The 61,670-nt window shown below is 45.8% G+C and overlaps 1 protein-coding gene and 1 pseudogene across 1 annotated transcript; both read right to left on the bottom strand.

The window, feature by feature from the left end:
* Positions 1-12,340: 12,340 nt before the first annotated feature.
* LOC130115290 (uncharacterized) lies at positions 12,341-32,926 on the bottom strand. Its single transcript, XM_056282900.1, has 7 exons — positions 32,768-32,926; positions 31,374-31,496; positions 21,870-21,981; positions 18,230-18,431; positions 17,140-17,478; positions 12,540-12,686; positions 12,341-12,353 (listed from the first exon to the last, which is right to left on the bottom strand). Exons 1-7 carry the CDS (start codon positions 32,924-32,926, stop codon positions 12,341-12,343), a joined length of 1,095 nt encoding a protein of 364 aa, XP_056138875.1.
* Positions 32,927-33,220: 294 nt separating this feature from the next.
* Positions 33,221-33,812, bottom strand: LOC130116168 (uncharacterized protein K02A2.6-like; annotated as a pseudogene).
* Positions 33,813-61,670: the final 27,858 nt, after the last annotated feature.

Raw genomic sequence — 61,670 nt, 5'->3', positions numbered from 1 at the left:
GAGACCAAAGCCCACCACAAGCTGGTGCAGAGAAGGGGCTCGGTAAGTTGAAGTTTTAAGTGTTCTAGGTATGACAAGGTGGAGTGGCTAACGAGGAGTGTGCTAACAAACCGCTTATATTGCTGGCCTTGCGTGATGTTTAAGTGTGCTGCTGCAGGAGATGGGTGTTCTTCAAAGTTTGCAAGAGATGGATGTGAGGATCTACGAAATGTTGACAGATCTGTTAAGCTTCATGAAAAAGCAAAGGAGCATGTCAGCGCAGCCGTGCAATTAAGTCTGTTGGGAAATGTGAGGATTGATACTCTGATTGATGAAGGCAAGCGTCTCCAGCTGGCAAGCATAATGACACGGTCCGGAAAAACCGTGACATTCTGAAAGCGTTGGACTGCTTGTTCTGGGTTGTTAGGCGAGCGACGTCTTGGTTGTCTGAATGGGAGCGGAGCTACCAAGCCATTTGACTCATTTCTGTAGACGTCTTTGTCCATCAGTTTCAAGAAGATCTCATCTTCAGTACAACATGCCAGCTTGTTGTCGTGTCCCGTGTGATTGAATAAGGTTTGTCCCAACATTTCCTCCGCGGCTTTACTGGACTCTGCAATCCTGTCTTGTGCCTGATACCCAGGGGGCAAAACCCCATTTTAGGGGGAAAACGCGGGTCGGATGCTGTAAAAGGTTGTTCACCAGAAATCATATCTAGGACCTTCAGGAATAACAACCTGGGTGGACAACCCGAAAAATAAGTTGCAGGAAAGCTACAGGGAGCGTCCAAAGTTGCCCACCCTGCCTGAACACAACCATTTGAGGTAGATAGGGTTGACATTTTGACGAATAGATATTTTCATGAAAATCACAGTGTTGATTACTCACATTGAGACAAACAAAAAATGTATTGGAAGTTTTATGAAAAATGTTTTTTTACCAGAGTAAATGACGCATATATAATTAAGTATGCACTAATTTGCAGTCTTTGCCTTTGTATTTGTCTGAGATGAAGAAACTGCCAGAGACAGCTCCAGAGGCACACGAAGCTTTGATCGCAGGTGCATTTGTAGGGAGGAGAGTAAATGGAAACCACAATGGTGTCTCTCCTGGCATGATTCTAGAGCAGGCGTACAATGCAGATGCCGAAGAGGCCAGTGGTCTGGATGGTATTACCCTCAACCCTGCCGCCAGGAGGAAGTGGATCTACACAAAACCACTGACTGCAGCCGTTTCTGCAGAGCTCAAATCTATGCTGCACCTCCATACCTCAAGCCCACACCATGAATCTGGCAAGAGTCGTGTCAACAAGGATGCAGAGATGGTAGTCAAGGTCACAGCAGCAGTAGAGACCAACCCATTCACAACAGCCACATCATCCCTGATCAATATATCTACTGGTGAGTGTGCAGATGCTATAGTCAAGGACAACCTGTTAAGTGTAAAAGAAATTGGTTTGAAGGCACTGTCTGAGTCACTTACCAGTCATCATAAAAATACAAGTGTTGTTAAGCTTAACACTTTCCACACACAGCACATGAAACCAAAGAAGTCTGGGGGGAAAACCTGCACCACTGGCAAGAGCAATGAAGTTACTGACCTTCTGCGTATGACACAGATCATTGCTAGTGGTGGAGAACTCGACATTGTTGACTTTGTAGGCAACCACGAGTACGGTGACCTTCCCCCATCCCTCTTCGAGAAAGATGGCAGCATGAGAACTGGCACCAAGTCCAGCCTTGTAAAGGTCCTGAAAGAGGAGACCAAAGTAACCATCAATGCTGATCTACCCCAAAACATCCTCAAGACAGCAGTACTTATAGATGCTATGTCTGCCATAAGACACTGGTCTTTTCACAAAGATGAACGATTTGGAGCAATCGCTGATAGATACAAACACCTGCTGCTGACTGATGTGCCTCGTGGTACTGAAATAATACACTTCTGTTGTGACAGATACAGTGGAACCAGTATCAAGTCAGCTGAGCAACAACAGAGATATGCTCGATCCAAACCAGCCAAAGTGAATGAAGTCAGTGAGCAGTACACAGCTCCAGATCCACATGAGTTTTTTGCTGTGTCTACTAACAAAGCAAACTTGCTGAGCTTTCTCTGTGAAAGATGGTGTGAGGAGGAGCAACTGAGGAGTGATCTTGGCCCTACTCATCTCTACCTGGGTGGTGGATTCAAGGAAGAGACAAAGAGTGTGGTGCTCTCCGCAAGGTCTGTGATGGATGTTCCTGCTCTGGAATCAACACAGCAGGAGGCTGACACAAGGATAATCCTCCACAGACTCTACACTGTCCAGAATGAGGGGGTTGAAAGAGTTGTCATACATGCTAATGACACTGATATCATTACAACATGTCTGTACTATGGTGCAACACACTTGAGTGATCTACCAGAGATGTGGGTTAGAACAGGTCAGAATGCATACCTGCCTATACATGAGATGGTTGTAGCTCTGGGACCTTCACAGTGTCGTGCCATGCCATTCATCCACAGTCTGAGTGGTAGAGACACAACCAGCTACCCATATTTCACTGGGAAGAAGGTATGGTTCAAGAGCAGCATAAGTCGTGACATCCCTGCACTTGAAGACTTTGGTGAGAACCCTAGCGATACCATAACCGATGACCTTCTCAATCAGGCGCGGGACCTCACCATTATCAGTGTACATATCCACAGCTGATCAGTTTGAGGGGGCCGATCTGGGCAAATTGAGAGTGTACAAGTTTTTGAACAACAAGTCAACTCTATTAAAGCTTCTACCCCCAACAGAAGATGCATTTATGCTACACCTGAAAAGGGCTGCGCTGGCAACTATCATTGACAAGAATGCACATATCGCCAAGCCAGAAATTCCCCCATGCACTGAATTTGGTTGGTCTCTGGTTGATGGACATGCAGTTCCTGTTCCGGCAACAAAACCAGCCTGGCCTGTCTCGATGAAAACGACAATCTCATGTGCACGTGTCAAGGGTTGTCAGAAGAACTGTTCATGTGCAAGGAAGGCAGTTCCGTGCTACATCGGGTGCCGTTGCCAAGGACTGGCGAGCAAATGCAGCAGAATACATACTGCTAGAGTTGAGAGCAGTGATAGCAGCTGTGACTTAGAAAGCGAGTGAGAAAACATGGGCAAAGTTCTATAAAAGATTTCTTTAAAAAGTCCTGCTTTTCAAATTCTGGGCTAACTTTTTGTGTTTAAAGTATAAATTATTTTGTTTGTTTCATGTGTATACTAAAGCATATACCCATCTCATTGTTGTCCTTTAAGGTCCTAGATATGATTTATTTATTTATTTTAAATAATTTGTTATAGTTTTGGCACAGATAATTATTTTGTGTTCAGTAAGTATATTGTGTTCAATGTATAAAATAAGAAATAAATCTTACATTATTTACATGTAGCCCGTGGAATTAGATACCACACAGGACACAATTACTTCCGGGGTTCTTGTAGCTTTAATTTTATTGTTTGAACCTTCGAATGCAGATCGTTTTACTGAGTGCATACATTCCCGTGTCTTTCGAGCAAACAGCTCATAAATGTTCACAGATGTGGCAAGTTTAACAGAAAAGATTTTAAAAAGGGAAATAATAAATACAAAATACGGTGCAAAATACGGCAGTGGACTATGTACGTTAAACAGGGTTTAACAAAGACATGTGGAACTTCCTGAAGATCGCGCAACTTCTCACTCTGTCAGTTACCTTTAAACAGAATTAAAATGCATATAAAACCTTTACATCCCAAATACAATGGCATGGTGTGGCTTTATTCACGCCAACATTACCTTGTCATGCCTGCAATGGCGAACAGCGGTCGACGGCTCGCGCCCAAAATCACCGAACATCAACTCCAGTAGCGTCTAAATCAAACCATCTTGTCAAATTACCGACATACAATATTGTTTGGAATAATGTTACAGGTATATTTCACAAGATATTTACCCTTACTTACTGCGGAGTCAGAGCACCGTCACACCGCAATCTTCAGGTGCTCCACACAAGAAAAAAAAGAAAGAATACCCAAGATGCACTTGGATAACTTGCACGGAGTTACAATAAAAGTCCGCCACTGCCACTTACTGGTCAAAACATGCAATGACAACCAAAACTATAAAAATACACTCACAATCTGCCTCACAATTTAAATACATCAAATGACATTTTACATGGCTTGACAGTGTAACAATTACATATATTAACAGTTAAACTATACTAAATTTAAGTGGAAAATCATTTAACAGATTTAACAGATTTACCACCCGGCTACATACAGTTACAGGAATTTTGTTTGTTTCGTGATTGATTTAAGGTATAGGCCCATCTCACGCTTCTACTGGGAACAAACCAAGGTATAAGATCAGAGCATATTTTCTAATTTCCATAAGCTGTCTCAATGTTTCTTTACTGTGAACTCTTACAGAGATATTCATTCACAAGGAGGATTGTGCAATATGACCCAACCAGCTTAAATGCCTGTTTTCGTATGGGGGGGGCATGTTTGGGCACTCCCTGTAGCATTTCCGCAACTTGTTTTCCAGGTTGTCCACCCAGGTTGTGATCCCTGAAGGTTCTAGATATGATTTCTGCAAGACAACCCTTTACAACATGTTTTATTCATTCACAAGAAGGATTATGCAATATGACCCAACCAGCTTAAATGACTGTTTTCGTATGGGGGAGGGGCATGTTTGGGCCCTCCCTGTAACATTTCAGCAACTTGTTTTCCAGGTTGTCCACCCAGGTTGTGATCCCTGAAGGTCCTAGACATGATTTCTGCTAGACAACTCTTTACAACATGTCTGTAAAACCATTTCCTCCGGCTATGTGATATTTATGCAAATTAGCACATACTTAATTATATATGCGTCATTTACTCTGGTAAAAAACATTTTTGAAAAAACTTCCAATACATTTTTTGTTTGTCTCAATGTGAGTAATTAACACTGTGATTTTCATGCAGATATCTATTGGTTAAAATTTTAACCCTATCTACCCCTATTGGTTAATGTTCATAGGCCCGGTGGGCAACTTTGGACGCTTCCTGTAGCTTTCCTGCAACTTGTTTTCCGAGTTGTCCACCCAGGTTGTGATCCATGTAGGTCCTAGATATGATTTCTGGAGAACAACCTTTTACAGCATCCGACCCATGCAAAAATCAGTTTGCCCCCTGGGTATGATGAATATTTTCTTTGATGTGTAAGAAGCTTGCCAGGGTTGGAGGAGTGAGGGCCATCCATTGTCGAACACAGTTGTTTTGAATGTGTTGACTGTTGGCTTGTGTGTGTTTCTCAAGCAGATTTCGCCAACAAGCACCCAACTTAGGTCTAGGCATTGGGTGAAGGGGGCATTGTGAGGGCAGTTGACTTGTTCCCATACCTTGTGCACTCTAATTATGTCTTTGCCGAGTAGCAGGAGGATCTCAGCCGTAGGGTCAACCTCTGGGATGTGTTCTGCTACCTTGACAAGATGCGGGTGATGTAGAGCCACATTTGGCGTTGGGATTTCGCACCAATTGTCAAGTATATCGTTGCACTCAATGAGTGGTGGGAGAGGGATTGTGACTTTCCATCGAGTGACTCAACCACAAAGCCTTCAGCCTTTTGGCCGGATGTTTCCATTGTGCCAGAACACGTTCTCAGATAGTAAGAATTTGGTTCACGCTCGACGTTGAACAGCTTGAAAAAACTGGACTTTGCTAGTGACCAGTTACTTTGGTCATCCAGGATGATGTAGGCCTTGATAGCTTTGTCCGGTTGACCGTTGTGATATACCTTCACAGGGCAAAGCTTAGAACATGACTGACCGACTTGTCCTGTGCCACAATCTTCTGTGCAGTTCGAGTTGACAACGGCTTTGATGTCGTTGCTTTCTTCTCCCTCTCCGCCCTTGTGTGGTGAAGTTGAGGGAGCCATGACTTGAGGTGCGGGGCCTGGATGCATGTGAGCATGATAGACACCATCACGCTCTATACATTTAACTGCGGTCGTACAGTCCTTGGCTAAGTGAGTGGTTGAGCCGCAACTCTTAAAGCAGATTCTACTTTCTTTGAGAAAGGTCTTTCTATCCTCCAGATTTTCGGCTCTGAAGGCTTTGCACCGCGTGAGGAGGTGTGGTTTGCCATGTATTGGACAGCTTTTGCTAGGGTCACTGACACTTTACACAAGACTGTTGCTTGAGCCTGTTGAGATGACATCCGTCGTGTGAACTGAAATGGGGTTCCTCGTGCTTTCAGAGAAGAGTTTGTCAGTCTTTACAGGTGAGTCTCTAGCACTTAACAGAGCAAAATTAGAGTCGTTCCTCTTCCGTGCCTCATGGCATATGAACCTGGTGAAGAATTCAAATGGTGGAAATCATCCTTCATTTTCTTCTTTGAACCTCGAACCGGCAGAGATCCATTTTTCTTGAAGCCCGTAGGGCAGTTTTGCTACTATGGGTTCAATGCAATGTCTAGGTAGGACAGGGCTGGGAGGTAGTCATCCTCCTTGGCACACTGTAGTTCCATTAGCTAGTCCGCTAGCTCCCGTAGCTTCATGTGTTCTTTTCCTGAAACTCTTGGGAAATTGTCAAGCGATTGAAAAGAGCCTTTTCGATCATTTCAGGTGCTGCATAACATTCCTGGAGACCTTCCCAGGCCCTTTTGGAGTGCTGTGACTGGATTTGTTATGTGCGCTGACCGTAAACGTTTGACATGGTCGCTGGATTCCCTACCGAGCCATTTAGTCATCAAGTCCAATTCCTCAGTGGCTATGAGGCCTAGCCGTTGAGTGGCGTTGCTATATGATGACTTCCAATCATGGTAGTTTTCAGGCTTATCGTCAAATCGATATAAACTCGAACTCAGCAAGTCGTGGTGAGCTAAGTACTGTGCCGAGTGTTCGTTTGCGGGTGCACCGTGGTTAGCTGTCGGCATACACCAGGGCCGGAAAGGCTGTGCCGACTCATTTAAGTCAGTGTAAAACATTTGTGAATTTCTCCTGTGGCCACATTCGCCTTGTGGATTCTGATTTTCTACTTGGATTGCTGGTGGCACATACGCATAGCAAAATTACTGGCTAATGCAGGGTGGCTAGTATCATCTGCATGTAGTGGCTCATTTGGAAAGACAGAGGGCCGCCATCTTCTGGTGAAAGGATTGTTAGGGCTTGAAAGGTGTCATTTGCAAGGGGGTTGAAATGTTCAAGGGCTAGCATTAATAACCGCTTGTGCTGCGGAGTCGGCAGGCAGGTTGCATTTTTGTACTTGTGGGTCAAAATGAGACTGGACGTATTCACTTGTTCGCTCCATTTTGTCTTCCTCTGATGGGCCTGCTTCATCCAATACAACACAATTTTCCATTGCATATGCTACTTCCCACAGCTTCTCTGACAGCTTTTTCATTCTTTAACTGAGCCTCCTTAGCAGCTCTCTGTATTTTAGCTTTAGCTTCTTGGTCTGCAAATGCGAGGCGTACTTTAGCTGCCTCCGCTTTAGCGCCAGCACGTGTTAATGAGCGAGTTGTCAATGCAGATGACTTTGACCTTCTTCCACTCGCCACTGAAATCTTGTCGCTTTGTTTTGCATCCATCTTACCACGATGTACAACACCAGCTTTGCCGTCTTTTCACTATGCTGTCCTCACTACAGTGTAGGAACTGCAGCTATACAACTAGCTAAACTCTTCCTTGACAATGATAACTTGAGCCGCCTTGAAAATGACGACTTGAGTCGCAGAAAGCTTTACTGGCTGTTTACTGTGGCTCTTTACACCATCTTACACAGACAGAGTGAAAACTGTAGACAGACAGAATACAATTACCATTTTGTTGGCAACATGTGCTCTTCCCCATGTAAATACATGTAAATAAAACGTTTTTTTAATTACAAACAAATCAAATGCTTTTTTAATGTAAATATCCCCTTTACAAACAAATCAAATGCTTTTTTAATGTAAATATCCCCTTTAAAATTGTTCTTTAATGTAAATATCCTTTTTAACATTAAGTACTAAGAACTATTACATTATTTACTCACATTGCCTCTGTGGCATTTACAGTGTGGATTAGGGTGGATGTAAAAGGCACGTGTACAGATTCAGCCGGCTTCTTCGAATGAATAACAGGAAGTGAACTCGGTGAACTTGTAACTCTTTACGCTTGGCTTGACAAACGCTTATCAAAATAAGAGTCTATAGAATATTATCAAAATAAGAGTATATCCATATTATGCCTTAAAGGCAACACAAGGAATAAGCACCGTCACCAGATGGAAATCATCTCAATAGATACAATAAAACAGGAGCGTTGTTTCCTTACCTTTTTTTTTTTTTTACATTAGAATTAATTAAAGTCGATTTTCTCAATATTAGCAGAACTCTGAAATCTCATGTGTAGTAGTAATAAGACATGGTTGTCTTATCCGGGGTCATACCAGGGGATAGGAGTTGCAAAACTATCTGTTAGATCAGCGGTCGGGAACCTATGGCTCGCGAGCCATATATGGCTCTTCCGGTGACGGCATATGGCTCCCAGACAATTTTGAGTTGAAAATTATTTTTTTTTCAAAAAAATCAGTTTGGAACTGATTTTAAAATACTTGTGATATTTCTTAATAACACTGTGTCATTTTAAAGTAAACAGAAATTAGTTTTGAAGATAAATTTCACGGGTCACGGGTCACCCGTGGGTCGGGTCGGGAACCAATGGCTCGCGAGCATGTCCGGGTCATTGTAAAGGTGAAGAAATCAATTTTATCAGATAGCCAACTAGTTTATCCGCTTCAACCCTTGTAACGGAAAAGATGGCGAAAAGAAAAAAAGACGATGATTACCGTGCATTCCAGGCTGCGTGGACAGAGGAATTTGCATTTGTGGAGAGAGCAGGATCTGCGGTATGTCTAATATGCAATGATAAAATTGCATCGATGAAACGGTCAAATATAAAGCGGCACTTCGATACGCACCATGCTTCATTTGCATGGAAATCTCCAGCGGGGGACAGCAGGAAAAGGGCATGCGAGGAGCTACAGCGGAGAGTGCAGACGAGTCAGCAGCAACTACGTGTGTGGACCAAGCAAGGGGACGGGAATTCCGCTAGCTTTGCGGGGGCTTTGGCAATAGTAAGGAATGGAAAGTCATTCACAGATGGCGAGTATGCCAAAACATTCATGCTTGATGTGGCCAATGAACTGTTTGATGACTTCCCAAATAAAGACGAGATAATCAAACGAATAAAAGACATGCCCCTGTCAGCAAGAGCTGTGCACGATCGTAGCATCATGATGGCAAATCAAGTCGAGGAAACACAAATTAAGGACATAAACGCCGGGACATACTTTTCTCTCGCGTTAGATGAGTCAACAGATGTTAGCCATCTATCTCGGTGCAGTATCATTGCCAGGTATGCTGCAGGTGACACACTGCGTGAGGAAAGCTTGGCTGTTCTGCCAATGAAAGGGACAACAAGAGGAGAGGATTTATTCATGTCTTTCATGGAGTTTGCTAAAGAAAAAAAACTACCGATGGATAAACTTATTTCTGTCTGTACTGATGGTGCACCCTGTATGTTGGGGAAGAACAAAGGATTTGTAGCGCTTCTCCGTGAACATGAAAAGAGCGCCATCCTAAGTTTTCATTGCATCCTGCACCAGGAGGCGCTTTGCGCTCAGACGTGTGGCCAGGAGCTTGGCGAGGTGATGTCTCTGGTCATTCGAGTGGTCAACTTTATTGTTGCCCGAGCTTTAAATGATCGCCAGTTTAAAGCTCTGTTAGAAGAAGTTGGGAATCATTATCCCGGTCTGCTTTCACACAGCAACGTGCGTTGGTTGTCAAGGGGGAAGGTGCTCAGCCGTTTTGCAGCTTGCCTGAGTGAAATCCGGACTTTTCTTGAAATGAAAGGCGTCGAGCATCCTGAGCTAGACAACACTGACTGGCTCCTGCAGTTTCACTATCTCGTGGACATAACTGGCCATCTGAACCAGCTCAATGTGAAAATGCAAGGTATTGGAAATACAATCTCATCCCTTCAACAAGCAGTGTTTGCATTTGAAAGCAAGCTGGAAGTCTTTCTCAGGGACATTGAAACAGGTCGTCTTCTGCACTTTGAAAGACTGCAACAATTTAGAGATGCATGCTTAGCAAGTGACTCCACTCAACATCTGGATCTCCAGCAGCTAGCTGGCTTTACGTTCAATCTCCTGCAGTCATTCAAAGCACGTTTTGGAGAATTTCGTGCGCGCACTGGTCTTTTCAAGTTCATCACTCATCCACATGAGTGTGCAGTGGACAAAATCGACCTGACATGCATCCCCGGGGTCTCTATCGGAGACTTTGAGCTGGAAGTTGCTGACCTGAAGGCATCAGACATGTGGATGAGTAAGTTCAAGTCACTTAATGGAGAGTTGGAAAGTCTTGCGCGACAGCGAGCAGAGCTGGCGAGGGAACACAAGTGGACAGAAATTAAAAATCTTCAACCTGAAGACCAGCTGATTCTTAAAACTTGGAACGAGCTTCCTGTGACATACCACACAATGCAGCGTGTGAGTATTGCCGTATTGACCATGTTTGGCTCTACATATGCATGTGAACAGTCTTTCTCGCGTATGAGGAACATTAAGACCAACCTACGCTCACGTTTAACTGATGGAAGCCTCAACGCCTGCATGAAGCTCAACCTCACCACGTATGAACCAGACTACAAGGCCATCAGCAAAACCATGCAGCACCAGAAGTCGCATTAAAAGTAAGACATATTTAATTTATTATACGTTAAAAATACTATATGGCTCTCAATGAAATATATTTAGAAATATTTGGCTTTTATGGCTCTCCCAGTCAAAAAGGTTCCCGACCCCTGTGTTAGATGCTCCGTTGGACCTGAAAAAAGTGCATTTCAGCACTCACCAACACACACACACACACACACACACACACACACACACACACACACTTCCTGCTCTGCCATACCATGAACCCTGATTCCCTGAGTAGCAACATCAAGTGTGGAAAAACAACTCACTTGAGAACATTTTATTTCAGAAGCTAGGACAGGACACACACACACTCCCCCCTTCATTCCTTCATTCGGTCATATATATATATACACTACCGTTCAAAAGTTTGGGATCACCCAAACAATTTCGTGTTTTCCATGAAAAGTCACACTTATTCACCACCATATGTTGTGAAATGAATAGAAAATAGAGTCAAGACATTGACAAGGTTAGAAATAATGATTTGTATTTGAAATAAGATTTTTTTTACATCAAACTTTGCTTTCGTCAAAGAATCCTCCATTTGCAGCAATTACAGCATTGCAGACCTTTGGCATTCTAGCTGTTAATTTGTTGAGGTAATCTGGAGAAATTGCACCCCACGCTTCCAGAAGCAGCTCCCACAAGTTGGATTGGTTGGATGGGCACTTCTTTGAGCAGATTGAGTTTCTGGAGCATCACATTTGTGGGGTCAATTAAACGCTCAAAATGGCCAGAAAAAGAGAACTTTCATCTGAAACTCGACAGTCTATTCTTGTTCTTAGAAATGAAGGCTATTCCATGCGAGAAATTGCTAAGAAATTGAATATTTCCTACACCGGTGTGTACTACTCCCTTCAGAGGACAGCACAAACAGGCTCTAACAGGTACTATTTAATGAAGATGCCAGTTGGGGACCTGTGAGGCGTCTGTTTCTCAAACTAGAGACTCTAATGTACTTATCTTCTTGCTCAGTTGTGCAACGCGGCCTCCCACTTCTTTTTCTACTCTGGTTAGAGCCTGTTTGTGCTGTCCTCTGAAGGGAGTAGTACACACCGGTGTAGGAAATCTTCAATTTCTTAGCAATTTCTCGCATGGAATAGCCTTCATTTCTAAGAACAAGAATAGACTGTCGAGTTTCAGATGAAAGTTCTCTTTTTCTGGCCATTTTGAGCGTTTAATTGACCCCACAAATGTGATGCTCCAGAAACTCAATCTGCTCAAAGAAGTGCCCATCCAACCAATCCAACTTGTGGGAGCTGCTTCTGGAAGCGTGGGGTGCAATTTCTCCAGATTACCTCAACAAATTAACAGCTAGAATGCCAAAGGTCTGCAATGCTGTAATTGCTGCAAATGGAGGATTCTTTGACGAAAGCAAAGTTTGATGTAAAAAAAATCTTATTTCAAATACAAATCATTATTTCTAACCTTGTCAATGTCTTGACTCTATTTTCTATTCATTTCACAACATATGGTGGTGAATAAGTGTGACTTTTCATGGAAAACACAAAATTGTTTGGGTGATCCCAAACTTTGAACAGTAGTGTATATATATATATATATATATATATATATATATATATATATATATATATAAAATCTATTATATTATAATCTAGTTTCTTCAAGTGCAATCCCTTTGGAATGTAGGAACGTATTAAGAGAGACACAAACACACACACACAAAGCTATTAGTCCAATTTCCTCCTCTTGATTGGGAAGTTCGTCTTACAACACACACACATGCACACACACACAAACACACACATACACACACACACACACGTTTTCTCTCTCGTAAGCACTCCCCCACACACACAGACCCTTCCAGCTGTTGTGTATCCTCTTCCTGAACGAGTCCTGTCTCTTCGAGGACAGTGTTGACAGCAAGGATCAGGCGGTCACTGTAACCAAGCAGTCGGCTATCATATATGAGCTGGTCTGGAGTCAGCTTGGTCTCCATCGGTGCTCTGGAGAGGAGGGAAATAAAGCTTGGTTACTGCACTGCGATATGTATGCACTGAGTGTACCAAACATTGGGACCAGTACAGCCGTTTGTACTGTTGTATTTGGAACACTGCCCCCACAGGTAGAACAATGTAAATGCAAGAGAAATTCACTACCTTCAACAGATTGGTAGTTCTAGAAACACAAATCACAGTCTATTATGATACAAACAACGAGATAACACTTCCATCATTCATAAACTTTACAACCTACTTGATGTGATTGTAGAGTGATCTGAATTAACTTACTTACATATCTACCAAAACCATTACTTGATCATGCAGATTCAGTTCGCTACAGCACCAATCATCTACAAACCCCAATTCCAGTGAAGTTGGGACGTTGTGTAAAACGTGAATAAAAACAGAATACAAGGATTTGCAAATCATTTTCGACCTATATTCAATTGAATACACTACGACGACAAGATATTTAATGTTTAAACTGATAAACTTTAGTGTTTTTTTTTGCAGATATTCACTCATTTTGAATTTGATGCCTGCAACACGTTCCAAAGAAGCTGGGACAGGGGCAACAAAAGATGGCAGCATAGGTTGCTCCAAAACCTCTATGTACCTTTCAGCATTAATGGTGCCGTCACAGATTTGCAAGCTACCCATGATGCCATGGGCACTAACACACCCCCATACCATCACAGATGAAGGCTTTTGAACTCTGCGCTGATAACAATCTGGATGGTCCTTTTCCTCTTTAGCCCGGAGGACACGACGTCCATGATTTCCAAAAACAGTTTGAAATGTGGACTCGTCAGACCACAGCACACTTGTCCACTTTGCGTCAGTCCATCTCAGATGAGCTCGGGCCCAGAGAAGCCGGTGGTGTTTCTGGGTGGTGTTGATATATGGCTTTGGCTTTGCATGGGAGAGTTTTAACTTGCACTTGTAGATGTAGCGACGAACTGTGTTAACTGACGATGGTTTTCCCAAGTGTTCCTGAGCCCACGTGGTCATATCCTTTACACAATGATGTCGGTTTTTAATGCAGTGCCGCCTGAGGGGGTCGAAGGTCACGGGCATTCAATGTTGGTTTTCGGCCTTGCCGCTTAAGTGCAGAGATTTCTCCGGATTCTCTGAATCTTTGGATGATATTATGGACTGTACATGATGAAATCCCTAAATTCCTTGCAATTGTACGTTGAGAAACACTGTTCTTAAACTGTTGGACTATTTGCTCACGCAGTTGTTCACAAAGTGGTGAACCTCGCCCCACCCTTGCTTATGAACGACTGAGCCTTTCGGGGATGCTCCTTTTATACCCAATCATGACACTCCCCTGTTTCCAATTAACCTGTTCACCTGTGGAATGTTCCAAACAGGTGTTTTTTGAGCATTCCTCAACTTTCCCAGTCTTTTGTTGCCCCTGTCCCAGCTTCTTTGGAATGTGTTGCAGGCATCAAATTCAAAATGAGTAAATATTTGCAGAAAACAATAAAGTTTATCCGTTTGAACATTAAATATCTCGTCTCTGCAGTGTACTCAATTGAATATAGGCCGAAAAGGATTTGCAAATCATTGTATTCTGTTTTTATTCACGTTTTACACAACGTCCCAACTTCATTGAAATTGGGGTTTGTAGTTGTAGAAGTTGGACATCCACTGTATTTCATTTGGTGAGTGCTTTTATTTTTTGACCCCCCCCCCCCCATTTTTCTCCCCAATTGTACCCGACCAATTACCCCACGCTTCGCAGCCGTCCTGGTCACTGCTCCACGCCCTCTGTCGATCCGTGCAGCCAATATTTTTTTTCCTAGGATGAATCCGGAAAGTTCCCACCCTCAGGCGCTAGGATTGGCCAGATCTGCCTGTCAGTCAACTTTCCGGATTCATCCTTGAAAAAAAAAATTCGCTTACTGTAAACATACAGTTAAGTTGGCACAGTAAGCTTGGTTGCAAACGTGGCTAATCGCGAAGAGTTAGCAAGCAAACGTGGCTAGGGTTAGGGTTAGGTTTGTTGCGCGTTCGCATCGGCCTTGACTGACAGGCAGATGTGGCCAATCCTAGCGCCTGAGGGCGGGAACTTTCCGGATTCATCCAAGGAAAAAATATTCGCATCCGGGCAGGGCTGCAAGCTACAACATGGCTCCTCCAGTACATGTGGAGTCACCAGCCGCTTCTTTTCACCTGACAGAGAGGCGTTTCGCCAGGGGGACAAAGCGCGTGGGAGGGTCACGCTATTCCCACCAGCCCCCCGAACAGGTGCCCCGACTGACCAGAGGAGGCGCTAGTGCAGCAACCAGGACACATACCCACATCCGGCTTCCCACCCGCAGACACGGCCATTTGTGTCTGTAGGGATGTACGACCAAGCCGGAGGTAATACGGGGATTCGAACCGCCGGTCCCCGTGTTGGTAGGCAACGGAATAGACTGCTACGCTCCCCGGATGACTTGTTGAGTGCTTTTATGCAAGACACGTTAGATGCCTAATTATGGTGGGTGGCCCTATCAGAAAGGAAGCCCTAACCCTAGCCATGCAAGTGCCATATATATATGACCAGTTCATCCACGGAAACCTCCTTGATGGGTCATTGTCTAACTTTCCATAAAGTTTTACAGTGGTGCTCGAAAGTTTGTGAACCCTTTAGAATTTTCTATATTTCTGCATGAATATGACCTAAAACATCATTAGATTTTCACACAAGTCCTAAACGTAGATAAAGAGAACCCAATTAAACATATGAGACAAAATATTATACTTGGTCATTTATTTATTGAGGAAAATGATCCAATATTACATATCTGTGAGTGGCAAAAGTATGTGAACCTTTGCTTTCAGTATCTGGTGTGACCCCCCCCCCTTCCCTTGAGCAGCAATAACTGCAATTAAACGTTTCTGTTAACTGTTGATCGGCTTGGAGGAATTTTAGCCCATTCCTCCGTACAGAACAGCTTCATCTCTGGGATGTTGGTGGGTTTCCTCACATGAACTGCTCGCTTCAGGTCCTACCACAACATTTCGATTGGATTAAGGTCAGGACTTTGACTTGGCCATTCCAAAACATTAACTTTATTCTTCTTTAACCATTATTTAGTAGAACAACTTGTGTTCTTAGGGTCGTTGTCTTGCTGCATGACCCGCGTTCTCTTGAGATTCAGTTCACGGACAGCTGTCCTGACATTTCCCTTAACAATTCACTGGTATAATTCAGAATTCATTGTTCCATCAATGATGGCAAGCCGTCCTGGCCCAGATGCAGCTAAGCAAGCTCAAACCATGACACTACCACCACCATGTTTCACAGATGGGATAAGGATCTTATGCTGGAATGCAGCGTTTATCTTTCTCCAAACATAATGCTTCTCAGTTAAACCAAAAAGTTCTGTTTTGGTCTCATCCGTCCACAAAACATTTTCCAACAGCCTTCTGGCTTGTCCACGTGATCTTTAGCAAACTGCAGACGGGCAGCAATGTTCTTTCTGGAGAGCAGTGGCTTTCTCCTTGCAACCCTGCCATGCACACCATTGTTGTTCAGTGTTCTCCTGATGGTGGACTCATGAACATTACCATTAGCCAATGTGAGAGAGGCCTTTAGTTGCTTAGAAGTTACCCTGGGTTGCTTTGTGACCTGGCCGACTATTACACGCCTTGCTCTTGGAGTGATCTTTGATGATGGACCACTCCTGGGGAGGGTAACAATGGTGTTGAATTTCCTCCATTTGTACACAATCTGTCTGACTGTGGATTGGTAGAGTCCAAACTCTATAGAGATGGTTTTGTAACCTTTTCCAGCCTGATGATCATCAACAACGCTTTATCTGAGGTCCTCAGAAATCTCCTTTGTTCTTGCTATGATACACTTCCACAAACATGTTGTGAAGATTAGACTCTGATAGACCCCTGTTCCTGAAATAAAACAGGACGCCCACTTACACCTGATTGTCATCCCATTGATTTAAAACACCTGACTCTAATTTCACCTTCAAATTAACTGCTAATCCTAGAGGTTCACATACTTTTGCTACTCACAGATATGTAATAATTTTCATCAATAAATAATTGACCAAGTATAATATTTTTGTCTCAGGTGTTTAATTGGGTTCTCTTTATCTACTTTTAGGACTTGTGTGAAAATCTGATGATGTTTTAGGTCATATTAATGCAGAAATATAGACAATTCTAAAGGGTTCACAAACTTCCAAGCAGACAGTAATGCACGAACCATGCAAAACCTGGAATAAAGTGTGAATAATAAAACAAACAAAGGACATTAATATGAACACAACTGGTAGTTTGAATGACCAACAGAAATGGGCCATGGAGGTGAAATGTCCTCTGAAACTGTTGAACAAGTTCATGACACGACTGAAAGTCAGTCTGAATGTGGTTTTCACTTAACGTACAATCAGGTTGAAATTTCCCCTACACACACACACACACACACACACTTTTCCAATACCTTGTATGGTACATGCGTGCAATGTCGCCGCTAACCCAAACGTGGCCCTTCTGTGAGCTCAGCAGGCCATGGACAGTGGGGCGGAACACAGCTCGGGGGTTGATTATCATCTTAAAGTTGCTGTGAGTCCACTGGTTGACGGGTTCGTGGTACAGGTGTGCCAGGATGTTCACGCCGGGCACATCCTTCCAGGCGGGGCAGCAGCCATGCGGGAGATTGGGGGACAGCGAGGACGGGGGAGGAGGGAGGCTGGCGGTGACAGGAAAAACGCTGTTCTCGAACAAGTAACCGAAGTCGGAGCCAAGCTGCTGCTCCAGAAGAGGAAGCAGCTCCCCCCAGCTGGAAGAATAAAGATGTCATCCCAATCACCTGAAATACTCATTTAACTCGTGATATACCTGTTGTGTTTGTCTTTCTGACTGTCTCTCGATCTCCCCCCCCCCCCCCCCACACACACACACAGCCGGCCCAAGACTTTTTGAGGCCCTAAAAAAAAAAGTAATTTTAAGTCAGGTTGAAAATCAGTCAAATGACCCTTTAAATCAAGCTAACAGGGCGTCCGGGTAGCGTAGTGGTCTATTCTGTTGGCTAGTTACACAGGGATCACCGGTTCGAATCCCCGTGTTACCACCGGTTTGGTCGGGCGTCCCTACAGACACAACTGGCCATGTCTACGGGTGGGAAGCTGGACACATACCCTCATCCGGCTTCCCACCCGCAGACACGGCCAGTTGTGTCTGTAGGGACGCCCGACCAAACCGGTGGTAACGCGGGGATTCGAACTGTCGATCCCCATGTTGGTAGGTAACAGACTAGACCGCCACACCACCCGGACGCCCCGACATTAAGAAATTTTAAGTAAATATTGGCAAAATTGTAAATAGCAAAAATCTAAAGATAAATTGCCTACTCTAGCTTTAAGGGAATGTGTTGAACCAACATCTGACAATCAGTTCAAACAACCCGAGTTACACTCAGGTTGGTGGCCATGGGGCCCGAAGCCGCCACTTCCTTAACTTATGTCTTGATTCGGCCCTGCAAACGCGCGCACACACACACACACAAAACACGCACATATACAGAAGACTACCTGTCCACCGTTTGTGGCAGTATGAGCTCATCCATATCGTGGAGGGCCAGGTATTTGGAGCGGTACATGTATCTGTAGACGCAGTCAGTCAGGGCAGGGATCTGACCATAGTAGTGCATCTGACCGGGGCTGTACTGAGGCTGCCAACCCCTAGACACATTCATCAGGCTGGACAAGTGCCATGGAATCACCTCCACAAGACCTGGTAGCATGTAACCACACAAAAAAACACAAAAAAACAAAACAGAGAAACATCAGCAAAACAAATAGTACTTTTCTTGGAGAGAATGTGTGGAATAACTGAAAGCATTGGAAAGGTGTTTACTACAGACATGTGAAAAGCCAATCCTGAGACCTAACATTACATTTTAATGGCAAAAACTCACAGCGAGAAGATTTTGTGTTGATTTCTATTACAGGCCATTCCATATGCAGAAATAACCAAGTAGCATACAAGTAAAACTTACTGGTTAATAGATGAGTAAAATGGGGTCTTTTCTATATCTCTGGTTTGTTTCCTTGTCATTATAATGTGATGTTAAATATAATCCACATCAAACACTGTATGGGATACATACACACATCACATTGTACCAAACAGTGTTGTGAATCCTTTGTGTCACAGGGTAAATAGTAATTATGTGTTAAACTGGAATATAAGGTCAATGTTGGACATCCTGCTGAGTAACATAACCACAGTAAATATAATACTACATCTGTTTAAGTACATAAAACCCTGAACGTTGTTTCACATGTGCATACTTCAACACCGATTAGAAAGACCAGTTAAGACAAAGGAACAGCTGATCACGTGACTACATTCCCACTTCATATTTTTTTTGATTGTCAAAGGAGTTTCCATGAACCATTTGGGGCAAAAACTCAAACACAAAAACCACCTCAAGTGAGGGTTCAGAATGTTTGGCAATAGGACGTCCGGGCAGCGTGGCGGTCTGTTCTGTTGTCTGTCAACATGGGGATCGCCAGTTCGAACTGAAGCTGTGTTGCCTTGGTTGGGCGTCCCTACAGACACGAGCAGAAGCGAAACTTCCCAGCAAAGGGAAGTCAGACATTGGATGCACCAAACTACATTAGAAGTAAGCAGTTTGTTGTAATTTTCTTCGTTTTTTGCCTAACTTTTTTTCAGTTTTCACCTATTTTTTCTAGTGTGCCATGGTGTACAGAAAACACAGCCATGCTGTACTGTGTAACGTGCTCCGCATGTCTGACTTCCTGTGACGCGTCCATAGCGACAGCGATGCTGTGACATCACTCGGACTCTTCCCCATTGGCCGTGTCTGTGAGTGGGAAGCCGGATGTGGGAATGTGTCCTGCTCGCTACACTAGCGCCTCCTCTGGTCGGTCGGGGTGCCTGTTTGGGGGGGAGGGGGAACTGGGGGGAATAGCGTGATCCTCCCCTGCGCTACGTCCCCCTGGTGAAACTCCTCACTGTCAGGTGAAAAGAAGTGGCTGGTGACTCCACATGTATCGGAGGAGTCTGTGGTAGTCTGCAGCCCTCCCTGGATCGGCAGAGGGGGTGGAGCAGCAACCGGGACAGCTCAGAAGATTAGGGTAATTAGCTGGATACAATTGGGGAGAAAAAGGGGAGGGGGGTTTGTAATATTGAGGAAGTTTGATTGAATGTTGCCGGTTCCATCAAGCTTTTCTAATGTGACACTCCACTTCTTCTTTCGTCTTGTTCCCTGTTTCTCAGGGGTCGCCACAGCGGAATTTGCAGTTTCCATCGGTACCCTGTGAGGGCACAGCACCAATGGTGGCTGTTGTTAACCCGGGCCTCGACTAATCCGGTATGGAGCCTCGGTATGGTCTTGTTAATCCGCATACTGATATGGCAAATTTGTACATCTGATGTCCTTCCTGGCACAACCACTAAGCCTATGGACGGGGTCACAGGTAAAGCGCTGGACGCCATCCCAGTATTCATGGAGTTACGCCACGCCTTTCGCTACTAATGTGACACTCCACAATGCACATAATGATGTTTTGATGGAAAAACGGCTATTAATGTTCCATTACATCTATTTTACTTGTGTCATGTAGTTATTTCTATGTAATTTAAAGGGTTACTGAGGATTTGATTACAGACGGGGACTAGAGAGAGAGAGAGAGAGACAGAGCGAGAGAGAGAGAGAGAGAGAGAGAGAGAGAGAGAGAGAGAGAGAGAGAGAGACAGAGAGAAAGAGAGAGAGAGAGAGAGAATGCGTTTGTGTACAAACAAACCTATGGTGGTGCCAGGCCAACAGCCTCTCCCTGAATGTCAGTAAACCCAAGAAGCTTCAGCAATAAGGAACATTTATTTGTCATTAATTTGATGTACGCAAGGACATGTGTACTTATGTATATATGTACATATGTGGGCTGGGGAGAAACACAGCAGTGTAACACAAAGACAAAAACACATATCCAAAACCCACAAGAACACATATACCCAAACTAAAAAAAAGTTTTTTTTAAAAAACTACAAAAACATATATTAAAAAAAAAAAAAATCTACTGTCAAAAAAATTCCACTTTTCCAAGAGAGTGAACGCCAGCCAGGATGACTGTCAGAACTGCTGGTCTGCATGGGCGGGCAGTTAGCTTAGCCTGCCCCACTTCCGCATCCTGTCAGACCGCCCTCGGTGTTTTCTCTTTGGGTGCAGCTCCGGGCAGGGCCGTGCTCCCTGGGTCCACCGGACGCAGAAGTCCAGGCTCCCCCAGCCGATCCAATGTCAGCTCTCCCAGCCAGACACCCCCGACACACCTCCCCGCACTTCACACGATGACACCAAAAACAGTCAACGCCTGGGGAGGCCACCACCAGACCGCCCTCGGTGTTATCGAGGTTAACTTAGCTTGTTGTGGATTTTAGAAAAACATGGCAAAAGACCTACACCCCTCTCTGTATCAACAGGGTCCCAGTAGAGAGAGTGAGCAGCTTCAGGTACCTCAGTGTTCACGTTACTGAGGACCTAACATCGACACTTCATAAAGACACGTTGATGAAAAGTGTCTGAATGAAAGCAGCGTCTTTATCACCCTAGGCAACTGAAGAAGTTCAGTGTCTCCAGATCCAGAGAACCTTTTATTCTGGTGCAGTTGAGAGCATCCTGGCAGGGTGCCTCACTGCCTGGTATGGGAAGTGCATCTCTCAAGACCATAAAGCCCCGCAGAGTGTGGTATGGTCTGCTGAGCATTCCTGGTCCGCACTCATCCCACTATAGGACTTGTACTTCAGGCGGTGCAGGACCAGGGTTAAAAGGGTAGTTATGGATCCCCATGATCACAATAATTTTTCAGCTGCTGCAGCCAGCAAGATGCCTCCGCAGCCACAACGCCAACACAGAGAGACTCATAAGGAGTTTCTTCCCAACGGCCATAAGGACACTAAACCCAAGTAAACAACAATTATATTTGTAATACTACTGCCAGTTTTACCTCTTTATTATGCCTCGGACACTTTACTCATCCAGTCTTTTTGCACACTTGTACTTACTTGTACATAGCATATATACCTACGTCTCATTATTGTATTCATTTCTCTTGCTGCACAGCGTTGTATTTGCCAAGAAATAATTTCACTGCTTATTGTACTTGTACATGACACATGTAATAAACCTTTCAATCTTAGAATCTGTACCTGTGTTTTGGTAGTAGTCCAATAGCACCTGTGTTTTAGAACTGCAGTTGGTCTTGTAGACGACCACTCGAGTGACACCCAGGAGTCGCAGCATCTCGATGCTCTGGACCAGCTGAAAGGTCCACATGACAGGGTTATCACACTCCCATTCACATGACATACCTCACATACAGTGTCACACAAGGCCAGTGTCTGATGTCTTGATGCAAGCTCAATAATCCAGGTAAGAAAATCCCTGAAAGTTGAATCAGTTCATCATCAAACGCCCAGTTAGAATAACCACACACACCCAGGGCCACATTGAAAAGGGCTTGGTTAAGGGTGGTTATCCTAACTGGGCGTTTGTCAAAGCCAGGAAGACGGCCAAACAGCGTACCAGCCTATTGAAGAGAGGAGATAGTCAACAACTGCCCAAGCATAAACAAGTGGTGTATTTGTATGTGGCGGGAGTGTCGGGACAGTTGAGATGCATATTTTCTGAACACTGCGTCTCGGTTGTGTTCAAATCCAAAACACGCTGCACCAGAAGTTGGTCCACCCCAAGGATCATGTCCCTCGGCACAAACAGAGCAATATAGTGTACCCTGTTAGGTACCAGGAGGATTGCCGTGACTTGAACATTGCGGAAACCGAACAGACGCTGGCCAAGAGGATGACACATCACAGGAGAGCTAACACGTCAGACCAGGACTCCACAGTCTATACCCACCTACACCATCTACAGACCAGTGGCCCACTCCTTCAAGGATGAGGATGGGCACACCCTTGATAAGGAAGAACGCTGGTTTGAACGGGAAGTCAGAGGCCAGAGGGAACGACCATCCCTGAACCGGGGGGGGGGGGGTGAGAGTACATCTGTAGCCTTCTTACAATGCTGTGATTCCCAAATCCTCTGAATATTACACATGGTCATTTTAACTCTAGTTAATGGTCACGGCAATTTGCATATGAAACCGATCACTGGTTTCGGTTGTGACACAACTGTATTGTTTATAAGGGTGGGGATACCTGCAGCCAGTTGAGACTGATGAAGTCCCTTACATGAGTGACGAAAAGGTCTCTCCCACTAAACGTTGTGTCCAGGTGAACTGATTCAACAGTCTGGGCCAGTGTCCGAATTCATAATTGTGATAATCACTGGCCAAAGTCTCGATGTCCTGACTGTGACTTGTAAAAGTTCTCTATTTAACCTTTTGAAATGCAGTATGCAGCTTATTATTTCTGGGGGGGGGGGGTTATGTGTTTGGTTGTGTGTGTGTGTGTGTGTGTGTGTGTGTGTGTGTGTGTGTGTGTGTGTGTGTGTGTGTGTGTGTGTGTGTGTCCATGGCTAATCTCACAGACTGCTATATCTATCAACCTAAAAAAATTTTGTGCCCAGTTATGAGTGTGTGATGAAGGACCTCTCGTGGGTGCGATATCGCCCTTCTGTTTCTCCATTCTCTCTCTAGCTCACTTGTCCAACCCTGCTCTGCATCGCTGACCGATCTTAGTCAACCGTGCGCATGCACGACTTGCATCTATCTTTGAGTCAAAACATCAGGCAGTGATAGTGTCAACACCAAAACATTATGTATCCGGGTGGGAGTCTTGAAAGTAAATGTAGGGTATGCAACTATTCTGAGTATAGTCGTATATGATTGGGTTAGTATCAGGCAAGCCTCCTCCATTGTAGCCAATCAGAGTGAGGCTCTCTAACACACCGGGGGGAAGGAAAAAAAAAGAAGAAGAGAGGCGGTGTGCGACAGCTTTGCGGCTGTGTGTGTCGCTGAACATTTTTTTTTTCCTAATAGACAAATACGAAATCCAAAGAGAGACAGACACGTACTGTACGTGGAGTGAATTGGTTACCGTCTACAAGAATCATTTGGGACGAATTCGTGTTTCCTGGGGTGCGTCGGAGAAGGTATCCTGCTTGGAGGCTGCGAGTGACCACCAGCTAGCATGAATTCCCCCGACTAGCAATGGAGTGTTTGAAATGGTCATGGACTGAAGATGTGGAAGACAGTGCTTCGTCGGTGCCGTGAGTTTCAGGGGAACATTTGTCATTGTTGTAGTGTGCATGAGGCACAAAGAGGATTCTAGACAGACATTAGTAGACAATAGTGTTTAGTGATTGGACTATCTCCAGCACTAGCTTAGTACCGCACTGGATAAGCCTATAGTACTAACGTTAGTCTATTAGTCAGTGAAGCTAGCTAGCTCACTGGTCGTAGCGGCTCGTTAGTTCTCAATACTGGGACTGCACGCGTTCGGATGAACTGTTGGATGCTGAGAAGAGGACTCGGAGGACAGTCGCGTTTTTTTAGTTTTGTGACGGAAGATTGTTTGCCTGAGTGAAAGTTATTTCAAGAGCAGTGTGAACATTGAACGCATTGCATTGCTGTTGGCGCCATCTAACTTCTACAGCGAGTCACGTAGACTACACGCACGTCACGTGGTTTACCCTGCCGTACAGGCGTCTCTCCAGCGGCTCATCTCATGTGCCCAGGATTCATCAGACTGGTATTTGTGTCAATTTCGTTATTACTCATTACTAGACTGTCACAGCCTCTCGCCCTTGACATCAAAGCGATCGCCCTTGACACCTGCTACACCAGCTGACACCTGCTGACCCCCCCTTCACCCCGGCAATCACCCTCACCCTTAAAAGGCCTCCACTATGGACCAGTCTTCGCTGGAACGTCGCCATTCATGGACTTCTGCCTGCCTGCCTACCTGCCACAGAGCCACCTCCTGCTCTACCCCCGAGATCGGTCACTTCAATAAAGACTGGATTCTTCCCTTACCTGGTTGTCCCGTCTGCTTTTGGGTTCTTTCCCGATACGTGACAGTACGTTCCAGCCACTATGGACCCAGCAGACCATTCCACCACAGACCTGGCCACGGTCTGCCAGGCTGTAGCCAACCAGGAATCGGTCCTCGGCCAGCACAGCCAGGTGCTACAGGGGATGGCTGACGCCCTCCGTGGGCTCAGCTCACAGATCTCCGGAATCCAGACCCAACTTAGTGCCTCCGCTAGCCCGGGATCCGCCCCTCCAGCTCCGCCACCCCCAGCGCCATCAACTTCGGCTAAGGAACCATGGGTTGCCCCGCCCAATAAGTATGATGGAGATTTTGGACTTTGTCGCCCAGTTTTGATGCAGTGTGAGATTGTGTTTAACCAGCAGCCCCAGTCATATTCCATGGATGGAGCCAAAGTCGCTTACATCATGGGTCTTCTCCGGGGAAGCGCCCTGGATTGGGCTACAGCGGTGTGGGAGATGCGGGCCTCCACTTCCTCATCCTATGCTGAGTTCACCACGGCTTTTCGCCAGGTTTTTGATCATCCCGTGCGGGGAAAGGATGCGTCAAAAAGACTGATCTCTCTCCGCCAGGGTTCCCGCAGCGTCGCTGACTACTCAGTTGAGTTCCGTACACTATCAGCGGAGAGCGGATGGAACAACGAGTCCCTCCAGGCCGGCTTTTCCAACGGGCTAAGCGAATCCATAAAGGACGAATTGGTTTCCTACCCCGAGCCTGGAGGGTTGGAGGAATTGGTTACCCTGGCCATTCGTGTGGACAACCGTCTCCGGGAGCGGAGGCGAGAGAGGACGCACCGCTTTCCTGGTCACAACAACTTACCACGGGCCACACCTCCAAACTCTGGGGGCCGAGCTCGCTCGACTGAGGTTGCCGTCCTCCGAGAAAGCCCGAGGCGTGACTCTTCCCCAGCTTCAGCTGATGCAACTCGGCCGCTTCCGGCTCAACCCGGAGGAGCGTCAATGCCGCATCACCGAGAACAGCTGCTTGTATTGTGGTCAGCCTGGTCACTTTCTCGCCTCCTGCCCTCACCGTTCTGTCAAACTAGCAGGCTCACGAGGGAGGGGGAGGATCCTCGTGAGCCCAACTGTCTGCCCTCTGTCTCCTCATCCATGTACCCAGTTGCAAGCTACCATCAGTTTTAAAGGTCAGTCCACTAAACTTTTGGCTTTAATTGACTCTGGAGCTGATGAAAGCTTTTTGGATGCAAGTGTTGTGAAGCAGCTAGGTCTTGCCACTGTGAGTCTGGACCAGCCTCTTGAAGCTAATGCCCTGGATGGACGTCTCCTGGCCCGGATAACCTCTAAGACCGAGCCTGTGCGCCTCCTGTTGTCGGGAAACCATCAAGAGGAGTTAAGTTTTTTCGTTATCAATTCTCCCTTTGTTCCCATTATACTTGGTCATCCCTGGCTGGTTAAGCATAGTCCCCATATTGATTGGTCATCGGCCAGAATTTCAAGTTGGAGTCCCGTCTGTCATGCCATGTGCCTCCAGTCTGCTCTGCCTCAGTCTGTCCCCTGTGAGGTGTCAAGCTCTGAGACCTCTGACCTGTCACTGGTGCCTCCAGAGTACCATGACCTCCAAGCTGTGTTCAACAAGCAGCAAGCTCTCTCCCTGCCTCCTCATCGCCCCTATGATTGCGCTATTGACCTGCTGCCGGGCGCTCCCCTCCCCAGCAGCCGCCTATATAGCCTCTCCAAGCCTGAGCGGGAGTCCATGGAGAGGTACATCAAGGACTCCTTGGCTGCTGGTCTTATTCGCTCGTCATCATCACCCCTTGGTGCGGGGTTCTTTTTTGTGGCCAAGAAGGACAAGACCCCCCGGCCGTGTATTGACTATAGAGGCCTCAATAACATCACAGTCAAGAATAAGTACCCTCTGCCCCTCATGACTTCCGCTTTTGATTCTCTCCAGGGAGCCACAGTGTTCACTAAACTAGACCTCCGCAATGCTTACCACCTGGTCCGGGTTCGAGACGGAGATGAATGGAAGACTGCCTTCAACAGCCCCCTGGGGCATTTTGAATATCTGGTGATGCCGTTTGGTCTCACTAATGCCCCAGCTGTCTTCCAGAGTCTGGTCAATGACGTCCTACGTGACATGTTGGATCGTTTCGTTTTTGTTTACCTGGATGATATCCTGATTTTTTCCAGAGACCTGTGAGAGCATGTCATGCACGTCCGCCAAGTCCTTCAACGGCTTCTGGAGAACCGGCTTTTCGTAAAAGCAGAGAAGTGCGAATTCCATGCCCCTTCAGTCACCTTCCTGGGCAACATCGTGGCCGATGGGCAGGTGAGAATGGACCCCGCCAAGGTCAGAGCGGTTCTTGAGTGGCCAAGCCCGACCAGCCGTAAGCAGCTTCAGAGGTTCCTCGGGTTTGCCAACTTCTACAGACGGTTCATGCGCAACTACAGCCGCGTTGCGGCCCCACTAACCGCTCTTACCTCCACCTCCAGACCATTCCTGTGGACCCTTGTAGCAGAGGCAGCTTTCCAAGACCTCAAGCACCGCTTCACCACAGCTCCTATCCTCATCCAGCCAGACCCAACCAAGCAGTTCGTTGTAGAAGTGGACGCCTCTGAGATTGGGGTGGGGGCGGTCCTTTCTCAGCGCTCCAGTGAGGATGGCAAGACACACCCCTGTGCCTTCCTGTCTCGCCGTCTCTCCCCAGCTGAAAGGAACTATGATGTGGGGAATCGTGAGCTCAGGGTGGTAAAATTGGCACTGGAGGAATGGCGACATTTTCTGGAGGGGTCTGAGCTTCCTTTTATAGTGTGGACTGACCATAAGAACCTGGAATACATCCAGTCAGCAAAGCGACTCACCGCGCGCCAAGCCAGGTGGGCGCTCTTTTTTGGTCGGTTTAATTTTTCTTTGACGTACAGACCTGGCCCCAGGAATGCCAAGCCCGATGCTCTGTCTCGTGTGCATGGGGAGGAGTCTGAGCCCAAGCTCCAACCTGACACCATCGTTCCCTCTACCTGTGTGGTTGCGGCTGCGGCTGTCACCTGGAACATTGAAAGGGAGGTCATGGCAGCACAACAGACTCAGCCTGACCCAGGTAACGGTCCCCCCGGGCGCTTGTTTGTTCCAGACGCTGTTAGATCTAGCGTGTTGCAGTGGGCTCACTCTTCCAAACTTACCTGCCATCCTGGAGTAACCTGTACCCTAGCCTTCCTCCGCAGGCGGTTCTGGTGGCCTTCCATGACAGAGGATACTGGGTCTTTTGTTTCTGCCTGTCCTGTTTGTGCCCAGAATAAGCCCTCCACTCGGGCCAGTGCCGGTCTGCTGCGCCCCCCTGCCTGTTCCACACCGTCCCTGGTCGCATCTGTCCTTGGATTTCGTCTCTGGTCTGCCCGCCTCCGACGGTAACACCGTTGTACTGACTGTTGTTGATCACTTCAGTAAATTTGCTCACTTTTTGCCCTTGTCTAAACTGCCTTCGGCCCGAGAGACTGCGGATCTGCTGGTCAGGGAGGTTTTCCGGGTCCACGGTCTCCCTCGTGATACAGTGTCTGACCGTGGCCCCCAGTTCACTTCTGCTGTCTGGAAGGCTTTCTGCTCTGCCATCGGTGCCACCGTCAGCCTGTAATCGGGGTTCCATCCTCAGACCAACGGCCAGGCCGAGAGGGCCAACCAGGCATTGGAGACTGTCCTCCGCTGTCTGGTGTCTGCCAACCCATCCTCTTGGTCCTCACAACTTCCCTGGGTAGAATATGCCCATAACACCCTGCAATCGTCTGCTACTGGGTTGTCCCCTTTTCAATGCCTTTACGGCTATCAGCCCCCCCTTTTTCCTTCTCAAGAGGTAGACATTCCGGTTCCGTCTGTCCAAGCCCATGTCCGTCAGTGCTGTCGGACCTGGCGGTGAGCCCGTGCTGCACTGCTCAGGGCCTCCGGCCGTTACCAGGGCTTGGCGGATCGTCATCGCACCCCTGCTCCGGACTACTTCCCCGGTGACCAGGTATGGCTCTCTACCAAGGCTCTACCCTTGAGATCGGACGCTAAAAAACTGTCCCCCAGGTATATTGGTCCCTTTCCCATTGTCAAAGTCATTAACCCCTCTGTGGTCCGTCTGAAGCTGCCCCGCACTCTCCGGGTTCACCCTTCCTTCCATGTGTCCTGCCTCAAACCTGTCTCTACCAGCCCTCTAGTTCCTCCGGCCCCCCCGCCCCCACCTCCTAGTATGATCAACGATCATCCGGCTTACACTGTTAGTCGTCTCCTGGACTCTCGTCGCCAAGGTTGCGGCCTGCAGTATCTCGTGGACTGGGAGGGATATGGCCCGGAGGAGAGGTGTTGGGTCCCTCGTCACCTTGTCCTGGACGCGAACCTCATCCGGGACTTCCACAGGACGCACCCTGACGGGCCTGGTAGGTCGCCCTGTGGCGCCCCTCGGATGGGGGGGTACTGTCACAGCCTCTCGCCCTTGACATCAAAGCGATCGCCCTTGACACCTGCTACACCAGCTGACACCTGCTACACCAGCTGACACCTGCTACGCCAGCTGACACCTGCTACACCAGCTGACACCTGCTGACCCCCCCTTCACCCCGGCAATCGCCCTCACCCTTAAAAGGCCTCCACTATGGACCAGTCTTCGCTGGAACGTCGCCATTCATGGACTTCTGCCTGCCTGCCTACCTGCCACAGAGCCACCTCCTGCTCTACCCCCGAGATCGGTCACTTCAATAAAGACTGGATTTGTTAGGGTTTGCACCCGACCCCAAGAGCACAAACACAGAAGGCACAATATAGCGGGACCAACAGGCTAATTTATTGAAGAGAAAACTCAGGAAGTCCACTTTCACCAGGAAACGCGAAGTCCACCTTTAAGCCGGGAACCGTGGAGTCGCCCTTTAATCCGGGAACAGTGGAGTCGGCCCTTAATCCAGGCAGGAGGGGGGGTAAACAGGAGGATACCAAAGGAGAACGGAAAATCACAGCAACGCTGGAGTGAAGAAATCCTCTTCGTAAACGGAAAGCAGCGCACAGGGGAAGGGGAGCAACGAGGAAGGTCCAACAGAGAAATCTCCAGGGAAGATCCAGGTAAGTAAACAAACTTCGATGAGCAGGACAAGCACAAGTACTCTCCCAGGGAACGGCACGAACTGGCAACAAGCTGAGAGTGACACAGCCAGATATAGGGAGGTGATTGCCAACAGGTGAGTGGAGGGGTAACGAGGAAACAGGCATCAGGTGGAGTTGGCAGAGCTCCGGGTACGCTTACACTGCAGAGCGGGTGTGGAGCGGCGAGACGTAACAGGATTCTTCCCTTACCTGGTTGTCCCGTCTGCTTTTGGGTTCTTTCCCGATACGTGACATAGACTGTGTTAAAAAAAAAAACGAACTGAACTGTTTATGTTTGAACATTCATTGGCTTTGATACTCAACATTTAGAGAGTTTCTCATTTGAGGTTGTGTTGACATGGTGTATACCAAGAGATACTGTGTATACAAAGAAAGTCAACCTCTATGTTTGTTTTTGTTTTTTTGCATCTTATTTTTTTGCTATTGTCATCCTATAGTATTATATTCAATTAATACTAAACTGTTGTTGCCTATTGATTCATCTTTACTGTGTTTGGAGTTTAGGGTTTATTACAATACTTACCTGAGAGTTTATAAGTATTTTGGAGTTTTGTACTTACCTTGGAGTAGAGGCGTCTCAACTGTCCTGTTGGTTCTGGGGAGGGAGGGTTATGCTGAGTTGGACCCATAGCACAGCATACACTCTACATGTCAGGGGCCACCATGTCAAATACCTTAGCGTGAAGCCCACCTCACGATATCTTATAGGGTGTAACGTACTAACCACTCAGTTCAGCAGGATAGGCATCCAAATACTTACCCACGTAGGTACTGAGACTAATTGCATTGGGAATGGGGACCCAAATCCCTTCATTAACCTAATCTTTCAAGGTAAATAAGAACTATTACTACCCCTACAAGGCGTGGCTTATTATGCCCGCTACATAAACAAGAAGTCGATCGTATTTTGCAAGCCAGCAAAATCATTCACTGCTGATCTCAGCACGAGAACGGGAGGAACTCTGGATGAACCAAAAATGATTCACCTGATTCATCTCATTCGTGCAGATCTCCACCAGTCGCTGCCCATCTTTCGGCGAAGCTTGAAAATTCACCTCTTCAAGAACTACTACCCTGTTACTTGCTTGTAGCACTTATTGTATTCACTCAGTAAAAAAGTAAAAAAACTCTTTCTCGCGCTTTAACTTGAGCACTGGTTTTGCTCTTAGATGCTTGTTTAGAGAGAAGATGTACTTATGACCTCTGATGACGAGTAGTTCTCCCGATTTCCTACGTTAAATGCACTTATTGTAAGTCGCTTTGGATAAAAGTGTCGGCTAAATGACTGTAATGTAATGTAATGTGATGCGTACACCTGGTGGAGATCTGCACTCTATTGAGTGTACTCCTCTAGTTAGTGTCTTTATTATCATATTAATAATTTTTATTGTGTTATTGTGTCCAGTTCCTGGTTTGAGCTGTCTTCTCCAATGCACAGAACTATGGTAAATGTTAGAAACAAAACAACAAAATCAAGATACTACATATCAAAGCAAAACAGGACACACAGGACAATCAAAAGAGGGAACACTACAGAACAGAAGATAAAAATCAAAGAACAGAAGAGAGTAGATGAATTAATGAAATAACAGAAGTAAGCTGATGGTAGTCTACCTGCAGTGTGTTGGTGAAGTCAAACATGGTTGAGAAGCAAACGGTGAAGTTGTGAGGGAAGGATTCACTCTTCATCTCCTGGTTTAACACCTCCAGGAAGACCAGCGGCTCTCCCCCATCTTTCTCTAAGAGGCCACAGAGAAGACCCAGAGTTGACCGACCAATTTCAACAATACTGACATTCAGGTTGGTGCAATGCACATATTTCTTTCTGTTCACTAATTGTACATGTGATGTGAGAGCTAAGTATCGATGAAAGTAGAAAACTATGATGGTAATAAAGTGGTCCAGCCATGTCATTATATTGCAAGGCAAGATGGCTGCAAAGTTGTAGCTGCAAGGTGGCGGATGAATCACGCACTAAAATCCCCGTCACGCTTTCTCCATCTGAAAAAAATGATGTCTACCCAAATAAAATCTGTTTCTAACACAGCTAAAGTCACCAACTGATTTTTGTTCTACGAGTCAAATACTGTCTTATGGAGGCACTCGTGAATTTTGAAGCAGTAATTTCATCATGAGCAATGTTGATTCCTAATATTATTGCTTCCTAATATTGTTGACTCCATCCCTGTGTCAAATAAATCTGAGATGCTTAATTGTTTTAACAAATATTTTATAGCCTCCTCTTTGGCACATTATCTGATGGCATACCATCCATGCCCCCCCCCGCGCCAGTCATGCCTCTAATACTCACACTTTCTCCTTCACCTCCTTTTCTGTTAAGGAGGTTTGTAAGGCCTTAAAAGGACCTTGACCCTAGAAAGTCGGCAGGCCCCGACAGTCTCCCCCCTTACTTTTTATGCCTGGCTTGTAGTATCTTGACTACATGAAACAAGCACACACACAGGATTTGTTTACTTATATATTGATGAAAACTTAGAGAGCACTACACAGCACAGCCATCTCAGCAGGCATTCATTACATAAAACTACATCCGGGGGAAGGTCCTAGGTAGTAATGGGTAAACCAATTTACTGCTACTGCCACCTAGTGGACATACAGGTAAGTGGATCTGGTTTATTACACAAGTTACTACACTCCCCCACCGTTAGGCCAACAAAAAGTTTCTGCACAGAGATCAACAATACTAATAACGAGAAACACAGTAGGCATGTGCCAAATGGGACCTCCAACTAGTGTAATGTGATTCAAAATGACTCATTCTAGTCAACATTTAACAGGCACTTTCGAGTAAACAATTGTTTGTTTGTTTTTTGCTTTTTGTTTTTTTCTAACATGTTTTCAATACTACCTAGGAAGTTCAGGGTGAACTACCTGACTCCCGTGAGATCAAGGCACATTCTTGCCTTTCCTGGAACATGATCTCACCACTACCTATCATAGTCTTTCAGATAAGTTGGGGAACGCTTCTGCCGGGTGGACTGACAAACCTCCTGTGGCGGTGGTGCGACAGGTAAGACCACTCTTTCAGGGATCACCCTCTCTGGCCCCCGGGGTTCAACCGCAGGCTTCTGTTCGACCTCCAGGTTCTCTGATAGTCTCACAGGAGCTACTTCTGAACTGCATTCCAGCTCCTCTGGAGGTTCCATAGGTTGGTCTGGAGATTGGCAGGACTACAGGTGACGTGCTCGCACCTGGTCAATGTGTCTCCTCATCCTCTGTCCACTGCCAAGAATCACCGTATAGGAAACAGGACCAGAAGACGACTCAACTGCAGCTGGAATTCATTTTGGTCCTAAGCCGTAATTCCTTGTGTATACAGCATCCCCGGGTGCAAATCTTCTCATCTTGGCCGTTTTGTCATGATATTCTTTCTGTTTCAGCTGTTTCTGTTGAATTTTCAACTTTAGGTCAGGTTTCAGTAGGTCAAACGCAGATCTCAGTCATCTGGACATCAACATTTCTGCAGGCGACAACCCTGTCGTCGCCTGAGGGGTGATGCGGTAGCTGAACAAGAACCTGGAAACTGGCCTCGATGCCATCTCCTCTCATTTTTTTCATCCCGTCTTTAAAGGTCTGCACCGCCCGCTCCGCTAAACCGTTAGAGGAGGAGTGGAACGGCACTGAGGTGACATGCTGAATCCCGTTCTGTGACATAAAATGGCTGAATTCCGCACTTGTGAAGCAACTGCCGTTGTCAGACACCAACATCTGTGGCAATCCATGGACTGCGAAGCACTGCCGTAGCTTTTCAATTGTTGCATGTGTTGTAGAGGCATTCAGCGGATAAACCTCTAGCCACTTCGAATGTGCGTCAATTATTACCAAGAACATCTTGCCCAAGAATGGCCCTGCTTAGTCCACATGAATGCGAGACCATGGCAGCTCGGGCCATTCCCAGGGGTGCAGTGGTGCATTAGGTGGCGATTTTCTGTTTTGCTGGCATTCCACGCATATGCTGGCCTCCTTTCTGATATCCTCGTCCATCCGCGGCCACCAAATGTAAGACCTTGCTAAACCTTTCATACGAGACATGCCCGGATGTGACTGATGGAGCATCTTCAACAGAGCAGACCGCCCCTGCGGAGGAATCACTGTTCTGGCTCCCCACAGGACACACCCATCTCGCGTACTCAACTTCAGACGGCGGGTGTGATATGGCATGAGTTGGGGATCCTTCACCTCTGGCCAGCCATTCAAGACATAGCTGTGCACCAGGGACAGTGTGGCATCCCTCGCCGTCCACTTCCTGACTTGTGACATGTTCACCGGTACATCGTCCATATGATCCATCATCAGCACTTGATCCTGTAGACCGTCATCCTCAACCAGCTCTGGAACCGAGAGTCTACTGAGAGCATCGTCGTTACTATGATACTTGCCTGGCTTGTAGATTATCTGATACACGTATACTCGAAGTAGAACTGCCCATCTCTGAATTCTTGGGGAAACCATCTGGGGGACAGGTTTCATCTCATGGAATAAGGATAGTAAGGGCTTATGGTCAGTGGCGATCGTGAATCTACGACCACAGAGATATTTATGAAATCTCCGTATTCCAAAGATCACGGCCAGGCCCTCTTTATCTAGCTGAGAGTACCTTTCTCAGAAGGAGTGAGTGTCCTTGACATAAACCCTAGTGGTTTTTCTGTGCCATCGGGCATCTTGTGCGAAAGCACTGCTCCCACCCCATACGATGAGACGTCACATGCTAGGATCAATTCTCTGTCCATAGAGTAATGGACTAGCACGCTTGCTGATTGGAGAAGCTCTTTTGACTTTTGGAAAGCTTCATCTTACTTTGTAGTCCATGCCCATTTTTCATCTTTCCAGAGGAGCTGGTGCATCGGCACAAGCAGCGTGGAGAGGTTGGGAAGGAAACGGTTATAGTAGTTAAGTAAACCAAGATATGCCTTGAGCTCTGTGACACTGGACAGGGACGGAGCTTCCACAATGGCTTTAACCTTCGACTTCATGGGATGCAAACCCTGCGCGTCTACTTTATGTCCCAGATAGTACACCTCATTTTCCAGCAGTTGGCACTTGCTTCGTTTTAGCTGTAACCCAGCCTCCTCCAGCCACCTAAGCACTTCATTCAGGTTTCGCAGATGTTCTTCCTTGCTAGCCCCAGTGACGAGAATGTCGTCTAAGTATACTGCAACCATGGGTATGCCCTGTAGAAGACCCTCCATTGTTCTCTGAAACACGGCCGGCGCTGACGATACCCCAAAGGGTAGGCGGTTGTAAGTAAAAAGGCCTTTGTGAGTATTCACGGTGAGGTACTTTTTAGACTCATCATCTGTGAGAATTTGAGCACATGCATGGCTCATGTCTAATTTAGAAAATTGCTGCCCCCCCCGACAAGGCCACAAACAAATTGTCAATTCTCGGAATAGGATACTGCTCTAGCGGAAAGACACGATTGACAGTTAGTTTGTAGTCTCCACAGAGTCTAATTGAGCCATCCGGTTTCAAAACTGGAACCACGGGACACGCCCACTGCGAGTATTTGACTGGCGTAATGATCTGCTCTTTTAACAGTCTGTTGATCTCTGCTTCCATATTAGGGCGCATTGCGAATGGAACAGATTCGTGGGCGGAAGAATCTGGGCGTGGCGTCAGGTGCAACATGGATTGTGGTCTGAACCCCCTTTAAGGTCCCAAGCTCATCTTTAAAAAACATCCTCGTGCTTTGCAAGCACCTGTTGCAATGTCAGCTCTTCTACTTTCATATGCTTAATTTCTCCCCAGTTAAGGTTTATTTGCTCCAGCCAACCTCTACCCAGCAGAGTTGGACCAGTACCACCCACTAAATAGAGAGGTAAGATTTTCTGCTGGTTCTGGTATTGGACAATTACCTCTGCGACCCCTAACACCTTTATGCTTTCCCCTGTGTAAGTCTTTAATTTAATTGCTGATGGCTTTAATTAAGGCTTTTTTGCATTTGTCCACTGCACCTTAAATTTTGACTCATTCATCAAAGTGATGCTACATCCAGTGTCCAGCTCAAATTCCACCACTTTCCCATTGATTTGCATGTCCACTGTAAAGGGTTTCACTTCTGCGTGGCTACTTTGTACGCTGTACATTGAAAACGCCTGTTCCGAGCCCTCTGATTCGTCTGAATCAACTGTGACATGATGCGAGCGGCTGCTGTGGCCTCTGCCCTGCGCATTGCTACGGTGCCTTCGATCTCTGTTCGTTTTAGCTTCACTGCGCTTTTTCTTGTTTCTACACGCCCGCGCAATGTGGACCATCATTCCACACGAATGGCATTTTTCTTGTTTAAATCGGCAATCCGACGGTGCATGTTTGCCTTTGCAACGGTAACAGTCTTTCATTTCACCCTCTGCGCGGTTCTCAGTTCTCCTTTGCGATGCCAGTAGCTCGCTACTGTGTTCCCCTATTCTATTGCCTGCCGCTTTCCCCTGCAAATCTTGAGCATGTTTTTCAGCGGACTCCATGGCTATAGCTGTTTTAAGTGCGTCCTCAAATGTGAGATTGGTTTCCGACAATAACCTCCTCTGAATGCGTTCGTTGTTTATTCCGCATACAAGCCGATCACGGAGCATTTGTAAAAGCGTTTGTCCGTAATTGCAGTCTTGAGCTAATCTCCGTAGCTCTGCCACAGACTCAGCAACAGACTCGTTTAGTTGGGCTTTCTCATGCGCGAATCCAATTTAAAGCGCTGTACGGTTTCGCTGGGTTTTGGGTTAAAGTGGTCTTTAAACAACGTCACTAACTGTCACAGCCCCTGTCCCTTGACACCTGCTGACCCCCCCTTCACCCCGGCACACCAGCTGGCCATCAAAGCAATCGCCCTCACCCTTAAAAAGCCTCCACTGTGGACCAGTCTTCGCTGGAAACTAGCCATTCATGGACTTCTGCCTGCCAGTCTACCTGCCACTGAGCCAACTCCTGCTCCACCCCTGGGATCGGCCACTTCAATAAAGACTTGATTTCTTCCCTTACCTAGTTGTCCCGTCTGCTTTTGGGTTCTTTCCAGATACGTGACAGTAACTCTCGGAAAGTGCGTTCTCCTGGTTTATCAGGGCTTAGTAAACTGCGCATCAGACGACACGTTTGTGCACCGACAACACTTATGAGAACTGACTTCTGTTTGGCTGCATCCTCTGTTACGTTTGCGATAAAAAAATGTTTCACAACCTCACAGTATTCTTCCCAGGTTTGAACATTTTGATCAAACGCTCCCAGAGCTCCTATTGTCCCGGCCATTTTCAATAAAGTGAACTTTTGTTTCTCCCCCCCCCCTCGTTCTTCCAGGAAAAAAAAACAAAACAAAAAAAACCCCACCCACACGCTCCTCTCGTACAAGCAGCGCTGTCCGGCTCGAACCTCGTCGCCAAATATGTAGTATCCTGACTACATGAAACAAGCACACACACAGGATTTGTTTACTTATATATTGATGAAAACTTCGGGAGCATTATACAGCACAGCCACCTCGGCAGGCATTCATTACACAACAGAACTACATCCGGGGGAAGCTCCTAGGTAGTAATGGGTAAACAAATTTACTGCTACTGCCACCTAGTGGACACACAGGTAAGTGGATCTGGTTTATTACACAAGTTACTACATGGCTGCAGATATTATAGCTGAACTAGTGTTGCATGTTTTAACCTCTTTATACAATTCCCGATGTTTAGAAAACTGCCTATGTTCTCCCTTTACCGAAAGGCGGTAATCACATGGTGTTGAATAACTACAGACCCATTTACAAGCTCTCTGTTTTAGGTAAGGTCCTTGAAAGGCTGGTGAATGACGGGATCAAGGAATACATGGGCTTGAACAACATTTTATCTCCCCACCAGTCTGGTTTTAGGAAGAAGAACAGTACAGTAATTGCTGCCATGAAAGTAGTAAATGATATTGTGGAAGCCTTGGATGCCGAGAACTGTTGTACTGCACTTTTTATTGATTTGTCCAAGCCATTTGATACTGTTGGCCATGGCATGTAATGCCAGAGATTATCAGATATAGCAATGTCAGACCAAGCTGTTGTTTGGTTTTCAAATTACCTCACCAACCGTAAACAATGTGTGCAGTTCAGTGGTCTTTCCTTCAACTTTCTTAATATCACCAAAGGTGTGCCACAAGGTTCAGTTCTAGGACCCACCCCTTCAATATTTATGTAAGTGACGTGGATCAAAATATTAACGTTTCTGTACATCTTTAAGCTTATTGTATATTGTTGTACAAGCACTGTTGCCCTGACATTTGGACATCTGCAGTCTGCATTTGATGCTATTTAGTCGCATCTGTTCCATCTCAGACTAGGGTTAAATGCAGACAAATTCAAGGCAATGAGATTGTGACCACCTACAAATATTTAGGGATTACGATTGATGAAAGTATTTCTTTTAAATTTCAGAATGATTACCTTCTAAGGAAATTTAAATTGGGCTTCTTTTTAGGAACAAATCCTGTTTTTACTTTAATGCTAGGAAACAGCTTGTTGCTGCCACTTTCTTGCCTTTCCTAGCTCGCTCTCTTTCATCTGTTTGATGGTGTCTATCACAGAGCTCTGAGAATCATAACCAAGTCCTCAAACACCATTGTAGTCTGTATTATTTAGTTAATTTGACATCATTATCCATGCGCAAAACTTTGCACTGGTATAAATTCATTTATAAATCCATCCTTAGTCCGCGGTGGCGTAGCGGTCTAAGCATCGGCTTGGTGTCGATGCAGTTGCCCACTGGGGACTGGGGTTCGCGCCCCGGTCTCGTCAGATCCGACTATGGCCGGACTCGATGAAGCAGCAATCATTGGCAACGCTGTCTTCGGGAGGGGGGCGGAGTCGGCTTGTGTTCGTCATGTGAATGCGTCTCTGTGTGTGTCGGAAAAACAGTGGTCGGCTTGGATTCGCCTTGTCACGAAAGTGGGGAGGCGCTTTCCTTCGAGACTGCCGGCCGGAGAGATGCAGTTGACGAACGCATGCAATACGAGGGTGGGTGTTTGAATTAAAATAGGGATCAATTGGCCACTAAATTGGGAGAAAAAAGGGAAAATTCAGAAATAAATTTAAAAAAATCCATCCTTGGACTGCTGCACACTTATTAACCACTTACATGTCATGTAAAGAGTGCTGCCATAGCTTATGCTACCAGGGCTTCTTCATCGCTCTCGCCATTCCCTCAGTCCATACAGAATTTGGTAAAAAGTCCTTCTCCTACCCTGCCCCATCAACCTGGAACACACTACAGCAGCAACTGAAGCTGTCCAGCATGATTCTCCCAGGGGATTTTACACTACTTTTATGACATCTGAAGAGAACATCTGTGGGGGTTTACTTTTGTACATAGTATTTAACATCTGACTACCATTTTGGCACTTTTGCACTTATCAATTTTATGATTTGTGTTCTATTTTTGTCTCTGTATTGATTGTCCTGTCTGTCTGTAACTTGTTTGTTTGTTGTGTTACTACTGTTGTTTTGACCAGATTTCTTGAGAATGAGACCCCATGTTTCAATGAGATTACCTGTCAAAATAAAGGTTTAGAAAATGGTTGACTGGACTGCCACCCACGTTACTACAAAATGACATCAGTCTGGGTGGGTTACTTGATATTTTGTATTTTCTTATTCTTAAATGACAAAATTTTGTGGTTCATTGTTGCCGACCTGCCGCCTGATGTCACGCCCAGTGTTACCTTTCATAACAGTTGTGCCAACAGCTGTCAGGGCAATACAGGAGGCGCCGTCACAGCTGGCTGGGAGTGGGCACATGATGTCCGCTGTTCCATATTCAAAATCAAAGTGGTCCTGGTGGACATCCACATAGCCATCTGAGACATGGAGTTGCTCCTGGCAACAGATATGGCAGCGGTATGCTACAGCCTCACTCCTTAACACCACAGCTATAACACGGACCTGGACGATAGGGAAAATGGAAAATCAAGATGTTTCATTTGAAATTTGATTGATGAAAGGTATGAAGAAGGTTTTATTACTTTTATTTGTTTTACTTTATCTATTGGAAACATTAATTCCTCAAGATTTCAGTTTAAGTTTGTGAAAAAATAATCTTATTTACGGTGCCACAAGTGCAACCCAGCCACGGGGAATGCACAAACCAGTGCACTCTTCGTGCTGGTCCCAAGCCTGGAAAAATGAAGAGGGTTGTGTCAGGAAGGGAAACCGGCATAAAACCGGGTTACCAATGACTGCCACTGGTACTGTTGACCAGCAGGATGCTGGTGGAAACTATGGTACTGTTGGGCGAAGGAGAAGGGGGAAGGTGTGTCCAGAGGCAGTGGGAGAAGAGGAAGGGTAGGATGTGGAGGTGAGAGTCGGATATTTGAATGTTGGGACTATGACTGGTAAAGGGAGACAGCTGGCTGATATGATGGAGAGAAAGAAGGTAGCTATACTGTGTGTGCAGGACACTAGGTGGAAGAGGTGTAAGGCCAGGAGCATTGGAGGTGAGTTCAAACACTTCTACCATTGTGTGGATGGAGGGAGAAATGGGGTAGCGGTAATCCTGAAGGAAGAGTATGTCAAGAGTGTGTTGGAGGGGCGTCCAGGTAGCATAGAGGTCTATTCTGTTGCCTACCGACACAGGTATCATCAATTCGAATCCCTATGTTACCTCCGGCTTGGTCGGGCATCCCTACAGACACAATTGGCTGTGTCTTTGGGTGGGAAGCCAGATGTGGGTATGTGTTCTGGTCGCTACACTAGCGCCTCCTCTGGTCGGTCAGGGAGCCTGTTCAGGGGGTAAGGGGGAACTGGGGGGAATAGCGTCATCCTCCCCCGTGTTATGTCCCCCTGGCGAAACTCCTCACTGTCAGGTGAAAAGAAGTGGCTGGCAACTCCACATGTATCGGAGGAGGCAGGTGGTAGTCTGCAGCCGTCCCCGGATCGGTAGAGGGGCTGGGGCAGCAACTGGGACTGCTCGGAAGAGTGGGGTAATTGGCCAGAAACAATTGGGGAGAAAAGGGGGGGGGTGAAGAGAGTGTCAGGCAGAGTGATGAGTATGAAGCTGGAAATCGAAGAGATGATGCTGAATGTTGTCAGTGCATATGTCCCACAGGTTGGGTGTGAGATGGAAGAGAAAGAAGAATTCTGGACTGAGCTGGATGAAGTGGTGGAGAGTGTGGACCCAAGGAGGAGAGAGTGGTGATTTGAACGGACTTCAATGGGCATGTTGGTGAAGGGAACGAAGGTGATGAGGAGGTATGGTGTAAGTATGGCGTCAACGAGAGGAATGTGGGAGGACAGATGGTGGTGGATTTTGCCAAAAATAGTAGAAATGGCTGAGGTGAGTACATATTTCAAGAAGAGGGAAGAACACAGGGTGACGTATAAGAGTGGTGGAAAGTGCACACAAGTCGACTATATCTTCTGCAGGAGGTGTACTCTGAAAGAGATTGGAGACTGCAAGGTGGTGACAGTAGAGTATATAGCTAGGCAGCATCGGATGGCGGTATGTAGGATGACTTTGGAGATCAAGAAGAAGAAGAGAGTGAAGGCAGAACCAATGATCAAATGGTAGAATGTGAAGAAGGGAGACTGTTGTGTGGAGTTCAGGGAGGAGTTAAAACAGGCAGGTGGTAGTGAAGAGTTGCCCGATGGCTGGGAAATACTGGGAGACAGCTAGGAAGGTACTTGGTGTACTTGGTAGTGGGATGAGGAAGTACAGTAAAGTATACAGAGGAAGAGGTTGGCGAAGAAGAAGTGGTAGAGAGCAGGTGGAGGAATGCCTGGAGAGGTGGGGTATGCACTAAGATTTTCATTGGGAGTGATGAAGATGGACAGGATTAGGAGTGAATATATTAGAGGGACAGCTCAGGTTGGACGGTTTGGAGACAAATTGAGAGGCGAGATTGGGATGGTTTGGACATGTACTGATGAGAGATGCTGGGTATATTGAGAGAAGGATGCTGAATATGGAGCTGCAAGGCAAGAGGAAAAAGAGGAAGGCCAAAGAGGAAGGCCAAAGAGGAGGTTTATAGATGTTGTGAGGGAGGACATGCAGGTGGTTGGCGTGACAGAGGAAGAAGCAGAGGACAGGAAGAGATGGAAACGGACGATCCGCTGTGGGGACCCCTAACGGGAGTAGCCAGAAGTAGAAGGAGAAGAAGAAGACAGTGCCACAAGTGCATGTATCTTTAGTTTGGGGGTCTGAGTTGGAATTGAACCCTTAAACCCAGAAATTCTCTACACATTGAACTACAGATTTGAATACAGGAATTGAACTCCCAACCCTGACCGTGTTAGTGCTTTGCTTTTGTGTTAGTGCTTTTGATTTGCTTTTTTCTGGATAACTGACCTCTTTCTTGTTGGTGCGATGCTCCAGGTACGCCGACACCAGCAGTGTCTGTGTCCCATTGACCTCCAGCAGGGGCACCGTTTGTTTATGTGGGGCTGAATGGGTAAAAAGCATTGAAGTGGAAAAAAGAAGGCAATCCGAGATTAAACAGTAGAAAACAATAAAAACAAATACGGTTATAGTCTTAGTGTAATCTGTAAAAATTTGCCTCACAGTATGTGTTAACATTGTGAAGCAAAATAAGTCTACCCTGAATCCATCCCACATTAATATCTGTCAAATAACTTGTTAGCCTAACTCGTTGGCCAACCCCAGGCAACGTTCAAAACAACATAAAACCCATGCTAATGCTAACAGGAAATGTGTATGTAGTGTTTACACTGTGTAGTATGTGGATTTTGTGTACCTGAGTATCAAGCCTCAAGAATGGCTCAATGCAAACAATGACCTTTCACCTGTCTAATCCCTCGAGCTCTCCCTCTCTCAACAAACTGGCACACTCTCACGCAAACAATAACTCCATCGAAATATAGAGCTAATTCGAAGCAAAGATTTGAAAAGTTGAGAAAAAATTAGAAAGACAACGTGTATTTCCATTAGGTTTTACATACAAACAATCTTCCTGTACGAGAGAGACATTTCCAACTATGCGATGGCACCGTCACTGAATACTATAGACTCATGAAGTGCCAGTGACGTCAGATATACCACGATAATGTAAGACGGGAACAAGCAGACAGCTGAGCATCAACATCTCATCTGAGTTGATGTGCCAACTAGTGTACACTGGGATACAGCTGCAGGCGCTGGTGTATTTTACCGCAGTTGTTTATAGTTAGATGAAACTCTTCTTTTTTTGTGGACCCCCCCCCCCCATCCCTCCCCGATTGTCTCTTGCTAATTACCCCACTCTTCCGAGTCGTCCCGGTCGCTGCTCCACCCCCCTCTGCCGATCCGGGGACGGCTGCAGACTACCACGTCTACTTCCATACATGTGGAGTCGCCATCCGCTTCTTCTCACCTGACAGTGAGGAGTCAGGTGAGAAGGCACCCCAACCGACCAGAGGAGGCGCTAGTGCAGCGACCAGGACACATACCCACATCCGGCTTCCCACCTGCAGACATGGCCATTTTTGTCTGTAGGGACGCCCGACCAGGTCGGAAGTAACACGAGGATTCGAACCGGTGATCCTTGTGTTGGTAGGCAATGGAATAGACAGCCACACCACTCGGACGCCCTAGTCAAGTCAACAAATCAATTTTATCTGTATAGCCCAATATCACAAATTACAAATTTGCCTCAAGGGGATTTACAGAAACACAACATCCTCTCCGTAGACCCTGACACCGGATAAGGAACAACTCCCTAAAAAACACTAACAGGGAGAAAAACTAGGAAGAAACCTCAGGGAGAGCAACACAGGAGGGATCTCTCTCTCCAAAGACCGACAACGTGCAACGGAAGTTGTGTTAACACAATTTACTCAACACAACACTGAAAGAGGATAACGCAATTATCATGGAATTATAAAATATATGAAGAATATGATGAGGAGGATGCCAAGCAGTGTCCAAACGCCATCGGAACAGCCCAGGACCCGAGCCACGTGACCAGCATCACCATGGGGGGGAAAAGCCCTAGCTGAACCATTTTGTATAGCAGAATAAGATGATGGTAACATGACATGATGCTCCCTGTGCTCCGTGTTCTGATGCTTTAGTCGTTTTAATTTAATAGTCCTCCTCCCAGTGGGTGAAGAGGCGTCCTGTCTTTTTCATGTTTCATGTGATTCCACAACCCATGATGATAAATCTAGCTGTACACCTTTCAGCCAAATTACTTCTTCTCTGATGAGCATGCTAGCTATATAAGCTAGTATGCTAAAACAGCCCACTGTGAAAACACAGTGCATTGAACTTTAACCAGTCTGACCCAAAATTAGATAATTTTGACAATAGCAAAATTACGCTCAAAATATTGCGGTGCCCCTGGAATGACAGAAATGTTGGCAAATGACAAGAGATAGGGAGAGAGCTAAGGGGCAGAGGAGGTTTTAGTTCTGTCGTCACAAGAGCACGTCAGAACGGCCAGAAGAGGAAGAGCTACATAGGAATTAGATTTCAGATTTCTAAAACGTCCCTCTCAGACATGGAAAAGTACTTAAGAAGACATGGCAGGGCTGAAAAGTTTCCCAAGGTTGAGTTTACCTGATGATGCTCGTCCATATTCTGTGTGTTGGTCGGACTGAAATAGGATCTGAGCCAGCCAGGGTCTGTAGAACGGTACACATCAACACACTCATGTACAAGCACACACATGAAAGCCTCTTCATTTGACTTTGTATTCTTACAACGAATTTGTTGTCTGCATTTAACTCATCCAATTGTATAGGAGCAGTGGGAAACTGCAGCGCCCGGGGACCGACTCTAGTTCTTTCCATCGCCTTGCTCAGGGGCAGACAGGAGTATTGATACTAACATGCATGTCTTTTTTGATGGTGGAAGGAAACCGGAGCACCCACAGGAAATCCACGCAGACACGGGGAGAACATGCAAACGCCACACAAAGGACCTGGGATGGCCTGGGGTTCGAACCCAGGACCTTCTTGCTGTGAGACAACAGTGCTAACCACTGGGTCACCTGCCGCCGCATGCACTTAGTTCTAACACTAACCAGGGTTTCATGTGCACCATCTGCGTGTAGGTGTGCGTGTGCAGATGGTACCAATTATACAAAGATCCAACAAAGACCTCAAAGGCAGAACTGGTAGAAGATGTCTCCAGGTCACAACAGCATTAACAGCGGATGAAGGCTGCAACAGAAGGTGGTCCCAATCGTCTTGGTTCTCCATGCCATTGGACTCTGGCCACCCCCTGTCAAGGACTGTGTGGTGGCTGCAGGTGCATCAGTCGCTCCACATACAAAGCTGTCACACCCAGGCATCCTCCCATTATGCAGCTCCAGGATCAGCCTCTATACCCACCTGAAGACGACCCAGAGGGAGGATGGTCACACTCGATGCCGATTGACCGCCGATGATGACGATGACCATTTATATAGGAGTCATTTATGTAGTCAAATATATTTATATAGCCAAATTCACTAGGTAGTCCTGAAGGGCTGTACAATCAGAACAATATATATTGGGGCAGCACAGTGCCCAAATGGTCAGCACTGTTGCCTCACAGCAACAAGCTCCTGGATTCGAACCCCAGGCTGTCTCAGGTCCGTTCTGTGTGGAGTTTGCATGTTCTCCCCATGACTGCGCAGGTTTCCTCTAGGTGCTCCGGTGTCCTCCCACCATCCAAGAGACATGCATGTTAGGATTAATACTCCTGCCTGTGCCCCTGAGCAAGGCAATAGGAAAAAGACCTGGAGTTGGTCCCCGGGTGCTGCAGCTGCCCACTGCTCCTATACAATAGGATGGGTAAAATGCAGAAAACAAATTTAATTGCTAGCATGGTAGCTGGAAATGTAGTTAGGTGGATGAGGTGGAATGTAGCTCATTTCATGTGACTGATGTTTCATGTATACTGCAGTGCTGTATTTAAAGGAAAGAGATTGTGGTTATTGTCAAGCCTTATTTCCCGAATGGTTGATATCCTCAAATCTAGTAATGTGCTAGTGGAGTACATTAAGGAATTATTTGGTTGTGGGATCATATGCCTATGTGAAACCATGTACGGTTGGTTGTTTCCGTTTGTATTTTCAGATACCACAGACATCTATATACTTTGTACCCCTCTCCAAGTGCCAAGATAAAGTTTGCAAGCTATTATCTGCTTCCATGTCCACTCCTTAATCTGAGTCCCACTGTGGATGGATATCCACCTATAACACCAGGTGCTCACACCCAGTTTAACAAGTATATTTACAATAACAGTATACGACACCCTCTATCCTTGGACCCAAAACCCGAATGAGGAAAAACTCCAGAATAAAAACTTTATCAAGAAATATAGTGTTATCTGATGTAATATGAGTTTTTTGAGGTAATGTATTTACTTTGCTCACTGGGCGTCACTGAGTGTGGCCAAGTCCTCCTAGGTGTAAACTAAGGTTCAGATAACGGTGGTTACATGACAGAGGAAACACAGTTTTTTATCGTTTCCAAACTGTCGCCTTGTGGACATTTTGTTTGAAAATGGACATTGGATTCTTGGACAATTCCCTGGGTGCTGCACACCGCTCCTAGCTACACAGCTAGGATGGGTTATACGCAGAGAAAGAATTGCCCCACGGGGGTTAATAAAGTAGTAAAATAAACAAACAAATAAATAAATAAAAACAATGTGGATTCTTGTGATTTCATATTAATGGACATTATTGGCGAGCAATAAAAACACTGAGCCGAGCGTATTGCATTTCACCTTCTGGACAGTGGTTTATTTACACAAGTACACTAGGCTACACGTCAACTAGGCTATATTCTGTCATCACAGCCCCTCAGTGGCTTGTTAATTTCTTTGAAAACCACTACATCAGACATAGGTAACTGGCAGCCAGCGAGCTGCATTCGGCCCCCATCCTGACTCAGTATGGCCTGTGGGCCAATTTCCAAATATCAATAAATTGTTGGTTTCACAGACGTCGGAAGCAAGCGGGCCATTTGACGACATTTGAACCAGATTTCAATTATACTGTCCACTGATAGAGGGCGCTCCCTCGAAACACAAGAGGCCTGTAGCCAAGCAACTGCTTTCACGTGGTCTCGTCTTGGTCGCGGTGGGCCTCTACCACAACGACACGCGGCGAGGACAGACACGAGCAGCAAAAAAAGAAACCTTGCCCAAGAGAACCGAGTCTTCCAGGCAAGATGGGAAACAGAACATCTTTTACAGAATTCAAAGGCAAACCATCTGGAAACCAAGTCAGCCATGAAGGACTTCAATCTGAGTCACCACTACAATACCACACACAAAGACAAATATGCCATGTACACCGGGGGTGCCAGAGCCGCTATCATCGCTGACCTCAAAAGGAAAATACACCGACAGCAGAGCCTTTTTACCAAAGCCACATCTACACAGGAGTCCTCTCTCAAGGCGTCTTATGCCGTTTCCCTTGAGCTTGCTGACGCGAAGAAACCCTTGTGAGATGGTGAAACAGTGAATCTATGCGCAGTAGAGATGGCTAAAGCTTTTGGAGATTGTTAAGTGTTGTTATTTGATGGCGCCCTTACTCACTGTATTACGGTACATTCGGATGTGACGTCGCCACGTTCTCAGTGTGCGACAACTAAGACCAGCTGTATTTGCCTAAATAAATGTGCCTAACGTTAAAGGCTAAAGAGAAAACCGAGTCAAGCTTTGCTTATTCCCCATACAACAGAAGAAGATTGCGCACCCCAGCTCAACAGGTTATGGGCCCGGGCAGAGGTGGACACAAGCTAGCATTTCGGAAGAAGTTTAATGCAAAGTATTACACAGAACTTCTACCTGCTGTGTGGATCAGCTTGGAGATAAGTGAGCATTTATATCACAGAGTTTCTTAATCTGTGTTTATATTCTCGGAAGAAGTTTTACGCGACGTATTATGCGTTAGCCAATGAGGCTAACAAGCTAGCTTAGCAGAGAAAAAGTATAGCAAGCTAGTAGGCCACGGTAAAATTAGCGCGTTAGCAAAATGGCAAGCAGAGCAACAGGAGTCTTGGCACCGCAGCTTTGGTTCGACGGATCCGAAGATAAGTATGAACTTTGGGAAACAAGATTCCTAGGCTGCTTACAAACTCTGAAGCTAAAAGAGGCTATTTTACGTAAGCCCACCGGCGCTAGCGAAGAACAGTTAGCTGAAGACAGGAGGAAGAATGCTAATTGCTATGCTAAGCTAATAAGACTACTAGATGATAAAATCCTATCGCTGATAAGACATGAAGCCACTGATGATGGCAGGAAGCTCTGAGAATACTGAAAGAACATTATTCCGGAAAAAGCCAGCCGCGGATAATACATTTATACACGTCGTTGACCAAGCTACGCATGGCGGACAACGAGAGTGTTACCGACTACATAATAAGGACGGAGAACCTCATTACAGCTCTGAGAGATGGAGGCGAGACCATGAGTGATGGACTGATCATAGCCATGATACTATGCGGGCAACCAGACTCTTTTAAGCTGCTAGCTGTCCACATAACACAAAACGAAGATAACTTTACGTTCACCGACTTTAAAAGAAGACTACAGGTCTATGAAGAGGCAGAGAAAATGAACACGGCAAGATCTACGGATAATGTGATGAAGACATGTGCAAGGCAAGGCCGAGGCCCCACCAAGACGCACGCTAGCAACAGAAAAGATGAAGATGCCATCGTGATGTGTTACAAGTGTGGAATAAAAGCGCACAAGGTAAGAAAATGTTTTCGAAAAGTGTGGTGCAGTTACTGCAAAAATAATACACACCAAGAATCCCTGTGCAAGAAAAACAGGGAACAAGATGGTGTCAAAAAAGTCGCGGAGGAACAAAATAGCGACCAAGACCATCTCTTCAAGGCCAAGCACACAAAGAACGAGAGACCACCAGACAACGTGAAGATGAAAGGCATGATGGTGGATGCAGGAGCAACATCCCACATCGTGAATGACATCGGAAAGTTTAAAAGCTTCGACAACTCATTCCAGCCTTACACCCAATCAGTGGAGTTAGCCGATGGGACCAAGTGTAGTGCAATAGCACAACTAAGAGAAACGGTGATGATATGTCTACTCGACAGCGCCGGACGACAGCACAGACACAGCTACGGGATACACTGTACATGCCTTCATACCCACATGACATATTTTCGGTGGCAAGAGCAACAAACGGAGGGGCGACAATCACTTTCAAGAAAGGGGACAGTCGCATGGTTACCAAGGACAGTAGCAGGTTTGACATCTCTGAGAGTGGAAATTTGTATTACTTGCCAACTGTTGAGGAGAGTGTTGACCAATGTAAAGGGTGTCACGACATGCAAACTTGGCATGACATTTTGGGTCATTGTAACTATGAAGATGTACAAAAGTTACAAGGTATAGTGAAAGGCATGGCGATAAAAGGAAGTGCAGTCAGACCAGATCAGTTATGTGAAGTGTGTACACAGGGAATATTCACCCAGATGAGAAATAGGGAGCAAGACAGAAAGGCTAAGAAACCCTTACAACTAGTCCACACTGACTTAGCCGGTCCCATGCCAACACCGAACATAGAAGGGTACAGATATGCACAGTCTTTTACAGACGACTACTCAGGTACCGTGTTGGTGTGTTTTCCAAAGGTCCAAGAGTGATACAGTTCAAGCCACAGAAAGGTTCTTAGCAGACATAGCACCTTATGGAGAAGTCAAGTGTATCCGTTCAGATAATGGCACTGAGTTTACAAGCCGAGACCTCCAGGCACTGTTAACCAAGAATAGGATTAGACATTAAATGTCTGCACCCTATTCACCCCACCAAAATGACAGAGCAGAGAGAGGTTGGCGAACTCTCTATGATATGAGCAGATGCTTACTGATAGAAAGCGAGTTACTAGATAAACTATGGAACTACGCTATGCAGACAGCAGCTTATGTGAGGAACAGGTGCTAAAGCAGGCGCACAAAGAAAACGCCATATGAGCTGTTCACAGGCAAGAAACCAAACATATCCACACTGCAGAAATTTGGATCAATGTGTTTTGCTTACAAGCAAGAGAAAGGGAAGCTACACTCTAGGTGCGAGCAAGGTGTTTTCATTGGCTATGATAAAAACAGCCCAGCTTCTCTAGTGTACTATCCAGACACAGAGAGGGTCCAAAAGCACAGGTTGGTGAAGTTCACAGCCAAGACAGCCAAAGAAAAGGAAACACAAACACCCGAGTCATACATAGAATATAGTGATAGGAATGTACATCCCAGGGTCAATGACAGTGAAGAAAATGTTGATGAAAATGTGGAAAATGTACCAGGTCAGGGTGTTCAGAGTGGAGTTTCTGGGACTTTACCTGAACAGACTGAATGCAAACAGCCGGGCAAAGTCACCAAGACTGTAACCAGAAGGAACCCACCGCGAACCTAGAGGAGACCAGCTCACCTACAGGAATTCAAGACTGAGGATACAGAGGACAAACTGCAAACATGCGTGGACTCTTGTTACAGAGCAGTATGCGACATTCCTCAAATCTACCAGGACGCCATAGCGTCAACCAAATCAAGGCAGTGGAAAAATGCCATGAACGAGGAGATGTGATCACTGGAGGAGAACGAGACCTTCAACCTTACCCAGTTGCCATCAGGTGAACAGGCAGTGGGGGGTAGATGGGTCTACACACTCAAGTGTGACATTGATGGATCAGATATATACAAGGCGAGATTCGTAGCAAAAGGCTACAGTCAGAAACCAGGAACTGACTATGAGGAGACATTCTCACCCACAGCTGATAGGACAAGTGTAAGAGTGGTCATGCAGAAGGCAGTGCAGGAGAACCTAGTCTTACACCAGATGGACGTTAAGACAGCCTATTTGCATGCACCAATTGACTGTGAAATCTATATATAGCAACCAGAAGGTTATGAGAAAAAGTCAGAAATGTGTGAAAAGCTAGTATACAAGTTGCAGAAGTCTCTCTATGGTCTAAAGCAGTCAGGCAGAAATTGGAATACTATGTTACATATACACTACCGTTCAAAAGTTTGGGATCACCCAAACAATTTCGTGTTTTCCATGAAAAGTCACACTTATTCACCACCATATGTTGTGAAATGAATAGAAAATAGAGTCAAGACATTGACAAGGTTAGAAATAATGATTTGTATTTGAAATAAGATTTTTTTTACATCAAACTTTGCTTTCGTCAAAGAATCCTCCATTTGCAGCAATTACAGCATTGCAGACTTTTGGCATTCTAGCTGTTAATTTGTTGAGGTAATCTGGAGAAATTGCACCCCACGCTTCCAGAAGCAGCTCCCACAAGTTGGATTGGTTGGATGGGCACTTCTTTGAGCAGATTGAGTTTCTGGAGCATCACATTTGTGGGGTCAATTAAACGCTCAAAATGGCCAGAAAAAGAGAACTTTCATCTGAAACTCGACAGTCTATTCTTGTTCTTAGAAATGAAGGCTATTCCATGCGAGAAATTGCTAAGAAATTGAAGATTTCCTACACCGGTGTGTACTACTCCCTTCAGAGGACAGCACAAACAGGCTCTAACAGGTACTATTTAATGAAGATGCCAGTTGGGGACCTGTGAGGCGTCTGTTTCTCAAACTAGAGACTCTAATGTACTTATCTTCTTGCTCAGTTGTGCAACGCGGCCTCCCACTTCTTTTTCTACTCTGGTTAGAGCCTGTTTGTGCTGTCCTCTGAAGGGAGTAGTACACACACATGGAATAGCCTTCATTTCTAAGAACAAGAATAGACTGTCGAGTTTCAGATGAAAGTTCTCTTTTTCTGGCCATTTTGAGCGTTTAATTGACCCCACAAATGTGATGCTCCAGAAACTCAATCTGCTCAAAGAAGTGCCCATCCAACCAATCCAACTTGTGGGAGCTGCTTCTGGAAGCGTGGGGTGCAATTTCTCCAGATTACCTCAACAAATTAACAGCTAGAATGCCAAAGGTCTGCAATGCTGTAATTGCTGCAAATGGAGGATTCTTTGACGAAAGCAAAGTTTGATGTAAAAAAAATCTTATTTCAAATACAAATCATTATTTCTAACCTTGTCAATGTCTTGACTCTATTTTCTATTCATTTCACAACATATGGTGGTGAATAAGTGTGACTTTTCATGGAAAACACAAAATTGTTTGGGTGATCCCAAACTTTTGAACGGTAGTGTATGTTTGAGTGAAAATGGTTTTGTACAGAATCCTGCTCATACTGTGATTATACAAGAGAAAAACATAATGGAAAGGTAATCTTGGAATACTGTCCTACTGAGCAAATGATTGCTGATGTAATGACAAAGCCAGCCACCAAGCTAAAGCTAAAGAGGTTTGCTCAAGACATGTTTGGCACTTAGAAGTACAAAGAGTGAGTTCTCATTGTCAAGGTAAAGAAGAAGACTTATCTTTTTGTTGTTGTTTTGTTTTCCAGGTAATCCAATGAGCTAAGAGCGAGTGGGGGATGTTAAGTGTTGTTATTTGCTGGTGCCCTTACTCATTGTATTACGGTACATTCGGATGTGACATCGCCACGTTCTCAATGTGCGACAGTGTGTGGTGTAAGAGTCGGTAGTAGAGAGCTAAGACCTGCCGTATTTGCCAAAATAAATATGCCTAACGTTAAAGGCTAAAGAGAAAACCGAGTCAAGTTTTGTTTATTCCCCATACGCCAGAAGAAGATTGCGCACCCCAGCTCAACAGAGATGACAACATGGCTGTGGGTGAGTTTCAGTGGCTTTCAATTGCTTCATCAGCATCAGCATCAGCATATGGATGTGTGTGTGTGTGTGTGTGTGTGTGTGTGTGTGTGTGTGTGTGTGTGTGTGTGTGTGTGTGTGTGTGTGTTCGGTAGACTAGAAAAGTGCCATATAAAATGCAGTCCATTCACGATTTTACCATTTTGAGCTAAATGCATGTTTATTTGAAATGTCATGGAATGGGAGGGCAGTGTAGAGAAATGCACTCTACTACTACTACTACTACTATTACTGCTACTACTACTAATTTCGGCTGCTCCTGTTAGGGGTCGCCACAGCGGATCATCCGTTTCCATCTCTTCCTGTCCTCTGCATCTTCCTCTGTCACTCCATTCCCCTGCATGTCCTCCCTTACCACATCCATAAACCTCCTCTTTGGCCTTCCTCTTTTCCTTTTACCTGGCAGCTGCATTCAGCATCCTTCTCCCAATATACCCAGCATCTCTCTTCCACACATGTCCAAACCATCTCAATCTTGCCTCTCTTGTTTTGTCTCCAAACTGTCCAACCTGAGCTGTCCCTCTAATATACTTGTTCCCAATCCTGTCCTTCTTCATGACTCCCAATGAAAATCTTAGCATCTTCAACTCTGCCACCTAGTCTCACAACCATCTTGTAAGCCTTCCCTTCAACTCTTGCTGGTACCCTTCTGTCGCAAATCACACCTGATACTCTTCTCCAACTACTCCACCCTGCCTGCACTCTCTTCACCTCTCTTCTGCACTCCTCGTTACTTTGGGCAGTTGATCCCAAGTATTTAAACTCGTATGCCTTCTTCACCTCTACTCCTTGCATCCTCGTCATTCCACTGTCCTCCCTCCCTCTCATTCACGCATATGTATTCCATCTTGCTCCTACTGACTTTCATTCCTCTTCTCTCCAGTGTATACCTCCACCTCTCAACCTGCTCCCTACTGTCGCTACAGGTCACAATGTCATCCGAGAACATCATAGTCCACGGAGACTCCTGCCTGGTCTCATCCGTCAATGTGTCCATCACCATTTCAAACACGAAGGGCTCAGAGCCGATCCTTGACGTAATCCCACCTCCACCTTGAACCCATCTGTCATTCAAACCACACACCTCACCACTGTCACACTCATACACATCCTGCACCACTCCTACATACTTCTCTGCAACTCCCGACTTCCTCGTACAATACCACACACGCCCCTTCTTGGCATCCCATCATATACTTTCTCTAAATCCACAAAGACACAATGTAACTCCTTCTGGCCTTCTCTGTACTTCCCCATCAACATTCTCAAAGCAAATATCACATCTGTGGTGCTCTTTCGTGGCATGAAACCATACTGCTGCTCGCTGATCCTCACCTCTCCTCTTAACCTAGCTTCCATTACTCTTTCCCATATCTCCATAATGTGGCTGATCAACTTTATAGCTCTGTAGAATAGAAATGTTATTCTCAGCACTTTGAAGACCAGGTGTATATATGAAACGACTTGTGTGAAATAAAGGCGCAGACCACATCCCCTCTTGATTCAATACGGGATGCAGCATCCTATTTTCCAATACAAGATGGCCCTGTATTATAAGGGACGGGTGGCAACCCTGGTTGGTGTCCAGGAGAAGAGTTTCTCAAGGAGCTTCAGTCAGATTTTCACAACAACAGATCTAATATTTTGGATAAATTAACATTGAAAACAAATGTTCCATAGCCCTCAGGATTGACTTAAGTCCTCAATAGATGAGAGTGCTCATTAATAACTACCTAATGTTAACCATGAACTTAACTGCTATCAAAAATTAACCCTAAACTTGACCACTACCTAACCTGAACCCTAAACTAAACCACTCTAATTCTGCTTACCCACTTGATAAGACTTAAATAACGCTTAAAATGTTACAATTATGAATGAATAAATGAGTCTACCGTTTGTAATGTTACTTTTTCTAAACTTAATTATTTCAACATACACAACGTTGAATTGCAGTTTTGTGTCATTATCTGAGCAAGATTGTGTGAGATGTGAACATCGAATCTCCCTACCTCTGTACCATGTACATGATTATTAACGACGACTTAATTGAAAAACCTGCCTTAAAAAAACTGCATTTGGAATGCAACCAATCAGCCTTTATTTAGGCTCCGTAGTTTAAGTTTATGTAGTAAAAGCCTCCCCCACTGTTGCAGTAAGGCCTACCTGTATAGCCAGAACAGCAGCATCACAGACAGGACGGTGAGGACAGGTATCAGGTAGATGATCCGTTTGAAGCTCCATAGTTTCGGCTGCTGGTGATAATATTTTGGATGAGACATTGTGGACCGTTTCTGTGGTGGGGGACCACAATTGCAAGACTTGGTCAAATAGTACAAACCCCCCCCCCCCCCCCAGAAAATCTTGGCAGATAAGTTTTCAGTGATTTTGTCGTCCTCCTTTTCCCTCGGACAGTTCTCGCTCCACTGTTCCAGGGGAAATGCTGCGTAGTCCACCCGTCAGGTGTAATGGAAATGGAAAAACGACAACTAATATTAGCTGTGATAAATCTCTGTGAGGAAACAAAATTCAAAAACAGCTGCACCCATGTGATATCACTAATCCCCGTCTAACTGAGTCTAAACCTGTTAGTCCTGTGTTCATTGTTACACTTTCCCCAAACTGACTTCCAGTCAAGGCTTTTGGAAAGGTCCAGCGAGAACCTGTCTCTTCACATCTGTAGTCCGTCTCGTTTTTGTAGTTTCATTCAAATGGACACCTTGATGCACTCAGTGTTCCTGGTGCCAACGATGTAGCGAGTTAAAATGCTTCATCTTGCAGGACCACGTGGTTGGTCAGCTCACCTAGTGGAAAACACACACACACACACACACACACACACACACACACACACACACACACACACACACACACACACACACACACACACACACACACACACACGTTGATTTGCTTACGCTGTACATGGGTCCATTGTGGCTTAAAGGGGCTCTATATGACAGGGTATAGCAGCTAAGTGACTGCTCAAAGGTAGCAGTCAGTCAGGCAGTAAGAGTAGAAAAAAATAACAAACGGCACCACATACTACAGTTCCTCATCTAATATAACCAATAACAATAACTTCCTGGCTTTTAAAGTACAATATTTAAGATATGGTGCCAACCTTGTGGAGAGCAGACCAAAAAGGCTGTAGTTGTTACCAGAGATGCTTCCACCAAGAACTGACTCGGGGGGGGGGGATACTTACATTTCAGTTTTGTCAATTAAATGCTCCCCTCTTTTTCAAATTAAAATGAATTCATTGCATTCATATGGTATCTCTCTCTCACACACACACACACACATATAGCTTGTGTGTGTATGTGTGTGTGTGTGTGTTCATGATGTCTCTATTTAGTCTTCAGAGCTCATTCCAATGAGTAAAACTGATACTTACTGAAAATCAATAACTTGTAGAGCCACGACGTGTCCGCTCATGTCAAAGCAGCACTTGTTCCTTTAGAGCCCACACCAGTTTACGGTGATTTAACCGGTTACGTCAGTAGGCCATGGCAAAATGAAACACCGATTACAACAACTGAACAACAGGACACAACAACAACCCCACAAAAGTGTGCTGGTGCCGTGAACACCTAGCAGGGGAGCGGCTCAAGCAAACAACCCTAGAGCTGTTGCGGGGTCCACGTGGCCTCGGCGTGCAATTACACCTTTGAGGAGGTGAGTGTAGGCTACAGCGTGGCTTATGTGCCAAGCCACGTCGATACCACCGAGACACATGGCGGACTCCCAGCATCGCTCCCCTTAGAACCATAAATCAAGTGTCCCGTGAAGGCGACCCTTGTTGGGATTGTACGCTCGTGCAGCATTAAAAGGATGGTAATGTGTCAGACCATCTCCTCTCAGGTGCTTCATAGAGGTGGAGAGCGAGCCCCTAGTCTGGGGAAGAGTCGAGAGCATTTCTTTCCAGATAAGATCTTTCTCATAAGAACCATGCAATTATATGCCTATGGCGTGTTTGAATGTCCAGTTCCTCCTGGATGGCCTCAGACTGTTCGTACTGTTACGGCCTCCTCTTCCTGCCTGCTGGCTTTGTCACTGAAACAGAGAGAGTGCGCTCTGTTGTTCCCGCGCTCCGAGGGAGGCTTCTGGGGGATCTACGCGCTTCCCTGAGACTTCTGGATCCCACCGCTTCCTCTCTCCGACCAGCACATTGTTTTTTGAACTTCGTTCATCTTTTTTTTGTAGTGTAGCGTACACGAATAAGTAGACACGTTAGCCCTTGGCTAACAAGTCAGACCCTTTAGCTGACTGGTTAACGTTTTCGCCCGCGGTGCAGAATACATGAGTTCGCATCTCGGTAGCGGCAGTTCCCGAGCTGCCCCCCCCCCCCAAATTCGCTACATTGGTGTCAGAAGTGGGATGATGAGACCATGAGGTCATATGAAGCGCGTGTGCCCAGAGGCGTGAGGGAGCTGATATGCTGAAGCGCGGGGACACACCTCCTGAAAGAGGGGGGTAGTATAACGTACACATATAAGTAGACACGTTAGCCCTTGGCTCGCGGGTAGGACCCTTTAGTCGACTGGTTAACGTTGTCGCCCGCGGTGCAGAATACACGGGTTCACGTCCCGGCTGTGGCGGTTCTCGACTGCCCCCCCGAGTTCGCTGCAGTATCATTAAATATTGACAACCCTCGACTTGTCTCCCTTCTTTTGTTACCTCCCTTGAGCCGGGGCTCTACCTGGACCACCGGTTCCTCTAAACTCAGTCCGGGGTTCCTCTTCGAAGACTTTTTGAACCAATAATGTCTTGATTTTTTTTTTCCCCTTCAGCTCAGAATTTCCTGTTACTTCATTGGCTGTTGCGAAATCAAAAGCAATATTCTGCATTTAAGTCAACGGCCTTTCCCTCACATTCATATGTAATAATATTACTATGTCTATCACACTGTTATTGTTGTTTTGCACTTTCAGCACTTCCTCTAAAAGCTACTCAAGTGTCTAAATGGCAGCCGAGTTAGTATGAATAGATTTATAGATGGGCTGTGAATGATAAAAACAAAGCCAGCTGAAAAATGAAGCTGCAAGAAAAAGGACTCAAAAGGTTCCTCTGGCAACCCTGAACTGCTGCTTAGGGAATCTTCCCTAACGAATCCACTAAATAAAAACACACATGCATATTATAAATTGCTTATTTTGTTACTTTGAATCCATTCATTCATCCATTCATCAACCAAACTGCTTATCCTGCTCTTTCTGAAAAGTAGAGGTTATAAATATTGAGCGGTGACGGCTGTAACAAAACAAAGCCAGTTTATGTTGTTCTCCACGTTGAGACTGAAGCGGCTACTGAGAGATAAGCCAGATCTGCTCTTTCAGCGGGTTGAATGAGGGGCTGTAGCTGTCGGCAGAGGGTTCCACGTACAATTACAAGACAGGTTGAACAGTCAAACTACTGAGAAACAGCTTAGATAATTAAATTCATTCTTGAATTAATTCAATGTGTACTTAATATAGATTTAGAATTGTGGCCATTGGGTCACTGATTAAAAGGTGGTTTTGAATAAATTCTAAACAACAATAACAACAATAATAATAATAATAATAATAATAATAATAATAAACGTATTAAACTTTTGATACCCCCATTTGAACTAGAGCGGTAGAAGAGAAGGAAATCGTGGATGTTCTGCCTCATGAGTGTAGCTGTATGTTTATGTCATGTCATAGCTCCCTCTTGCTGTAGCATATAGTCATGGTTGATTATTGTTTAAATTGACGCATGCAAGGCTCCCTACTCCAGTGTGACATTACGTTGGCGCTCTCGTCTCTAGCAGTCGTCAGTTCTGCAGTTCTTCAACACTTTTTTTCCCCCAGCCAGCTAAAGCGACGTCTGTGAGTAAAGTTTGTATGTTAACAAATATATTGTAGTGAATTCGGGGGGGCAATCACAGGAACTGCCGCGGCCGGGACGCGAACCCGCATCTCCCACTCCGCAAGCGACAACGTTAACCAGTCGACTAAAGGGTCTGACCCTTAGCTAAGGGACAACGTGTCTACTTATCCATGCACGTTACACTAACCCCCTCCTTCGGGATTGTAACGTGCATGGATAAGTAGACACGTTGGTCCTTGACTAACGGGTCGGACCCTTTAGTCGACTGGTTAACGTTGTCGCTTGCGGAGTAGGAATACGGGTTCGCGTCCCGGCTGTGGCGGTTCCCGGACTGCCCCCCGAATTCGCTACAATACTAATATACTCAGCTGAATTGTTATGTAGCTAAGTTAGACTAAGCTAGCCCCATTAGCGCTATATTCTTATGTCAGCCGTGATGTCGCATTTCTGTTGCTAGCTGTAATGTTGCATGCATTTCTGATACAGTGTCTGTATTATGTTACAGTTTCACAAGTTTCCAACTAAAGTTGATGGAAGAGAATCTCCGTCTGTTGTCTTTTTTGGAAGTGTTTATCTGGTGGGATGTATCTGGCACCAAATAGCTAGCAAGACCTACACAGTGTAAAGACGGCAACACAGCTAGCAGTGGAGAGGAGGACAGCCTTCCTGCAGAGCTTCACATCCAAGAGCTAAGTGGCTAACACCCAGACAGCATTCATGTTCAGCTTAACTATTCTGGTATCAAAACATTAAGGCATAATGGAATAACCTAACAACACAAATAAAAGAAATAAAGATGAGCACTCTACGAGTTCACGGTCATCTCGTTCATCAAGTAGCTCAAAAGCTAATTTAGCAGTTGCCATAGCAGCACAGGCTAGAGCAGCGTATTTAAAAAGGGAAATTGAACTGAAGGTTGAGCAGGCACACATTCAAGCCACTCTTGACGCATTAAAAGCTGAAAAGGAAATGGATGCTGCACTAGCGGAGGCAAACCCATTGCAGGCTGCTTTATTAGAGTCAGATACGGAAGTACACAGTGAAGCCTCCAGTCTAGCCCTGCAAAACAGACAATACCTGTGTACCACTGCCTACATGTCAAAGCAATCCAGCATGTGCACATATGAACTGCCAACTAAAATGAAGAGAGATAAAGTTAAGCCAACAATATCTCACCCACACAATATCTACTAAACTCAAGCTGACTCTTCGGCCAAACTGCGCCTCATTACATGTCTCCTCGGCATAGTGGGACACAGTCACCATTTCCCGTTCAACAGTCTGTACATCGGGAAGCCCTATGAACCTAACTATCAGAGCACTAATCAGCAGCCACTGTTTCCTGTTCATCGGTTTGTACACGGAACGCCCCATGAACCTAGACCTGGCCACTCTCAAATCACCAAGGATCTCGCCACATACCTTGCCTGCAACAGCCTGGTGACCTCAGGGCTCACCACATATCATGACCAGCCAATGAACTACTGGGCCTGGAAAACCCCGTTCCAAAGCACTATCGCCGGCTTAGACCTGACTGATGGAGAAGAACTTAACCTGCTAAGCAAGTACTTAGGAAATGAGTCAGCAGAACAGGTGAGAAGAGCACTCAACATCAGATATCCACCCACTGGACTGGCAATGGCATGGGAGTGGCTCGATGAAACATTTGGCTCACCCGAGGTCGTCGAACAGGCTCTCTTCAGCAAGCTGGAAAGCTTCCCCGAAGTCATAATGAAAGATCCACAAGAATCTTTCATTGAAGTCGTGTGATCTTTCATGGAAGCCGCTAAGCATGATGGCTACCTCCCAGGCCTGTCAAATTTGGACACTGTAGATAACCTTGTAGCATTATGTTTGTACTGACCTGCATTCCGTACTTACAGAGTAGTCACGTGACCATGCAGCCTAGTGGCGGCATTATACACACAGCTACATGCTCGTACACTGTACGTGAGTTCCCCTGCAATGATTATTAAATGTTAAGCCTAGATGCTAACACGGTCTCCATGCGAGTCATTCTACATGGTGTCAGAAGTGAAACCTGATACTTTCTCGACTCGAAAGGTACATAGTTACATCTGACGCCTTGTTCGGCAAAGTGAGTTTAGTTAGAGGCGCTGGCTAACTAACGTAGCCATTCCCTCTGCATGTATGGAACGCCACAAAGACGAAAGAAGAAAAAACTAGCTAGAAGGACGACAATGGCAGACGGATTTCGGCGACCAGACCCTCTTACCTTCGATGGTAATGTAGCAGAGAACTGGTGCATATTCTAGCAGGAATATGACATATTCATTGCCGCAGCGCACAGTGACAAACCAGCCAAAACACAAGCATGCATACTGCTAAATTTAGCAGGAGCAGAGGCGATCGAACGTGAACACTCATTCAAGTATTGACCAGCGGTGCTCGCAGACGACGGGGTCGTCACGAGGCGGGCAGTGACACGAGAACACCTGAAATGTTTGAAAAGAAAATTCAGGGAAATTTGCAACTCTCAGAAAATCATCACCATGGAGAGGCATTCCTTCAATACCAGAAACCTGGGGAAACAGTGGAAGCATGTGAGTACACTCAGGATCAAATCTAAAAGCTGTAATTTCGGAGTTCTCCAGGAGGAGCTGATCAGAGACTATTTAGTGTGTGGCATTACCAGTGATAGTGTCAGAAAAACACTACTCAAGGAAAGTGAGCTAACTCTAGCTAAGGCTACTCGTATGTGTCAAATAAGTGGACTAGCTGGGCAACACAGCAAAACTCTGACCACTCCAATGCATGCCCCAGTCAGCGTGGATGCTGTCAAATATCCCAAAGCCTTTATAAAAAAGCAGAAGCGAGTCAGATCAATGTCACAGAGTGAACAAACTTCAACAACAGGGCTCACCAACTGCAGAAATTGCGGTGTAAATCACCCACACCAAGGGAGTGTCCGGCACACGGGCAGCAGTGCCACAACTGCAACAAATATAACCATTTCAAAAGGTACTGCAGGTCCGCTAGACAAGCCCGTGCATACAAACCTGTCAATCATCTCGTCACAGCAGAGGACTCAGACAGCAGCGATGGCTCATTTCATGTAGATGGACTATCACTAGACACTAGGGAAATCAGCACAGTCAACCTGGAGAACATAAAGAACAAAAAGGAGATCTAATGCTCCGTCACAGTGAATGGTGTTAGGGTTTGCACCCGACCCCAAGAGCACAAACACAGAAGGCACAATATAGCGGGACCAAAAGGCTAATTTATTGAAGAGAAAACTCAGGAAGTCCACCTTTAAGCCGGGAACCGTGGAGTCGCCCTTTAATCCGGGAACAGTGGAGTCGGCCCTTAATCCAGGCAGGAGGGGGGGGGTAAACAGGAGGA

Source organism: Lampris incognitus, chromosome 7 (assembly GCF_029633865.1).
Source record: "Lampris incognitus isolate fLamInc1 chromosome 7, fLamInc1.hap2, whole genome shotgun sequence".
Taxonomy (NCBI): Eukaryota; Metazoa; Chordata; class Actinopteri; order Lampriformes; family Lampridae; genus Lampris; species Lampris incognitus.
Note: the sequence above shows the minus strand (reverse complement) of the source record. Positions and strands in the feature narration are given on the sequence as shown.

Excerpts from the sequence above, each read along its gene's own strand:
- LOC130115290 (XM_056282900.1), bottom strand. The coding sequence starts at position 32,926 with ATGGAACCTCCAGAGGAGCTGGAATGCAGTTCAGAAGTAGCTCCTGTG. Across the intron at positions 31,497-32,767 it reads TCGCACCACCGCCACAGGAG|AAAGATGGGGGAGAGCCGCT; the intron begins GTTTGTCAGTCC and ends GGCCTCTTAGAG. Across the intron at positions 18,432-21,869 it reads GGACTACTACCAAAACACAG|GTCTTGTGGAGGTGATTCCA; the intron begins GTACAGATTCTA and ends ACATGCTACCAG.